This window comes from Chionomys nivalis, chromosome 14 (genome assembly GCF_950005125.1).
Source record: "Chionomys nivalis chromosome 14, mChiNiv1.1, whole genome shotgun sequence".
Classification (NCBI taxonomy): domain Eukaryota; kingdom Metazoa; phylum Chordata; class Mammalia; order Rodentia; family Cricetidae; genus Chionomys; species Chionomys nivalis.
The window spans coordinates 70,190,458-70,262,546 of NC_080099.1; the positions used below are offsets into that span (position 1 = coordinate 70,190,458).

Consider the following 72,089-nt stretch of genomic DNA (forward strand, 5'->3'; position numbering starts at 1 on the left):
TGTAGAGACAAAAGGTGGTACTTAGGAGGATGAAGCAGGAGGATCAGAAAAAGGAGGCTAGCCTGGGCTACACAGAGAATGAAACTATGTATCCAAAAAAAGAAAGAAGGGAGGAAGGAAGGAGAGAAGAGGAAAGAAAGAAAGAGAAAGAAAGAAAGAAAGAAAGAAAGAAAGAAAGAAAGAAAGAAAGAAAGAAAGAGAGGGGGGAGGGAAGAAGGGAGGGAGAAGGGGGAGGGAGGAAGAAAGAAAGAGAAAGAGAGAGAGAAAGAAGAAAGAAAGAAAGAAAGAAAGAAAGAAAGAAAGAAAGAAAGAAAGAAAGAAAGAAAGTAAGGAAGGAAGGGAAGAAAGGAAGGGAAAGAAAGAAAGGTAAAAAGAAAAAAAGATAAACAGCAGGCCGGGGCGGGGGGCTGGGTACCCAAAGGCAGGCAGGAGAGGCATCACAGCCTCCAGCTCTGATGCCCACTCAGGCACCAGGAAGGGTGAAGTACTCCTCCAACCCACCCACCTATTCCTACGCAAGCAGTGGCTGTCACAGGGTGGCACCTGAGTCACCCACACATCAACACCCTGGGCTTCCCTGGATGCCTCTCCCACAGCTGCTGCCAGATGGTGAGCTCATGCCTCTCACAGTACGTACTTTCCAAGACACCTCCAAAGATTAGACAGGGGATATTGCAGGCATTATCCTACTGGCCGTCCATCCTCAGCAAAGCTGTGGCTCCCACATTCAAGGCAGAACAGACTTAGTATTTTTAGGGCTTTCTGAGTTTCTTAGCAACCCTGATCAGTAAGTACCGAGCTTCTCCGCCCCCTCACCTGCATAGCTCCTCCATGACAAACATCCCTGAAGCCCATGGTGGAACAGTACAAGTGTCGCAATCAGTGAATCTCCACGGGCGCACCTTCTACCCAAATCGATAGTTCACTCGCAGGCTCAGTGAATCTCCACGGGCGCACCTTCTACCCAAATCGATAGTTCACTCGCAGGCTCAGTGAATCTCCATGGGCGCACCTTCTCACCCAAATCGATAGTTCACTCGCAGGCTCAGTGAGTCTCCATGGGCGCACCTTCTACCCAAATCGATAGTTCACTCGCAGGCTCAGTGAATCTCCATGGGTGCACCTTCTCACCCAAATCGATAGTTTACTCGAGGGCTCAATCTTGGGAATACAGTGACATTCCATTTTTGAGGAAGCAAACAGGCAGAAATCTGAAAGTCACAAACTATCAGCTGCCCTCTGTCCACCTTAAGAGAGTTCTTTTTTTTTTTTTTTTTTTTTTTTTTGGTTTTTCAAGATAGAGTTTCTCTGTAGCTTTGGTGCCTGTCTTGTAGACCAGGCTGGCCTCGAACTCACAGAGATCCACCTGCCTCTGCCTCCCGAGTACTGGGATTAAAGACGTGTGCCACCACCGCCAAGAGAGTTCTTAACAAGAAGGCAGCATGCAGCACTTTCTTTTAAGGTCATCTGAACCAGTTCTTTCAGTTGAAAGTCACACTACACCAAGACTTGGCATTAAGAGGTCTGGTGTGGGGTCCAAGATGCCCCAGAAAGCTCCCAGGTGACACCCATGCCACAGTCATGAGACAGCATTTTGAGAGCCAGGTGCTGCTTCCAAGGGGTAACTACAAGGTAGAGTTCTTGACAGGTTGATTGAGTTGATTACATGAAGCTCAGCCAGTGGCCAGAGCCATACAGATGAGATGAAAATTCATGCATATGAGATTCACAGGATAACAAATGCAAAATTCAAGTCAGCTGGTACATCACCGTGGTGTGCCATCCCAGTGGGAAATCAGTCTGGGCTATGTGGTGGATCCTGTTTCAAAAGGAATTGGGGGGAAGAGAGTACAATACCTACTTTTAGACAAAAGACACATATTTTGGAAAAATTTGCATTGTTATTGCTAAGAACATGTCATAAAGGAAGGCTGGCATATGAGTTAACAGAATCAGGTAGCCCAGAGTTTTGAACATTACCCAAATTTTTATTTCACTCTGGCCTTTGGAAACAGTTGCGAGATCGGGGCTCTTTCTCTCCTTCAGGCCCCGAAGTGTGCTGGGCTTCAACTTTTCTGTCCCAGCCCCACCCGTGTTCACTGTGGTTGCACGCGACGTTAGATTTGGGCAAAACCTTGACAGGTCCCATCACACACTTCATTTTAATAAGAAACTTAATTCCCCGTGTGTTTAGATGGTTTGCTCATAGGAACGGCTACAGTTTTCTTAGAACCAGGAGAAACTGAGTCTCCGTCCTTTCTTTGAAAGGGTTTTACACATAATAAACTCAGGTGCAAGAGAAGGTAGGAATGGGTGAGCAAATAAGACGAGGTGCTCCTATGTCGTGTGGAGATGTGTAGACAACCTTCCTGCTGTACATGTGCCAGAGTTTGGGGTTTCATAGTCGGGGCGGGGCTATATGTGGCAGTGTTAGCGACTGCTGGCATGTCAGGATGCTCTAACTGCTACCCACCACCATCACCAGCCCTAAAGAAAAGGCTGTTTTCATGTCCAAAAATTGAAAATACAGAATAAACAGCATTGTTCTGGCTTTAGGGCTATTCAACAATCTTTGGTGGGCAGTGGTGGCACACATCTTTAACCCCAGCACTCCAGAGGTAGAGGCAGGCAGATCTTGAGTATGAGGCAAACCTGGTCTACAAAGTGAGTTCCAGGACAGTGAGAGCTACACAGAAAAATCCTGACCAAAAAAAAAAAAAAAAAAAAAAACCAAACAAACTCAATCATACTTCTTTTTTCTGTACAGAGTAGCCATCAGCATGCTCGGCAGGTCTTGGACAGAAGGTCCTTGGCAGATGTGATGAAAGCAATGGATTTCCCCTCAGAAAAGTGCACAGACCTGTCTATATGGAAGGTCTCACCTGTAAGTCCAGTGGCTTCAGGTCAATCACCTATGTTTAGCAGAAACTTCACCTTGCCTTACTAGACTGTGCCAGCTGTAGGAGAATCGGAGCCAGGCTCTTCATTCAGCTCCTGAGATTCTCAGGCCCAGCTTCTCTAAAGTATGCATGCTCTCAAAGAGAAATGGGGAGATATCACTCTGTCCAGACCCTGACCATCAATACTGTTGGCGATCTCCATAAGATTTTCTCACCCAAGAACCCCAGGGCCACAAGTTGAATGCAGGACGGAGACATTAACTCAGTAGTGTGATTTGTGGGAATCCTGCATAGTGAGATGAAGATGAAGGGAAGCTCCTCTGAGAAGAGATGGAGAAAGAAAGTCCTTCTTGATCTCGTGGCTCCACTCCAGACCCAGCTAAAGATGTGTTCTAGTCAGTCAACAAGCTTTGACTGTTAACATGTGGCAGTACATGGTCATTTGAGGGAGTCTCGTTTGGGGAATGGCTGACCTGTGGCCATGTCTGCGAGGAATTGCCTGCCATGGGTGATGCCCACTGGACAGGTGGTCCTGGATTGTATAAAAAAAGTAGGCTGAGCAAGCCAGGGGAAGTGCGTCTGTAAGCAGGGTTCCTCTGTGGTTTTTGCTTCAGTTTCTGCCTTGAATTCCTGCCCTGACTTCCCTCAGAGATGAACATTGACCCAGAAGTAAAAGTTGAAATAAACCCTTTCTTGCCCTAAGCTGGGTTTGGTCAAGGCTTTCTCACAGCAACAAAAAGCAAACTAGAGCAAGGGGCAAAGGCAGAGCAGCCAGCTCTTAAGACTTGAGTGGCAGGTACCTGCTGATCCCGACAATGATGCCTGGTAACCCACGGAATGAGAGTGGCAGAGCTGCCACCTCCCATGGTATGAACAGCTGTGGTCTGTATGTGAAACGTCCCTTATAGGCACCTGTGTTTGAACACTTGATCTCCAGCTGGGGACGCTGTTTGGGAACGTGGTGGAAGACAGGTCACTAGGGTAGACCTAGCTCAGCACACTTCCTGTTCTTCCTCTGCTCTCTGAGCACAGATGCAGTGTGGTCGGTCAGCCTCTCCTGCTGCCGTGCCCTGCCGGCCTCTGCCCTGTGTCACTGCCATGGCGGAATGGCGCCCGTTGAACTGTAAGCCACAATTCGCCCTAGCTCCCTTTCTTCTGCCGGGATATTTATTCTGTCACAGCAGCGGAGTGGCTGCGACACCATCACAGCCCACCTTCAGAAGGCACTCACGGGCCAGATGAAGCACCATGCCTTCAACCATCGGCAGCAGGCGGACAGGGTGACCCAGTAATGCAGGCGGACAGGGTGACCCAGTAATGTAACTAACTTATCACAGCCAGCCGTCTCCTACCTGCACCAGCCTGTGGCACCCAAGGCTGACCATACAAAACGTAAGGCCCCTTAGGTGGTCAGCACAGATCCTTCTGGAAAAGGCCAGATAAGAAAGAAGAAAGTTCACTGCTGCAGCTTCCATGCCTGTGTGCTGGAGGGAAGTCGTGCGTGCAGCCGAGCCCTCCACGCCACCCCTTAAAATCTGTGCTGCTGTTCCCTTCAACCTGCTAAGATTCCTGACTCTAGTATCGGTGGAATTTAGAAAAGAAGGAGAGAGCCAAACAGACTTCAATAACAGGAAGGGCCTCCCTGCAGGGATTGACAAGCCCCCACCCCCACCCCGCCCCCAGACAAAAGTTGGTGAAAGCCTTTTTGGGTGGCAAAAGCCTTTTTGGGTGGTTACCAGTTAGAAGAGGGCTTGGGGAAGCTGAGAACCCTTTCAATGAAAACCAGTTCTTATCTAGAGAGATCTAAATGTAAATGCGCTGTGAACTGGGACGTTTGGCTGTGGGTTAAAGCCTCCAGACCCTCATCACCCGGGGCTTCAGTCTGTTGCTTAGGCTGTGTTCTCATTGCCTTTGGTCTTTAAACTGCACACATGGGAGAAATTTATCCCGTTTTGTTTGTATCAAAATTAATTACATTTTATTTGTAAGTTCTTAATAAAGTTTTAATTAGAAAAAAGAAAAATAAGAACTCCTAGCTTTCCATGGCCTCCTCTACTCAAAGCCAGAGAGCAGCCAGCTGGGTCTGAGGGAGGTTGGCAAACCTTGTCCTGGCTCTTCTCTTCCTCCTGCCTTCCTTTCCTTTGTTTGGTTTCCTGTTTCCTGACCCTGTTGGAATGGGAATGTTAAACCTCCAAGAACAGTAGTGGTGAACCAGCTTTGTCCCACCACTTAACCTCTGCGTGTTCGGAAACTTACCAGTTAGGGGACCTCCTTCCCGGACTGCCCAAGGGAGGTCTGGACTTGAAGGTCAAAATAGAGCTATCGCAGCCAGGGACCTTTTAAAAAAAAAAGGTTCAAACAGTTCTGCTCCTATGAGGAGTCCAGACTAGCACAAGCTCTGGCCTTTCCACCCCAGCACTTCCTAAGGGTGTTCAGGGAGCTGAGTCTCCAGAAAGAGATCTGTCAGGTTCTCCTTTATGTTTGCTCCCTGGTCTAGCCATCCGTCAGTCTGTCTGTCCCTCCTTTCTTCATCATAAAAATGAACATCAGTCCTAAAAGAGTTAATTAGGACTCAGAGTTAGGGAACCTTTCAATGCAGAGAAGCCCAAAGGGGCTGGCTTCCTGCCAGAACCAGAGAGTATCAGGGAGCCCAACCCCGTTCCCAGGGGTAAAACCCACTCCTTTGGAACAGCTATGCTCACCCTATATGAGATGGAGGTGGGAACTGTAGACACTGGGAAGGAGTGACAGGGGGATTCAGTGGGTGGAGGCACCGGCCACCAAGCCAGGCCTGAGCTTAGGAAGACCTGACTCCCGTAATCTGTGCTCTGTCCTCCACACTCATGTGTGTGGTACACACAAGTTAACAAAGAAAAATCTCGTTTAAAGGAAAGAAAATGTTCGAGCCTTTATTTTTGAAAGAGCAATATTGTTGTTCCTTTCGGAGACAAGGCCGCACATGCGCAGAGAATACAGCATCCCACTGGACTACAAATCCCGGCTCGATGAAAAGCCACGCATGCGCAGGACATTTTCTTCCAGACGCACCTGGAACCCCACCCTTAAAAACGGGGGACGCCATAGCTCGCCCCTTTTCCCCTTTCGTCTCTTCACCCCCGTCCCTCACCCGTCGTCACCCCCCCCATTAAAGTTTACCCACGTGGGACCCCGCGTGTCTCCTTTCCAACCCCGCAGAAAGAACAACAAATATAATGGGAGGAAATGGGTTAAGAGCCATTAACAGCGTCTGGGGAAGCTGGTTAGCAGTAATTAATAGCTATTAATAGACTGGCCACGAACTCACAGAGATGTGCCTCCTTCTGTTTCCTGAGTGGTGGGACTTGGTTTTCTCTGAATGCTACAGTTTTAACATTGACTACCCCTAAACAAACCCAGGTGCTGAAGGACCAACCCCCGCTTTTCACGCTGTTGGGGGACAACAGAACCTTTAGGTTCCGTTCTGGTGAGATTAAAGTGTGGAAGGTATGCCCTTGAAGGGTCTCTGGGGGACCCTAACTTCTGTCTCCTTGTTTTCACATGTTCCCCTCATCATAGACTGTGCCACCCAGGTCATGGGACAAGGACTGGCTTCCCTGAAAACATGAGCCCAAATCACCTTGCTTGGTCACGTATTCTGCTACCGCGACCCAGCACTGACTACTGCAGGCCACCTCATACAGAGACCAAGTCTACCCACCTCCACCTGGGAATCAATCTCTACCATTTTCTGACCTTTCTCCCTCTCTCTCTCTTCCTCAACAGGGTCTCATGTGGCTTAGGCTGCCCCTAAACACACTATGTAGCCAAGGATGGCCTTGTGTTCTTCCTGGTGCACCTCAGCTGGATTCTGTGGAGCTGGGCATTTGCCCCAGTGCATTGTGGGTGAGCCCAGAGTTCTGGCCCAGTCCCTGCTTGTGTCTTTCTGATGACACATAGTTTTCTACGGGACCTTTCATTCCCAAACCACAATAGGAACGATATCATAGAATCACAAAGATTATAAGGTGTTCATTTTCAACAATGTTTGACAGCATAAGGTCCCCCAAAAGGTGAAGCGACAGAGAGCTCTGACTCCTAAGAAGCCTCTGCACACCTACTATTGAGGAAGCACTGAGCGCCTTAGAAACAGGAGTGGACAGAGGATGCAGGAAGGGTAGGGCCTGGTGCAGGGCATTTGCGAGGCCCAGCAGCACTGTGACTTACACGACAGAGGCAACAGGACCAAACCCGACCTGAGCTGTGGGAACGGGGCTGCCAGACTTCCAGAAACACCCTTTCACTTCTTCTCCCCCGCCCCCCCCAAAAGTCTGTGAGACTCCAAGAATGAATAACACAGAACTCCAGCCCTGAGCGGGTTTACCTTCACCATATCTTCTCCAGTGACGTCATTTCCTTTGGACTGACACCCAGGTGCCACACCCAGCTTGTGGAGCCTGGCAGTTAACTTTAGGTCAGTGTGCAGTTGGTTGGCCTAAGGCCTATCTAAATGTCACTGTAAAGCTATTTTCCAAATGTATTAATATTCAAATCTGCAGACTTTCTGGGTTTTTCTTATATGCGTGTGAGTGTGTATGTATGTGAGTTTGTATGTATATGTGAATTTGTGTCTGTGTGAGTTTATATGTGTGTATGTAAGAGAGAAAGAGTTTCCATGTATATGAATATATATTCATGAGTTTGTGTGTGTTTGTTTGCGGGTATATATGTGTGAGTTTGTACGTGTGTGGGTATGTATGTGAGAGCTTGTATGTGTGAGGGTATGTATGTGTGCGTTTGTATGTGTGTCGGTATGTATGTGTGAGTTTGTATGTGTGCAGGTATGTTTGTGAGAGTTTGTATGTGTGCGGGTATGTATGTGTGAGTTTGTATGTGTGTCGGTATGTATGTGAGAGTTTGTATGTGTGCGGGTATGTATGTGTGAGTTTGTATGTGTGCTGGTGTGTATGTGTGAGTTTGTATGTGTGCGTGTCTGTATGTGTGAGTTTGTATGTGTGTCTGTTTGTATGTGTGAGTTTGTACGTGTGCGGGTATGCATGTGTGAGTTTGTATGTGTGTCGGTATGTATGTGTGAGTTTGTATGTGTGCGGGTATGTATGTGTGAGTTTGTATGTGTGCGGGTGTGTATGTGTGAGTTTGTATGTGTGCGGGTGTGTATGTGTGAGTTTGTATGTGTGCGGGTATGTATGTGTGAGTTTGTATGTGTGCGGGTGTGTATGTGTGAGTTTGTATGTGTGCGGGTGTGTATGTGTGAGTTTGTATGTGTGCGGGTATGTATGTGTGCAAGTGTGAGTGCAGTGTATACTCATTTGGGGTATAAGGAAGAAGTCAGATGTGCTGCTCTGAATGTTTGTGACAAGGTCTCTCACCGAATGTGGAGTTAAACTGGTAACCAGCAATCTCCAGGGGTCCTCCTGTCTTTAACTCACAGTTAAACTCACTGGTAACTCACATTGCAGGGGTTACCAGTGTCTGTGTGGCCTGATTGTGGATTCTAGGGAATTGAACTCAGATCCTTAATGCTTGCACAGCAAGCACCCTTAGCCACTGAGCCATCTTCCCAGTCCCTTTTCTGTTTGTTTGCTTGCTTGCTTTGATTTATTTTTATTTAGTTTTCATATTTTGAGACAGGATCTCATGTAGCACAGGTTGGCCTCAAACTTACAATATAGCTGAGGACGACTTTGGGTTATTGATCTTCTGCCTTCCAAGTGCTGGGATTGCAGGAATGTACCACCATGTCTGGATGTCTTGTCTTGTCTTCTCTTGTTTATTTGTTTTGGTTTTGAAACAGAGTCTTAGTTTGCAGCCCAGTCTGGCCTCAAAATCTCTATGTAGCCCAAGCAGACTTGCAACTTGTGAGCCTCCTGCCTCAACCACCCCAGTGCTGAAATCAGAGGTGTGTACTCAGAGGTCAAATCAGTGACTTTGATGATGGCTGTTCATCACATGGGAAGGGCCTCATCAAATCAGAAGGGCCTAAGAGCAAAAATGGAGCTTCCCAGGGTTTTCCTCAGGCTGCAACAGAAATCATCCTGAGCCATCACACTGCTACCCTGCAGAACTGACTGTCACCTGTATCACCAGCGTGCTAGCCTGCCCTATGGATTTCAGACATGCAATCCCTACAACCTCATGAGTCAATTCCTTAAATAGTTCTATCCATGTGTACATGAATATATACAAATCTATATCCATATATGCACAGATATATACATAGATATATTCATTTTCTAAAGAGTCCTAATACTCAGTACATGAAAAAATGATGTCATTACAGGTTACACTTGACAAGCAGAAAACAGATTAGTGAGCATTTGCTTACATGGAAGACAAGTCATGCATCATGCCCAGAATTTCAGACATTGTTCTAACTCACCAAGCTGAGATTGTGTAGAGCCTCTGGGTCGAAGACTGGGATAAAGGCACTGCCCTTCACCAACACTGTAGTCAGTTGGAGGTGGGAGTGAAATAATTTTTGAGTCTCAGAGCTGGAGTGTGGAGCCAGGCTACAAATTCATATTTTCATGCATGTCTCCAAGGTCTCTGGTAATTCCACTTCACTGCACCCCTGAGCTATCTGTAATGTCATGAAAGGCCAAGGGAGCAGGAATTCCAGGATAGCCAGGGATACACGGACAAAGCCTGTCTCTGAAAAGGAAAAACGATAAAGGGATCACAGAAGGGTTGAGAATATAGTTCAGTGGTAGAGTCCCTGCCTAGCAAGCATGAGGCCCTGGGTTCAATCCTCAGTACTACTAGAAGAAAAAGAAAAGAGGCATAGAAGAGAGAATGAATAGAATAATAAGAAGCACAGAGCTTTCAAACACTGCACAGTCTACCCAGTGTGTGCTACAACTCACATTCCACACAGCTTTACGAACAGCAGGAGCATGCAAGCACAGGGGCACATGCCCCTAGAGAGAGAAACACCAGGCTTTCAAGATCACCCGTGGTAGGCAGGGCGGTGGTGGCGCACGCCTTTAATCCCAGCACTTGGGAGGCAGAGGCAGGCGGATCTCTGTGAGTTCGAGACCAGCCTGTGTGAGTTCGAGACCAGCCTGGTCTACAGAGCTAGTTCCAGGGCAGGCTCCAAAACCACAGAGAAACCCTGTCTTGAAAAACCAAAAAAAAAAAAAAAAAAAAAAAAAAAAAAAAAAAATCACCTGTGGCTATGTGGGGAATCCCAGATCAGCCTGGGTTACACAGACACCCCCACCCCGTCTCCAAGAGGAAGATGGAGGTAGAGGGATGCCTTAGCCCATGCGGGTACTTGCTAACAAGCCTGACTGATTTTAATCCCCAGAACCACGAGGTAGAAGGAGGCAGCCACCTCCAGAAAGTTATTCTCTGACCGACAACCCCACAACACACACACAAAGATTAAAACAAAAACAACCCACATTTGCACGAATCTTTGTGCCATGTTAACCCCTACAGTGTTTAACAAAATGGTGCTAACACAGTGAGATGCCATCAGCATCTGCCAAAATCCAAGCTTTTTCTCACAGCCTCTCAGCACAGCCCAGAGCCAAAGTCACTGGGCGTCGAATCTAGAAACCCAGGTTCTACTTGGACAAGCCAGTGCTACTGTCTCTGAGACATGGTTTCTGAGCTGCACCTCAGAAGCCCCCGCCCCCCACAGTGTTAGCCTCCACAAGCTAACACTAATCACCATCTCTATAGACAAAAGCAGGCAGCCCTACTGCATATTCCTTAGAAAATGCAAAAAAAAACCCTGTCTTGAAATAAATAAATGAGAGAGACAGAGACAGAGACAGAGACAGAGAGAGAGAGAGAGAGAGAGAGAGAGGGGGGGGGGGTACATGTGTAAGCCACTGGCCCATGGACCACCCCCATTCTCTCAGTGCCCACCCACCCACATAGCCCCAACAGTTCTTCCTCTCCTCCCAGCCCCCAACTCAGGTGGAAAACCCCTGAGCCCCTGTTTGACTACAGGCCTTGCCAAGCACCAGAACTCCAGCTAGGCAGCAGGGTGCCCTGGGTCTCATCTACTCTCTCAGCCTATCCCCAATCCCCCACACCTCCTCATCACCATGTCCCAACCTCAATTCTTGAAAAGATTCCCTGCTTGACCAGATGTCACCCCAGCCATCAGAAGTTCAGCCCCTGAGTCAGGTCTGCTCAACCCCCGACCAGTCAGCTGAAGACCAAAGAGAAAACAGAAACCAAGAAACAAAACATTAATCCAACGAAGACAAATTCAGAAATTGGCACCTAGACCAATAGTCATCAAAAATCCAGGTGCCTAGGGGCCAGCATAAGAACAACAAGGGCAATATGGCACCACCGGAGTTCAGTAAGCTACACAGCTGAAGCACAAGAAAAAGACCTTAAAACCAATGTTTTGAAGATGACAGAGGACCTTAAAGAAGAAGTGAATAAATCCCTTAAAGAAATCAAGGAAAAGATAAACAAAAAATTAGAGGAGATGGGTAAATCACTCAAAGACAATCAAGAATATTTAAAAAAAAAAAAAAACAGTTGAAGGAAATGAATAAAACTATTCAGGACCTGAAAATGGAAATAGAAACAATAAAGAAAACACAAACTGGGGAAATTCTGGAAAAGAAAAAAAATCTACAGAAAGCCAGGCAGTGGTGGCACACACCTTTAATCCCAGGATTCAGGAGGCAGAGGTGAGCAGATCTCTGAATTTGAGGCTAGCCTGATCTACACAGAGTGAGCTCCAGGACACCCAGGACTACACAGAAAAACTGTCTCAAAAAACCAAAAAGAAAAAAAAAAAAACAGAAAGAAAAGAAAAATTTAGGTAAGCAAACAGGATCTCCAGACACAAACATCACTAACATCAACAGAATACAAGAGATGAAAGACAGATTCTCAGGGATGAAGGTATAATAGAATTTTCAGTCAAAGAAAATGTTAAATCTAAAAACTTCTTGATACAAAACATCCAGGAAATCTGGAACACAATGAAAAGACCAAACCTAAGAAAAATAGGAAGAGAAGAAGGAGCAGAATCCCAACTCAGATTCAGAAACTATTATCAACAAATTCAGAGAAGAAAATTTTTCTAACCTAAAGAAGCCTAAAAAGGTACAAGAAATTTACAGAACACAAAATAAATTAGACCAGAAAAGAAAATTCCCTCAGCACATCATAATCAAAATACTAAACATACAGCACAAAGAAAGAACATTCAAGTTTCAAGAAGAAAAGGCCAAGTAACATAACAGTACACCTATTAAAATTATATCTTACTTGTCAATGGAGGCTCTAAAAGCCAGAAGGGCCTGGAAAGTTGTACTTCAAACTCTGAGAAACCATGGATGCCAACCCAAACTACTATACCCAGCAAAACGTTCCATCACCAGAAATGGAGGAAACAAGATATTTCATTGTAAAATCAAACTTAAAGAATATTCACAATTCCAATCCTACAGAAGATACCCAAGGAGGGAAAAAAAGCCCACAGAAAATAATCTCACACCAGTAAAACCAAAGGAAAGAAAGAAAACACAAACTCACACACATATATACACATGCGCACAGACACACACACCAATATCATCAACAACAACAAAATAATAGAAATTAATAATCATTGATCATTGGTGTTTCTTGATATCAGTGGGTTCAATTCCCCAATAAAAGGACGCAGACTAGCAAGCAGAATAAATTCCGAAACAGGATCCAACATTTTGCTGCATATAAGAAACACACCTCAGCATCAAAGATAGTATTATTTCAGAGTAAAGGGTTGAAAAACAATTTCAAGCAAATGGACTTATGAAACAAGCTGGGGTAGCCATTTCAATATCTAAAAAAAAGAGACTTCAAACCAAAATGTTTCAAAAGGACACTTCATATCCATCAAAGGAAAAATCTACCAAGATGATGTTTCAATTCGTTTTCTCTCCTGAGACAGTGTTTCTCTGTGTACCCCTGGCTGTCCTGGGCTCTGTAGACCAGGATACCTCAAACTCACAAAGCTCCTATTGCCCCTGCCTCCTGGGTGCTAAAATTAAAGGTGTGTGCCACCACCAGGCAATGTTTCAATTCTTAACACCTAGGACCCAAATACAAAGGGCATCCACATTTGTAAAAGAAACAAAGCTAAAGCTTAAATCACATATCAAACACTATGTATGGATAGTCCAAAACATCAGTAAGCCACTCTCACTAACAAACAGGTGAGCTAGACCAAAGCTAAACAGAGAAATACTGGAGCTAATAGATGTTATAAATCAAAAGGACCTAAGAGATATTTGCAAAACATTTCATCCAAACAAAAAAAAAAAATATGCCTCCTTCTCAGCATCTTCTCCAACAGTGACCATATACTCAGCCACAAAACAAGTCTCAACAGATACAAAAAAGAAAATGAAATAACCCCCTGCATCCTATCAAAGCACCATGGATTAAAGATGGATTTCAACAACAACAGGAACAGAAAGCCTACTAAGTCATGGAAATTAAACAACTCTTTACTAAATAACTACTGGGACAAGACAGAAATAAAGAAAAAAATTAAAGACTTCCCAGAATTCAGTGAATGAATTTACAGTATACCCTAACTTATGGGACACATTGAAAGTGGTAATAAGAGGAGAGTTCACAGTACCAAGTGTCTATATTTAAAACAACAACAACAACTGGGTACTGGAGCAATGACTCAGTGGTTAAGAGCACCATCTGCTCTTCCAGAGGTCCTGAGTTCTCTCTGAATTTGAGGAGAGTCTGGCTTACAAAATGAGTTCCAGGATAACCAGGGCTGTTACATAGAGAAACCTTGTCTCAAAACACCAAAAAAAAAAAAAAAAAAATCAAAGATTTATTTGTGGAAAGATGGCTCAGTAGTTAGACTCTCTTCCAGAGGTCCCCAGCAACCACATGGTGGCTCACAACCATCTATGATGGGATCTGATGCCCTTTTCTGGCATAAAGGTGTACATGCAAATAGAACACTCATAAACATAGCATAAGTAAATAATTCTTTTAAAAAATAAAAAATGGAGAGATCGGGGGCTGGAGAGATGGCTCAGCGGTTAAGAGCATTGCCTGCTCTTCCAAAGGTCCTGAGTTCAATTCCCAACAACCACATGGTGGCTCACAACCATCTGTAATGAGGTCTGGTGCCCTCTTCTGGCCTGCAGGCATACATACTGACAGAATATTGTATACATAATAAATAAATAAATATTTTTAAAAAATGGAAAGATCTCATACTAACAAGTTACCAGCACACCTGAAAGTTCTAGAACAAAAAGATGCAAGCACATCCAAGAGGGGTAGAAGACAGGAAATAATCAAGCTGAGGGCTGAAATTAATAAAATAAAAGCAAAAGCAACAATAAAAGAATCAATGGAACAGAGAGTTGGTTCTTTGAGAAAATTAACAAGATAGACAAACTTTTATCCTTAACTAAAAGATGAGAGAGACTATCCAAATTAACAAACTCAGAAACAAAAAGGGAGGCATAACAACAGACATTGAGGAAATTCAGAGAATCACCAGGTCATACTTTAAAAACTAGTACTCCACAAAACTGGAAAAATCTAAAGGAAATGGATAATTGTCTCTATATATACCACTTACCAAAGTTAAAGATCAGATTTAAAAAATAAATAAAGTCACACAGTGGTGGTGCACACCTTTAATTCCAGGAGTAAGGAAGCAGAAGTAGGTTAATCTCTGAGTCTATAGAGTGAGTTCCAAGGAAGTCAGGGATACACAGAGAAACCTTGTCAAGAAAAACAAAAATCAAGAAAAAAAATAGATCTATAACCCCTATAAAAATAGAAACAATCATTAAAAGTCTCCCAAAAAAGAAAGAGAGAGAGAGAGAAAGAGAAAAAAGCCTATGGCCAGACAGTTTTAGCACAGAATTCTACCATATTTTACAAGAGGAGTTAATGCCAATACTCCTCAAATTATTCCACAAAATAGAAATGGAACATTAACAACTCATTTTATGATGCCACAGTCACCCTGACACTCAAACCACATAAAGATTCAACAAAGAAAGAGAATTACAGACAAATTTCCCTTATGAATACAGATGTAGAAATATCCAACAAAACACTTGAAAACCAAATCCAAGAACATGACAAAAAGATCATCCACCATGATCAAGTGAGCTTCATCTCAGAGGTGCAGGAATGATTTAAATAGAAAATCAGTCAATGTAATTCACCATATAAACAAACTGAAAGAAAGAAACTCATATGATCATCTTACTAGATGCTGGAAAAGCCTTTGACAAAATCCAGTACCCCTTCATGATAAAGGTCTTACTGAGATTAGAGTTGCAAGTGGCATAACTAAGCATAACAAAGGTAATTTACAGCTAGCAAATAACCAACATCCAATTAAATGGAGAGAAACTCAAAACCATTCCACTAAAATCAGGAGCAAGACAAGGCTGTCCACTCTTCAATACAGTACTTGAAGCTTTAGCTAGAGCAACTGAAAGATATCAAGAAGACACAAATTGGAAAAGAATATTTCAAAGTATCTATTATTTGCAGATGATATGATAGTATGCATAAGTGACCCCAAAAATATGCCAGAAAACTCCTACAGCTGATAAACACCTTCAGTGATATGGCTGGATACAAAAATAACTCAAAAAAAAAAAAAAGCAGTAACCCTCTTACATACAAATGACACACGGAGAAAGAAACCCTTCACAATAGCCATATACAGTATAAAATATCTTGGGTAACCCTAACCAATTAAATGAAAGACCTGTATAACTAGAACTTTAAGTCTTTGAAGAAAGAAATTGAAGACCATATCAGAAGATGGAAAGATCTCGCACGCTCATCAATCAGTAGAATTAGCATAGTAAAAATGGCAATCCTACCAAAAGCAACCCCCATTAAAATTCCCACATGATTCTTTACAGGCCCTGAAGACAATACTCAATTTCATATGGAAAAAAAAAAGCAGGGTAGCTAAAAAGCATCCTGAACAATATAAAAACTTCCAGAAGTATCACCATCCCTGACTTCAAGCTGTACTACAGAGCTATAGTATTAAAAACTGCACGGTATTGGCATAAAAACACAGACATGTAGAATGACAGTATCTAATTGAAGACCCAGACACAAACCCACACACCTACATCTGATTTGAAAAAAAAATTAAAGAAACAAGAAATATACAGTGGGAAAAAGAAAATATCTTCAACAAATGGTGTGGGTCTAACTGGATGTCTTCATGTAGAAGAATGCAACTAGATTCATATTTATCACTCTACATAAAACTCAAGTTCAAGTGGATCAAAGACTTCAGCATTAAACCAGACATGCTGAACCTGACAGAAAAGAAAATAGAGAATAGCCCTGAATGCACTGGCACAGGAGACAATGATCTAAACAGAACATGGACACCACAACTGGCAATTAATAAATGGGACCTCATGAAACTGTAAAGCTTCTGTAAGGCAAAGGATACTGTCAATAGTACAAAATAGAAGCCTACAGAACGGGAAATATTTTCACCAAATCCACATCCAGTAGAAGGCTAATATCCAAAAACAAAAAAACAAAAAACTTAAGAAACTAGGCATAAAAAAACAAACAAAACAGTTAAAAATGGGGTACAAATCTAAACAAAATTCTCAGTTGAGGAATCTTAAATAGCTGAGAAACACTTAAAGACATGCTCAACATCCTTAGTCACCAGGTAAATGCAAATCAAAACAACTTTGAGATTCCATCTTAGATCTGTCAGAAAGGCCAAGACTCATAACAGATGTGACAGTTCATGCTGGCAAGGATGTGGAACAAGGGGAGCACTCCTTCATTGCTGGTGGGAGTGCAAACTTGTAAGTCACTTTGGAAATCAATTGGTGGTTCCTCAGAAAATTGGCATTCAATCTACCTCAAGACTCAGCTCTACCATGATGTTCCAGGGGAAAAAATGGCACAACAAATCCCAAAGACACTGAACCAGTGGGGTGTTCTTTATGCCCTCTGGTGTTTAGGTTTTGGGGTTGATTGTTTTAGGTCGGGAATTTGTTTTTAGGGTTGATTGTTTGGGGTCTGGGGATTTGTTTTCATTTAGTGTAGTTTGGTTTTGTTCAAAGCAGAATCTCATATAGATCATATTAGCTTCTAACTTGAGAAGGCTGACCTTGAATTCTTGATCCTCCTGTCTCAACCTCCCAAATGGTTGGATTACAAGCCTGCCCCAGCATAGCCAGCATGGTGCCTTTAAGTGGAGATGGAAAGATATATGCTTCAAATTAAAAGGAGGGACATGGAGCCAGACTGTAGACTTTGTGAGTCACCCCCCTTGCCTGTTCCTCAGCACGCTCATTTGTAAACAAGGGATCATAGCCTAGTTTATTTAGTCTGAGACAAACTGGTTTCTGGGCAGCACTTGGTACAGGAATCAGCACATAAGTTACAGGGACAGTTCACTTGGTAAGATGCTGGCTATAGCTGGGCAGTGGTGATGCACGCCTTTAATCCCAGCACTCAGGAGGCAGAGGCAGGTCGATTTCTGTGATTTAGCCAGCCTGGTCTTCAAGAGCTAGTTCCAGGATCGGTCCCAAAGCTGCAGAGAAATCCTGTCTCGAAAAACACAAAAAGATGCTGGTTATGCAAGCAAGAGAATCTGAGTTCAGGTCCCATAAAAGCTCAGGTGTTTGTGTTTGAACCCAGCATGAATGAGGCAGAGGCAGGAAGATCCCAGAGGCTTGCTGACTGGTAAATTTCAGGTTCCATGAGAGGCTCTGCCTCAAAACTAGGTTGTTTTATAAAGACATTCCCTAACAATAAAAGAAATTGTCTAAATTTGCTCTGCGGACTCCACACGTGTGCACAGCAGCCATTGTGTCCTTACACAGGAATGTGCCCCCTCCCACACACACACACAAAAAAAGTAATCCTTACTTCAAAAGTGCCACGTGAATTTACTATTTCCTCAGGCTGGTCTTAGAATGCTAAAAAGAATTCACAAAAATATAGCTAAATATACTGGGGATGCATGTCAGCAGGCAAAGCACACAGTTCCTTGCTACAAAGCAGCAAGCTGGATTTGATGGCACAAACCTGCTAAACCAGCATTCAAGAGACAGAGGCAGAAGCATCCGCTCAAGGCCAGCCTCTGCTACATAGGCAATTTCCAGCAATGAGAATGTCTCAAAAATAAGTATATTTCTACAGCTATACATAAGTGCATAAAGTGCAGTACTCTGTGTAGAAAATAGAACCCAGCAAGCGTTATCTGAGCAGAATTGTTGTCAGTCTACTAAAGGAACAGCAATCACAAAAATATGACCCAACCTGTAGTCGGAGGTGGGGAGACAGAGGAAACTCTGTAATAGCTAAGGAGGCACCAAAGGGAAACAATGAAGAATTAATTGTTTCTAAGAAATGAATAACTCACGAAGACACTAAAGAGATGAGCCAAGCCAAGCAAAGCTGTTTTTTCCTACTCTGCAGACCCAGCGGCTGCCAGACTTTTCCATTTTCCGGTCTGGGTCCATATGGATGTGTGAATTTTCTGTGAAGGGTGAGGACCAGTGGCCAGTCTACCAACCCATAAGATCCATTCTTCCGGGACACCAAAGACCGAAGCCCTGGGTGGGGAGGAAGGACAGTCTAACACTGGTCCCTGTTTGGAGGAACCACAGATAGGGCTACAGGCCCACTACTGCCTCAGCTATTCTAGCAGTGGGACAGTCGGACACAAATGCAGATGGAAACAGCTCATTCTAAAGCTGTAAGATGCCCGGATCTTAAGAGAGATGGCCATTAATAACAGAAATGAAAGGATTTCTGTTAAGCTAACAGTTTCTTTAATTGCTATGGTTTAGCCACTTTTGCAATATTACTTTAAGAAAATAAAAGCCAAACCAATTAAAAATCTCTTCTAAATTAAAGACATCAGCTCTGTGACCACTGAGAAAATACAGCTCACTGTGACACTGTGCTTTAGGGGTCATCAGCCAAGATCCATTTATTCTGAGTCCCTATGAACTTGTCTTCCAAAAGCTTGTGCTGCTGGACCAACCAGAACATTACATCCTGTTGTGTGGCCCACAGTGTCTAGTGCCTTCTTATACCTGATTATAACCACCCAGGGGTCACAAAGTCGCCTGCTCACAGGTCAGCCGCTGAACACTCAAACAGATAAGAGTTGTAGGTACCAAACTTTGACCTCCAGACTGAGAGATTTGAGTTGGATCTGGTGTTGCAGGTCTGTAACCTCAGTCTCTTGGTGGCAGGAGGATTGCAAGTTCAACAACCCCCCCCACACTTCCGGGGCAATTTAGTGACGTGCTTTGAGATTACGTGGCACTTTGCAGAATTGAGGATAAGAAGTGTCCTGACCTGGAGCCCCAGAGTGCGTTCATTCTCAAGTAACACCTGGGCTGGCTAGGAGTCTGTCCTAAGGACCCTGTTTTTAAGCTGTGGTCCTAAGCAGGAGGCTCACAATCTCAGGCAAGGCCATCTGCCGACCTAAATAGAAGTGCAAACTCACTATATGGGCCAAGGTGCACGACAGCTCCCATAGGACAATTCTTTGAAATAAAGGGCTCACGGCAGGTCACAAACACCACATGCTCTTCGTTTTATGTGACGAGTGACAGACACACAGCAGTAAAACTAAGAGTTTGAAAGGAAGGAACTCACTGTGAAGAACACAAAACAATACCCTTTTTATTTCTTTAAAACTCTGGTGAAATAGGTTTCCATATGACATCCCATTAAAAAAAAACAATAATGTAAACCAACCTGTGGGTTAGTCACACGGTACAGACTTCAAGAGTGCTTATAGATGCGTAGAATATTTACAAATGCTAATCTTTAGGTAGTAAAGGTTTGTTGCAATCTCCAGCACTTTTTCCTCAGTAAAAGAAAGGGGGTTGTGTTGGTGTTCTTGTATAAAAATCCATAAATGGAGAAAAGGCAATTTTCCTGAGAGAAGATTTGTTCTTGAAACCTTTTTTGGTTGGTATTTTTTTTAAACAATTGGGAATACAGAAATGGGCTGTTGGTGTAAGAAGTATGTCTAAGTTAACTTTTTTTTAAATTATTTTAAGTACCATTAAGTTAAAATGTTTACATTCATTATAAAAATGCTGTTAAATCTTAAGCAAATGATTTAACACTGATTGCTGCAACGCAAATTGCACTTAAAAATTATTGTGTACATGGAAGAAAAATATCTTGTTTGCTACCCTGTTTACAAATTCCAAGTGACCTCAGATCAGCCACGTGACAGTGAACGCTGAGAAACGTCAGTCAGCATCTGTCCGCTATAATTCGTTCTCGTCGCGATCCCAGGACCGCACTCCGTCTCCGGGATGTACCAAATGGCTTCAGTGCTCCTCTCCACGAATGCTTGTGAAACGTGCATGCCCATGAGCTATGAAGAAATTCTGGGATAACCAAGATTGATCACAAGAAGCACGTGATTTGGGGCTATACGCATATAACATTTTTTTAATCTCTCAATCTTCCTTAGCACACAAAGCCCCAGTCATTGTTGCAGTTTCTGCCACAGATGTGGAGCAGACCCAGAGGCGGGCTGGGCTGGCTGGAGGTGGCCCCGGGCTGATGGGAGCCCGGGCTGATGGGAGCCCAGGCTGATGGGAGCAGGCCACGTGCCTGCTATGCTGGCCCCTCCTTCAGGAGCCATCTCTTCTTACTTCAGCAAGCTTCTTGGGAAATATATCTCTTTCAAAACAAAGGCACAGAAATCATGCATCGAAGGAATGTTAATGTCTGCATTTTTGCTGCCATCTGGACTGCTGCACAAATTCAGACAAGTGGCGTGAGGTTCTCAGAGCCCCCTCGCCTCTTGTCAGCTCCAGCTCAGGCCAGAGCCAGAGCACACCAAGAATCCTGCCGTACGGAGGATGTGACTTCAGCGGGAGAGGACAGGCTGACGCCTATGTAGAGACCGTCTTGACCTGCGTACTTGAGGTCACTGTTCTCGGAGCTGGTGCCTTCTCCCACTGCAGACATCACCGGGGCACCTGCCTGATGGAAGACAAGAACAGGGAGGAGAGGCTGTTAATTAAGCACCGATCGTTAGCTGGCCCAATCCTCCTGCCTCAGCATCTGGAAACAAATGACATGGTTGGCACGACTAAGGCCAGAGTTGCCCCGGAGACCAACTCAGGTTTGCTCTTCCTTGCCCAAAGCAAGGGCATCCACTGCGCTGAGCACTGCCAGCTAGTGCCAGTGACCTGGTCTGACAACACAGAGGATCCATGCTGTTACCTACAGTGACCACCTGGCAAGATGCAGGTGGCAGGGGAAGGGAGCCTGGCGGACTCCAATTTGTCAAAGCCACAGGTGAAAACGAGCCACACTGGAGAGCTAAGCCACCTTGTGGATCTCGGTCAGATGCCGCCAGGGCATCGACATTCACATCACAAAATGCTGTGGCATCAAACCCAGATAACTGGAATCCACTTAGACTACAACTTGAGGGACCAGTCACCTTTGACAGAGTTTCTCAACACTCCAGCCACACCTCAAACTCTCTAGACACACCTTTTCTCTCCCCAAATCTCAAGCACCCTAAGCTCTTCCCCCTGTTTGAAACACATGATTCCTTAAAACTTTTCAAATATTTTAGGAAATACCACCCCTTAAATTCCTCAAGCAGCCACACTGACGTTCTGACCATTTCTCGGGGACCTGTGCCAGGTGCAGCTGTGTTGGATGGGCGTGTGCAGAGCTGTGAGGCCTGGACACAGCGCGGTCCAGAGAAATCCTTTCCACAGCAGGACCCACATTGTTCTCCAGCCCACATATACCAGCCGGGAGCTAGTCCAGTCATGTGACCTGCCCCTCCACACCCAAACTTTCCAACAGGACAGACCTAACCCAACTGTCCACATCTCCATCTTTCTCTTTCCCAGCAAAACTCCAGGTGGACAAATAAATTAGGAAGCGAGAAGTTGGTCTGGAAACTGAGGCAGGAGAACTGAGAGCTCAAGACCTGGAGACAGGCACGGCAGTGGATGCCTGTAACCCCAGCACCCATGAGACAGAAGGAGGGAGATTACTGTGAGTCCGAGGCAAGCCAGGGTAGCATGTCCTAGGTCAGCCCAGACTATAAAATAAGACCCAGAGAAAGGGGAGGAGGGGGAGACATGAAGATGCAGTTACTTCAAGGCTAATCTTGACAACGTAGCAATATCCAAAATCAAATGTAAATGTGAACAAGAAAAGGATGAAAAAGAGGGAAGGAGTGAGGGAGTGAGGGGGGAGGGACAGAGGGAGACAAAGACATTTTGCAATGTGTACATAGATGCTCTGGAAGCCTTTAACATGCATCAAGAAGATGAGGGGGGGTGAGAAGCAGACTTCAAAGTTGTTGAGATGTCAAATTTTTTGTTTTATTTTTAGTTTGTGCTGTTTGTTTTGTTTGCTGTTGTCGGCTGTATAGCCCTGGCTGTCCTTTGTAGACCAGGCCAACCTCCAATTCACAGAGATCTGTCTGCCTCTGCCTCCCAAGTGTTGGGATTAAAGGCATATGCCACCATGCCCATCTTGAAATACCCAGAATACAGATTCTTGTGAAATTGTTGAAATAACTGCAATAATGCTGTCAAACAACTGGATGTTGCAGATAGCATAACACTTGTCAGTCTGAGAAGTAACTTCAGACCTTAATTCCAGAAACTCCAAAAACGTTACAAGCAAATCCAGGGCAGATCCACATTTAAGTCCCTGCATGATACAAAACTGAGACCCAATAAAAGAATCTATTGTGTTAGAAAGGCTCCACGATGGTAGATGACAGAGAGAGATTTCTGTCACACCCAGCTTTGCGCCAGTCCACTTATTCCAAAAGCAGCAAATCTGCAGCTTTCTGACCGTGTTTGGGTCTTGTGCAGCAAGTGTTATTTCTGAGAAATACAGAGTGTGCGTAAATTGCTGGGACAGAGCTCAGTGCATCATGGCACTCCACAAAGAGCATCATTAACAAGGCTCCTGTTGGGGCTGAGGCTAGGAGCATCCAGGAGTGAGGACATCAGACAAGCCGGCAAGCAGCTCACCTGCCTGTCCTAGTTGACAGCTTAAAACACGTGGTAGGACAAGACTCTGAAAAGGAGCCAGAGGTTAAAGGCTGCTGGGTTAGGACCTACATTAGCCTGCCTGGTCAAAGTTCTGGGTGGGACAGCTAGAGGGTACAGTCACCTCCTGCCATCTCCTCTGTATACTCTTTCCCTGGCTCAGACATGGCTCAGGAGGGTCATGTCTGTAATCACAAGGTGCCTTGCTATGTGAGCATTCCACAGGGCAAGCTGTGCTCTTTATATTCAGTATTCATTTATTGATGTGTGTATGTGCACATGTATGCAAATGCATGTGCTCACCACAGTATCTGTATAGAGGTCAGAGAGCAGTTTACACGAGTCAGTCTCCTCCACCACCCTGGGCTTCTCCTCTCTCAGCCATATTGCCCACCCACCGCTGTTAGGAGTGAGACAAGGATCTTCCAAAGAATGGGGTCTGCACCAGATCAGAAGCCTGCTGAAATGCCCTGTGACTATTTCCATCTATAAAAGAGATGGTTCAGTGGTTGAGAACACCAGCTGCCTTTCCAGAGGACCCAGGGTTCAAGTCCCAGCACCCACATGGCAGATCACAACTATCCGTAACTCCAGTTCCAAGGGATTCGACACTCACAGATAACAGACACACACAGATAACACACACGGGCAAAACACCAACACACATAAAAGACAGACAGACAGACAGACAGATGATAGATAGATAGATAGATAGATAGATAGATAGATAGATAGATAGATAGGGCAGTTAGTTTAGTACAGGCCCATCTTAGAGTTCGAGGCTAGCCTGGTCTACAGAACTAACATTGCTTTTGTTCCCAGACAGTGATTGCTGTAGTCAGGGATAGAATTGAAGAGACAATAAACAGGGGAGAGCATTGTAACAATAGCTTAATAACAGAGCTTTCTGTGTGTGTAGCCTTTACTCTGGTTGGGTACCTGCTATAGAGACTATATACAGTTGTGTAAACCAATAACAACAATAATAGGTGCATTTAGATAATCATTTTATTTTATGTCATTTTGGTTTTTCCAGACAGGATTTCTCTGTGTAGCACTGACGGTCGTGGAACTCACTTTGTAGACAAGGCTGGCCTCGACAAAAAGAGTGGGAGTAAAAGCCAAAGGTCAGGCTATGCATTTTTCTGCCTGCCTGCCTGTCTGTCTGACTGTCTGTCTGAGAAAGGGTCTTACTCCGCAGTCGTGGCTGACCTGTAACTCACTGTTCGGATCAGGCTGATCTCAGATTTACAGAGCTCCATCTGCCCTTGCATCTGCCTCTCAAATGCTATGCATTTTGATTGTAGCGACAGCTCTTCACAAAGAGAAATACAAGACACTCAGTTGCCACCTAAAAGGACCCTTTGCTCCTGGCATTTTTGAAAATAAGTCGTGTTTTAAAAGAAACTCTTTTGAGCTGGGCACAGCTCTTAGGAGGCTGAGGCTGAAGGGTACTGTGGGGTGGAGACCAGCTAAGGTTGCCTAGTGGAGTCCAGACAGCCTGAGTTACAGATGAGATCCTTTCTCAGAGGAGGAGGGAGGGAGGGGGAAGAGAGAGAGTCAAGTGTGTTGCCTCTAAGCTCAGTAGAGGAAGGCTCGGGCTCTCCCATGCACTAAAATCCACACATGCAACATGCAAATGCGCGTGCACAGACACCACACACTGAATGCAGCCCAGCTTTGGTGTTACTCTCACATCTGAACAATGATTCCAAGTTTCTGCGTAGTAACTATCTTCTCTATGGATATTAGGTAGAGACAAGACCACAGTGCTAGAAAGGCCCAAACCCCCAAATGCAGGACGTATGCACCTGAGAAACATCAGCCCTGTGGGAACCAAAAGCAACAGCTGGGTCTCTTGGAAAGCACAAGAGAACTTTGTGCCCAATTCTTCATAACTTTTTAATATGAGTGTGCATGAGTGTGAGTGTGTGTTATGTGAGAGAGAGAGACAGACAGACAAGGAGACATTAGGGGTGCACATGTACCACTCCATGTATGTGTGCAGATAATTTCGTGGAATCATTTTTTTCTCTTTCTCCTTCCAACTTTATATGCTTTCTAGAAATAGAACTCAGGACACCAGGCTTATACTACAAGTATCTGTAGCCTCTAAGCCAACGTGCCAGCCCTAAGAAATTATATTTAAACATGAAATACAACACAAGAAGTCTAGGCGTGCTCCAGCGTATATTCTTGGGTAACGCTGGCAGCCTGGACTTCCTCTGTCAGTGAGCAATGACATCTTTATGGCACTAAGAAAGGCTAGTAAACATGCCGGTCCCGTCCTGTGGCCCACGATGCTACATTTTGGTTTTGACAAAAGGCAATTAACATTGGTGTCCAAGGCCACTGAGAAGTTTATGCCCTGCTGAACTCAGAAATTTCACTTCCAAATGTGTATTACAAGGAAATAGTTCAAAAGAAAGCAAAGGTGGTATAAAAGAAGGCTTTCATTACTGGGGTACTCAAAATAGATGCAGTCCTGGGAATAGTCTAATATGGAATGGTCTGGAAAAGCTGGGTCATCTGCTCCATGAACTATTATGCAATTATTAAAAATAATAAGATCATGTAGCAAGCTGGAAAAAATCCCGCCGAGCAATGGTGAGTCAGAAACAGTAGGACATGGCTTCTATGTCCCCCTGTGCACACTAAGCCTGAGTGTGACAAGGAAACCTGGATGGAGCAGGGCACAGCTGAGTGGACTGGCCAGCTGCTCCTCTCTTCTTTAACTGCTGTACTGGAACAAAAGAGAACAAAAACTACCGGCTTCAGAAAACAGAGGCAGAAGTTAAAGGCCCAGGTAATAGGATAAGAGCACTAAATAAATTAAGAGTGAATGAGAGTGAGGACACTAACGCGGGAGGGGCCACCAAAGGGGTTTCGGTGCATCCCCAAAACCATCTCCATGCCTGAGAGAAACACATCGCTCGACTCCAGTCCTGGAGCACCTGCGCCCTGGTTAGAATATTCCCACAGCTGACATTTAATTGCAGAAAGAGTCACTAACTCTCCTGCAGAAAGAAACCTAGTTCTTCACTGCTCTTCATCTTAAATCCTTTCCCCTCATAAGTCTTATTCATGGACCGTCTGAAGAGAAAAAAATCAGAAAGCATTAATGTTAACTTTGGAACCAGTGTGTGCACATAATGACCAGGTATGGGACATGCCAGGGATCGCCACATTCTGGAACTGGAGGCAAAGGATAGAGACTGTGAGGCCAGCATGGACTGTATAGTAAGACCCAGCCTCTCTCTGCCATAGGCATGGTATCCCACACCTATAATTGCTGTACTCAAGAAGCTGAGGCAAAGATCAGCCTGGGTCTCGAGAAATGAGGAAAGGAAGAGCTGGGCACAGAGGTGAACCTCTGCAATCCCAACACTCCGGAGGTGGACAGAGGACAGGGGCTCGAGGCCATCCTCCTCAACTACATACTGGATTGGAGGCTAATCTGGGTTATGAGACACTGTCTCACAAAAAAAAATTCAGAACAAAAACAAAAAGTAACAACAACAATTATCTGGTAAGAAATTTAGTGGTGACATATGCCTTTAGTCCCAGCCCAAGAGACAGAGGCCTCTGAGTTAGAGAGGCCAGACTGGTTTAGTCCATTGTTACAGGTCATTGAGACCCAACATCATAACAAATGAATCAAAGAATTTCCATGAGTTAACATTTTCCCATATCTAATTAAGCCCTTTGAAGGACTTTATCAATGGTGGGTCTCTCCATATAGCAGAAGGCTCTTTCTGGACCCAAAACAAATGTTCCTGAGGGGAGCAGAGAAGAGCACTTGGGGATACCCAGAGCCTAACCATCCTTTCTCCCTTCTGCAGCAGACAGCAGCTCAAACCAGGCAGAAGTCGTGTGTCCGTGCCCCCCCTCACGTCTCTCCCAGATCAAAGTGCAATGAGGGTGGGGTAGAAATCTGTTCTGTGTTTCCATTCACAGCTTATCTGCCCTCCACCCTCCCACAGACAACTGAAAATGGAGGTACTTCCTGCTGAAAGAACCTGTTATCAGCGCCAGACTCAGCCTGGCTTAGCACAGCAAGCAGGCCAGGGTAGGTGGGAGACAGCAGCTCCGCCAGGCCGGAAAATGCCCCTGGAAAGAAGTGCTTCCAGGGATAAGGGAGTGTGGAAATGTCCATTTGCTGTGAGACAGGCACAGTTCACCTCGCCCGGTTGCTTCCTTTGAAAATGAACTCTGTCTCTGGACACCACTGGAAATGTTAGTAAAGACTTCAGATGGGACGCACTCAGGCAGTCAGGTGCTCATGGCACTAACACTCGTCCCTCCTGCCCCTGCCTTGCCCCTTCCACTGAGAAAAGAGACTGCCAAGCAAGCCCGATGACCTACACTCATTTTATAAACTCGTGGAAAAGGGAGAAAAAAAGCTCCTGAAATCTGTCTGCTCCAGGGCTGGAGGAGGAGGGGTTGGGAGAGCTTGCCAAGCATGCGAGAAACCCTGAGTTCAGCCCCTCTACCGCATAACCTAGCTGGGCATGGTGGTGCTGCCTGTAATCCTAGCACCGGGAATAGTAAAGGTCAGAGGGATGAGGAGTTCAAGGGCATCATCTCAGCTGCATCCCAAGCAGCCAGCACCAGTGGGCCACAAGATCCCTGTGTCAGACCAGCAGCACAGAGAGCTCAGCTGGAGGGCCGCCACTCTCTGCTGTGCCTAGGCAAGTTGTAGGGCATGTGGGCATGCTCTGAATGAGTCTCTGATGGGGATCACTCTAACTTCAAGACCCTGATCTGCCTCCCTGTGCAGCTGAGTGAGTGTGGCCCCTGTGTGAGGGGAATGCAGTCTCTCCCCATCCCCCACAAAGCTGTGGACTCCAACTCCCTTCTGCAAATCAAAAACCCAAAAACTAACTAACATGTGCATCCCAGGGAAGGGAAATCCTTGCTCGGAGACCTTCGCCTCCACTGGAAAGCAAGGATGGTTTTGTTTCAGATGGAGGGAGAACGGGACAAAACTCAGAAGTCAGTAAGTTTCCAAGGTGCCGTGTGAAAGGCACAGGAACACATACCCCGTGAGGATAGCTGAGAACTGCCCCTCACAAGATAGTTCTCGAATTCTCCCCTCCCAAGCAGCTAGTCACCTTAGCTGCTGCCCTGACTCAGTGCTGCAAATTCCATCCTGGAGTTTCACTGCTTGCCCTGGGGTCCAGGTTGTATTGTCCTTGCTGTGGCCCACGACCCTTTTCTAGAGAGGAAACAGTTCTGTAGCCACAATCCATCCAGGGCAAAGGAGCATGTACTCTCTTGTGTGCCCGAGTTCCCACTCTAAAGGGGGTCACGAGTGGGGAGGGGGCCGTGCGGGACTGCGCTGATAGGCAAGTGGGCGCTGCCTCGGTCCATCCCTTCACTTGAAATCAGTCTGGAAACATTCTTGTGAAATCAGAAAGGGTCATTCTATTTCAGTCATCAAATGAAGCTGTCCAGGACCCTGAGGCAAACATTTTAAACCCTGTGAGTCATCATCATCATGGGCTTTTCAGGAGCTGGGTGAGGATCCTAAACTCTGGGTTTCAGTGAGAAAACAAAAGCAAGATCAGAAGATCAGACATATGGCCACCGTGCCAGGAACTAAGGAAACACGCACTGTAAAAAAAACGCTGTCAAAGAAATAAAAATCTTGAAAATACGGCTACTTCAAGTGTTTCTATTCTTCATGGGCTTCAAAGCAATCTGTGGCACTTATGTGACACAGTGCTCCTAAGGACCAGATGGGAGGAAACGCTCTTGCCTTGCTTGTAGGAGGACAAGACTATGGTCTCGGCGATCTGCAGCTATCTCTTGGCTACCTGAACCTGCTTCCTCCCAGCAGCTAATTCATGAACCCCAAAATAAATTTCATATCATATTCAGATCATATTAGTACAAATCAAGCACTAAATTTAATTACAGCATTGGTGCTTGATACAATAAAATACAGTTTATAACACTGGTGAAAACTCCCGTAACTATGGTGAAAGCTGGCCATGCTGATATATCAGACGGGCAGCAGGCCATGGAGTTGATCCCCCAGAAACGCCAGATACTGTCTTGGAATTCTGTTTATCACATGACGTGCTTGTGGTGGCAGATTCTTGTCATGGCTCTTAGGAGGGAGTTCCTGGCCAGCCTCAGCTACACAGCAAGTCTGAGGCCAGTCTGGGCTATATAAGATTCTGTTACAAACAGACTCACAATTTGAGTACTGGGCAATCCTAAAGTCAGATGTGACGGTGGCTGAATTCCAAGTCTCTAAGCCTGACAGCGCCTATCTGTAAGGTGCCTGGAAAGTGTTGGTATTTCAGAGAAAACACCAACCCCGCGCACCAGCGGGGCTGCCAGACTGCATCTAATCCAGCCCCACTGCAGGTAACCCTAAACACCAGCAGGGCCACCAGACTGCATCTAATCCAGCCCCACCACAGGTAACCCTAAACACCAGCAGGGCCACTAGACTGTGTCTGATTTAGACCCATTAAGTCTTCATTTTGCTGGTAACCCTTTTGGCAGACACCCATGAAATACATAATAAATTACTTCGATTCCAGTAAAGGAATTTATTTTCTTCAAAGATTCATTTAGCAATAACATCTCAGACCACCCTAAGTCAGATTTCTTGTGTTTAGCCTTGTTTTCCCATAACATTAGTTCATGTTTTCTGCCAATTTTGTTTATTTTTTTATTAGGGTTAGGCAGGGATTTAAAAAAACAGGTAAAGAATCTTTAATTTGGATTAAAATCTTTCATTTTAATCATCAATCATCAAATTAAAGATTAAATTATCAAATTAAAGATTAAAGAGTCTTTAATTTGAAAAGTCAAAAAACAGCTGCCTATATTGTGCTCTACCTGAGTCTGGTTTAGAGCTGAGGAGCAAGGCTCAGTTGTTAAGTGAGCCTCAGTTGGTGGTAACATGGGTGGGCACACTCACGACAGGCTCTGTAAATGCTAATGTACATATTCAAGGCCATGGATAAGGACATAGTGAATGTTCTTATTGCTGCACTGTGCGTGTGTATGTAGCACGCACACACACATACACATGTGTGCTAAGTTTAGAAAATGAAAGTCCAAAAGTCCGATTATTGAACATTCTCTGCTAGGGTGACTTTCTGTGAAGGCCTATGTGTTTGGATAGGATTATACGTTACTAGAAAGGCTTAGGGCAGAGAGAGAGAGGGTGCCTGGTACTTAGGGAATGTGAAGATAAATGCTAACAAAATATTTATGCTCATGGTTGGCAGCATGTGGCAAGTGAGATATTAATAACTGAGTTGACTGGCCAGCTCCCTGGGAGAGGAAAGGGTCTGACTCAGGAGACGGGAGACGCTGGTTCCAGTCCCCGCTTCAGCACCAGCTTGGTCTGTGACCTTGTGGAGTCAGCATCCCGCTTTATAAATGAGGCAACGACAGTGCCCAAGTCCAGGGCTCATGACCTGTGAGAGGTTAACAATTTTTTGACTCTTTTTTCATCCTTTACACAACAGTGTTTGGGAGTATAAACGCTGAAACTAAAAATGGGCACGTACCTACTGGAAAACGTCTGATTAATGATTTCATAAAACTGAGGAGGTCTGGCTCAGGGCTCAGTGGGAAAAGACACTTGCTACCAACCCTGAGGAGCTGACTTCAATCTATGGCTTCTGCACGGCGGGTGCAAAGGCTCTCACAAATTGTCCTCGACCTCCATATACATACAAGCCGTGGTCACGTGCACATGCTCATGCACATTGCCGTAAGAATCAGAAACAGTAACTATTATTAAGGGCAATCTGCTGTTTGATAACATTAATTTTACTTTTACAAATAACAAAATAATTTCTACCTTATATCTTCCTGTTATACTCTACTATAACTGTTTTTATTGTCTATGTATAGCGTTGGATTAAATTTAGATTAAGAGGATGTGTTCATCGGCAAAGTCCTTGCTTAACGTTCATGCGGTTTGGGGTTCAATCCTGAGTACAGAACAAAAGCAGCAACAAAGGTTCTGGATGCATGCGTGCAGTCGTAGCACTGGAGAGAGGGAGACGACTCACACAAGAGCACTTGCTCTTGTCATGAGAACCAGAGTCACAATCCCAGAACCACATCAGAACCTAACGCCTGTAACTCCAGGCCCAGGGCCTCTAGAGGTTGCACATGCACACCTATGTATACACACAAGAGGACCTCTGTACATGTGATAACACTGTAGACCACACATGCACACCTAATCATACACAAGCAGACATGTCTTCACATTAATAACGTTTTTAGATGGCACGTGTACACCTATGTATCCACACAAGCAGACATATTCACATGTGGTAACATCTTAGACGGCACATGCACACCTATGTATCCACACAAGCAGGTACGTCTGTACATGTAATAACATTCTAGAGAAATGGCTCGTTGATTAAAAGCACATACTGACTCCTCTTGCAGAAGAGCTGAGTTTGGTTCCCAGGACCTAAATTGTGCTGCTCACAAATGTTTGATGCTTTCTTCTGGCTTCCATGGATACTTGCAGTCACATGCGTGCTCACACATACACCCAGCAAAGACAAAACACATACTCCCAATTCCAGGGGAGGCAGAGGAAGATGGAGCTCTGTGAGTTTAAGATCATATTAGTCGCCGGGGGGTGGTGGCGCACGCCTTTAATCCCAGCACTTGGGAGGCAGAGGCAGGTGGATCTCTGTGAGTTCCAGACCAGCCTGGTCTACAAGAGCTAGTTCCAGGACAGGCTCCAAAACCACAGAGAAACCCTGTCTTGAAAAAAGCAAAAAAAAAAAAAAAAAAAATCATATTATTAGTCTCCAAAGCAAGTTTCCGCAAGTTTCCGGTCATCCAGGGTCACCTAAGCTGGACTTAGCTGTACACAGACACACACGGTCACTATTTCCCCCATATATTTTAATGGAAAGATATTAGATTCTTAAATTACTCATTAAGATCAGTCAAACGTAAGAGAACATTATTTCTTTGGTCGGAAGATTTTGAAGAAATCAATGTTGTATTCTTGTCCAGGCCAGACCTGGTCCCAAATCAAATTCGTGACCATTACACTTCCCACACTGTCTTGGACCTCTTCCTTGCCTTTGTGCCCCTCTCAGATGGAAACTAAACTCTTCCCCTTACATCCGCTAACTTGTAACTGAGAAAATAGCTGATAAACTGTAAGGCTAGAGAGACGGCTGCTTTTGTGGAGGACACAGGTTTTATTCAACACACAGGTGGTGGTGCACAAACACCCACAACTCCAGTTCCAGGGGAGCTCCTGGGTACCGGGCACACGAGTGGTAAACAGACATACATACAGGCAAACCACTCACATGCAAAATAAAGAATAATAATAAACAGCTTTACTTCCCATGAAGCAGCAGAGATCCAAGCTGGGAAAGGTGGTTCACGTCTGTAATCCACACCAGGGGGCTGAGGTAGGAGAATTCCCGTGACTTTCAGACCATTGCATACATACATACATACATGCATGCATGCAGGCAGGCAGGCAGAGCACTCTGGATGGATAGGAGCCATGCTAGAGAAATGACTCAATAGTTATTATTTATGACTTTTCCACTGTCTAGTTCAGTTCCCTGCTCCCAGCACCCATATCAGTTGGCTGAGCAGCACCTGCAGCTCTAGAGGATGACGCCCTCTTCTGGTCTCCATCAGTATTACATGTCTGGTACACTTACAACCAAACACACACATAGATACAACAATTAAAAACACATGTATAGGGGCTGGAGAGATGGTTCAGTGGTTAAGAGCATTGCCTGCTCTTCCAAAGGTCCTGAGTTCAATTCCCAGCAACCACATGGTGGCTCACAACCATCTGTAATGAGGTCTGGTGCCCTCTTCTGGCCTTCAGGCATACACACAGAAAGAATATTGTATACATAATAAATAACTAAATAAATATTTAAAAAAAACACATGTATAGCAGGCCTAGCATTGTAGTCCAGGTTATAATGTAAGTACTTGCCGGGCATCCTCTAAGCCGAGTCTGGTCCCCAACACCAAGGGGGATGAGAGGTTGGGAAAAGTGGGAAAAATGATACCTTTCTGGCCCAGGGCCAGCAAAAATAAGTCACACTGTTTTGTCACAGGCCTTTTGGACTGTTAGTTTGTGCCCTACAATAACATCTTGGTAAACCAAAATAATTCCAACACAGCAGAGAAAAATCTTCTAATGAAAATATAAAACTTCACATGGCAATCCCAGCACTCAGGTCTCTGAGCTCAAGGACAGCCTGGTCTATATAAGAGTGAGTTCCAGGACGGCCACTGCTATATGGAGAAACCGTCTTGAAAAATAAAAGAAAAACACTTCTCAGCTAAGAAGTGAATCATTAACTAAGGAATATGCTTCCTGATTTCATGACAGGCTGCAAATGTCATACAGAACTTTAGTACCCGACAGGAGGAGGAGTTCAAGACCAGTGTCAGATAGAAGAGTTTCAGGTCAGCCTGGACTACATGAGGCCATGTCACAAGAACAGTCAAGGGCTACAGAGATGGTTCAGCAGTTAAGCGCACTTGTTGCTCTTCCAGGGGACCTGGGGTTCAATTCCCAGAACCCACATGGTGACTCAGAGCCATCCATAACTCCAATTGAAGAAAATCCAAAACCCTCTTCAACTTTTTAAGGCACCAAGCACGCACACACACACACATATGCAGGCAAAATATTCAGACACATAAAATAAATCTTTTCTCAAATGTCCATGGAAAGAACCTTAAGTAAAGTAACATACGCTCTCTTTTGAAGGCTTCAAAGCTTATTCTGGTCCATCTTAAAAGGTGCCTGTCCCTAAGTCACTGCTGCTGATGAAAAACATGTACACAGCTCAGGGGTGTCTACAGCAGGGAAGAAGGGCCAGTGAGGCACAGAACAGCCCAGGAGTACCAGAGAGAGAGCAGCTATTAATATCCCAGAACTGATCCAAGAGGGGAGACCACCAAGACCCAGACAGTGTTGAATAAGATTCAGGCTCTTCAGCCTCTTTGTGTGTGTCACCAACAAGAAGCACAAACGAGGAAACCTGTACCCAACATGCCAGTCCTCCCACCGTCAAGCCCGAGGTTTAGAAATTACAATGTAAGGTTTGGTTCCGGGGGAGAAGGCGAACAAGCAGCGCAGCAGGCAAGCGCGGATGCTGGCGTTGTTTACTTCACTTACCAGATACTCCCAACCGAATACAGGAGTCTAACGTATAGACACAGAAAACAACACACCTCTCATGGAGCCAGGGTTAGCAAAAGTTCATAATTTACAAGTGAGCATTATTTGGGTCCTTCTTACTGCTTATTTGAGGGGGATCTGAAATATTTTTAAAAACCTACTTTGAGCTTTTTTTGCCCCCTTCAAAAAACCTGATTTGTATTCCTAACGTCTAAACAGCTCCTGTATTCTAGTCACGCCAAATCCAAACAATCGACCTTTGGTGCCATGATTGCTTTTTTAATTTATTGGGAGGATTGCTTGCATGTGAATGCCATTTCATTCGTGTGGATATCAGGACAACTGTTGGAGGTACTGTCTTCCCATCACCACCTGCATCCCTGGGACTGAATTCAAATTCAGCCTAGACTATAAGCACCTTTACCGAATAGCCAATCTCACCAGCTTTCCATTCTTGCAAATACCATACCCAACTAGGGGTGGGGATACATAAACAAAACTCTCAAAGAACTAATTTTTTTAATAAGAAAAAAATCCTAGCCAACTAGTGAGGCTTGGTAGCTATAATCCCAGCACTGGGAAGGTACAAGTAGACATCAGTAGGAGTTCAGGTCATCATTGTCTACAGAGGATGACCTACATGAAAGATGGCTCAGCACCCAAGGGCACTGACTGCTGTTCTGGAGGACCCAGGATTCCCAACAGCCTCATGGTGGAACACAACAGTCTACAACTCCACTTCTAGGAGGTCCCACCCTCTTCTGCCTCCTCAGGACTCCTTGGGCACCAGGCACACACATGCACAGCAAGCACACACATACAAGTCAAACACACAGCCATATGCAAAATAAAATCTACCCAATCCATAAAGCCTTTCCAGCTCTGCAAGCAGAGCTGACTGCTCCCTCCATTGGCCCCTCTACTACTTTGCTTGTCATGGTACTTTCAAATCTGACCACAGAGAAGACCGTGTATGTGGATACCTGCCACGCACCACCACCTCCACGTTAACATACAATCCCAGGTGTGGGACCTTTTCCTCTCCTGTACCTCCCATACAGCAATACTTCCCAACAACATCCAGCAAAGCAGAAGGCAACTAGAAACTTACCAATGACAGAGTGTGGTGTTACAGGTTTAACGATGCCTGTAATATTATAGTTTCAAGATACTCAAGTCTTTAAGCAATTACTGATACTATTTTTAGGCACGCAAAATACATTCATTGCTGACACATTAACTCTCTCTATAACCCAAGCAGGCCTTAACCTGGATATTCCCCTGCCTCAACTTCTGAAGTTTTGTGATTACAGATACGGGTCACTCACTCTAGGCAGATGAGTGTCATAAGCACACACACACACACACACACACACACACACACAGTATTTTCCAGTGTTAGCATTTTAAGTCAGAGGGAGAAAAGACTACACTGAAACTGAACATGTTAACATTTTACCCCAGCCGAGCAGTGTGGTGGCACACACCTTTAATCCCAGCACTCAGGAGCCAGAGGCAGGCTACAGAGAAACCCTCGTCTCGAAAAACCAAAAGAGAAACAGAGAGAAAGAGAGAGAGAGAGAGAGAGAGAGAGAGAGAGAGAGAGAGAGAGAGAGAGAGAGAGAATCTACACAACTCAGTCAACAGCTGGAATTTTGTTCTTTGTTTTTGTTTTGTGTTGTTTTGGGGGTTTGTTGTTGTTGTTGTTTGGGTTTTTAAAAGCAAGATTTCTCTGTGTAGTTCTAGATGTCTAGGAACTCACTCTGTAGATGAGGCTGGTCTCGAACTCAGAGATGCACCAGATGTAAGGTGTGCACTCCTACACCCATTCACAACAAATTGTTAAGGTACTTCCTTGCTATGTACCCCCAGCAGACCTGGAACTCTGTGTAGATTAGAGCTGCCTTGAACTCAGAGGTCAGCATCAATGCTGAGATTAAAAGCAAGTACCACCATGTCCAGCAAATTTTAGTATTCCATGGAAAATAAATGTCAAATTCTGTTGTAAATTTGGGTCAATTAAATGTTTTTTTCCAGGCGGTAGTGGTGCATGCCTTTATAATCCCAAAACTTGTGAGGCAGAGGCAGGTGGATTTCTATGATTTCAAAGCCAGCCTAGTCTACGAGGGCTAGTTCCAGGACAGGCCCCAAAGTTATACAAAGAAACCGTCTTTGAAAACAAAAACCAAAAAAAACCAAAAAAACAAAATTGTTTTTCAATAAACCTACAAATAAAAATGTAGCCATAGTAAGACAGATGGTTGTCATGAAAATTAATCATAGCATATTTGGTAGCAAATGCAAGGAAGAAACTGTGCTACTTTATCAACACCAGGCTGCAAGCCAGGGAGTCTCCAATGCCAGTGGGAGAACACTGCCTCCCTTCTTCCTGCAGACCAGGCACCCCGCACCAGTACAGCATACAGCTTCCCACAGGAGAAACTGAGTCATGGAGTGACCACCATGCACCCCGCACCAGTACAGCATACAGCTTCCCACAGGAGAAACTGAGTCATGAAGTGACCAGGTTATGACTGAATGACTCACCAAAAGTCTCTTATTCTCCCAGACAAAGGGCTCTCTTTTTTTTTTTTTTTTTTCAAGTTTTTCGAGACAAGGTTTCTCTGTAGCTTTGGAGCCTGTCCCGCAACTAACTCTTGTAAACTAGGCTGACCATGAACTCACAGAGTTCCACCTGCTTCTACACCACCATTGCCCAATTGGCAAAGGGCTCATTAAAACACAAATTAAAAAGTGAACCAACAAAATGAACCATTGGAGCATGGCAGAAGATAGCTCTGTTCTAGTCAGGAATGGTGGCACTCAGGAGGCTCTCCTGGGATATATGTAGAGCTCAGGGCCAGCCTGGCAACTTAGTAAGATTCCAAAATTTAAGCACATTTTAAAGGCCAGACATGGTGATCCACACCTTTAATCCCAGCACTTGGAAAGTAGAGGCAGGTGGATCTCGGCTAGTGTAAGGCCATCCCAGTCTACAGAAGGAGTTCCAAGACAGCCAGGGCTATACAATGAGGCCTTGCCTCAGTAAAAAATAAAAATTTGTAAAAACTAACTACATTTTAAAAGAGTTGGGGACATTCCCTAGCATCCACAAGGGTACCAAAAAATAATAAAACAGTAAAGGATGGGCAGTAAGATGGCCAGCTGGAAAACCACCTAGTGTGATCTTGAGAATTCACAGTGGAGAGAACTGACTTCCCAAAATTGTGCTCTGCTCATGGTGGCCTACGTACACACAACAGAAATACACTAACAATAAATTAAATTAAGTGGCACAGAAAGAGTGAACGAGAGGACTCCCACACCCAGTGCCGCTAGGAAAGGGTCTGGGATCTGGCTCATGCTTACAGCAGTAGACAAGAATATCTCACTGTCCCTTGAGTCCCTTGGTCCCAGGATTCTTTGGCCAAAAGAATCCAGGAATCTGGTGCTCGTGTAAATGGTCCACAGGCAAGAAGTCAGCTAGAAATGCCACCAGTTCTGCCGCCACTGATTTCCTAAGATGGGGTGGATGGAGGTGCTGCAGCCTGGGGCAGTGTTTGACTTCCTGGTAGCTCCTAGGCACTAAAGAAAGGCAGATGCATCCTTTCCACCTCTCAGCAGAGCGACTGTGGCCCCAGGCCCCCATCTATGGAGATGGCACCTGAGATCGCCCTCCTTTCAGTCCAGTTCTTTCGTCACCCCTACCACCAGCACACAGCGAATCTTACTACACACATGACCACAGGCAGCAATGGAAAATCAGTGGGGGTCACCCACTCTTTGGAGATTTGAACCCTAAGCCAATGAAGACATCGCATGTAACGCCAAACAACCTTATACAGGAATCTCACGTTTTCTTCAACTAAAGTATTTCATAGACTGGAGGTAACTGCTCACCAGCAGACACTGCGGCCCAGAAGGGGAAGACACGTTTCTGTCAGCACAGCTCCCTGCCAGTTGCTCACACCTGACTCCCAGCATCTTCTACACAGCTGTCACACTGACCACTCACTCTGCCCAGAGGTTCAGTGCAGCCAGAGAAGGCACTGCAAAGTGCTGAGGAACCAAGGGGCCAGAACGAGCCCTCCTCACAGTCAAGTCACGAGCAACTTATGGGGACAGCTATGGTGGAGTTGCCACGCAAAAAAAAATGCCTGCTCATCTAGACGGCAGCTTGGTACTCTCCGAAGGAGGCTGGCCAGGATTCGAGTGAGGAAGCAAGGCCACCAAGGGCAGATGGTAAGTGGCACCAAGCAGCTCCCCGACATAGAGGTTTCGGGGCTCAAAGCTTGCAAGTCTACAGCCTTGTAAAAGGCCTCTCCGGAGCCCCCACTACAAACCCTTGCCACTCAGCCTCCTGGTCTCTAGTCCGATGTTGATCTCTCCCTGAAGGGCCCAAGGCACTAACAGCAAGCCTAGAACCAGCCCACAGTTCCTGGGATTCTCACCCAGACACATTAGGCTCCTTTCCCAGCTTCTTGTTCTTTCCAACAGATTGGATTTATTAAGAGCAATTTAGAATTTTTACATCACAGAAGCACAAGAACAAACCTGACTCCATTTACCATAGCACCATTCCCCAGGCAAACGCAGAAGCCTCCACATTAACATTGAGACTGGACACTGTCTTCACAGTAGCCTGTAGTTGACGGAGACAAGACACAGACAGTGGCCCCAAACCTGGCTGTTCCTTTATACCCCAGAAAAAAACAAATCATTTTGCCTCATTTAGCTACATAGTAGGATTGGGATAGTAAGAGGAGCGGAAATAATCTTAACCTGTCATTTCCCAACAAATAACAAAATCTAATTACCACTTCAGACGTTTGGGGTGGCATACAACACTCCAATTTAATTTATACAGGAGCCAGAGATGGTTCCGCAGAAAAAGGTGCCTGCTGAGAGCCTGGCTACCTGAATTCTACCCTCTAACCCACATGAAAAAGAACAAACAGACTCCACTGTCTTCTGATTTCCACTTGTATATGGTGAGATGCATACATCTGGACACATGAATATTCTACACATATATCAGGCATACATGCAATACTAGAGACACACACAAAGGCATGCAATCACGCGCACAGGCATGTGTACACATTACCGTTCATACTGACAGGGGTTCAAAATAGTTTTTAAGCTAACATTTGCAATAAACAGAACCTGCTAGAAGGCTGAGCAGCACTGGTGCCTGCCTGTGTTTCCAACACAGGCAGAAGCAAGAGGACCCACTTTGATGAAGCTTGGTTCTGTGCCACACAGGTCTGAGACCCAGCCTCAAATATAAAAACAATGTAAAAGCTTCCTCATCTCAGTGACAGCACCGCGTTCGTTCAGCAGACATTTCTAGGAATGCATCACGTGCCAGTTACAACTTCCCTAATCTCTGACAGTCTCGTAGAAAAATGGTCATTTAAATGTTTTCATTAAAGGAATTTGGTTCAGAGAGAAATGATATGGAGTACTGTCTTAAATATGTTAATTTGGGCTTGAGACAGAAAGCCTGTTTGCAGTTCCTAAACCCTGCAGGGCAGCACTTTCGGTTTGGCCTCCAGCTATTGTATGGAAACACAAATTCCTAGGCCCCACACCCAGAAATTTTGACTAAAAAAACTCCAGGGTGTGGCTTAGAAATCTGTAGTATTTTGAAGTACCCTAAACAACCCAGGGCCAAATTAAATATAGCCAATAATTACTAGCTAAACAAGCTCCTAGTCTAGTCTAGGGAAGAATCTTGGCTGTGCACAACTTTAGGGTCTCGCCTTAGGGCTGGGGGTGTGTCTCAACCGCGATGGCAATCACCTAGTGTATCTTGCCTGGGGGGTGGGGGACTTTGGTGGAACTCAGGCTGAGGGAGGCCAGAGAGACGTTAAAGTGGGGAAATGCTCTAGGTAAAACCAAGTTCTCACCACAGTGAGAGACCCCGGCAAGCATCATGTATGTCACTGTGCTGAAATAACCCTTCAGAATCAGTGACCACTGGGAGGTGGCAAGGACTCCCAGGAAGAGGGCACAGGTTACAGGAAGGACAGTGGGAACAATAGCCATGACCTTTGCTTTGTGCAGATCTGAGAAAGCAAAACTGGAGCTGATAGACAGACGTCCCTGTAAATTTTTTTAATTCACCTTCGGAATACATAGTGACTCTGGCTGGGGGAAGAGGGAGGAAGGAAGGAAATGTAGCTGGGCGGTGGAGGTACACATCTTAAATCCCAGCACTCAGGAGGTAAAGGCAAGTAGATCTATGAGTTCGAGGCCAACCTGGTCTACAAAGAGTTCCAGGACAGTGGCGGGGGGGGGGGGGGGGGGGAGAGATTTGGGGGGGGAGACTCTCTCAAAACAAAACTGTGGGAGCAGGAAGGTGAATACAATCAATCTGCATCTTTTGTAAAGTTTGCCATTTTGTTGACATTCAAATATAATTTCCTCTAAAAACTATTAGGTAGCAATTCACTAAACTGTTGGTTCAGATGATTATACTGCTGATAAGATAAAATTTAAAACAATTTGAGACAGAGCAGTCTGCTCAGGCAGCCCGAGCAGCTCGCACTCACCCCTGAGGCAGCTGGTTGTGCTGAAGGAGAAGTGGTTTTGGTGCAGTCATCTGAATTAGAAGAGGAAGAAGTTGGAGTCATAGGGACAGAGTTACTGCTGTTACCTGCAAGAGACGAGCTGTGAGTACATCTACCTCTGCTGTCTAAGCTGGAAAACACTTTCCAGATAAAATGGAATTTTATTACACTCACCAGAGCAAGCTTTGGACTTATTTATGTTTTTAGGTTTTCGTTTCCTGGTTTGAATTCCTTCTTTTTTCATAGCAAGTGGTCGAGGCACCTGAAAAATATCCACATAAATACTGAAGGAAACAGACAAGATATGATTTTGGTACTCAAAGCCTTCACTCAACAGTGGCAGAATGGGTTCCATCTCCAGTCCCGCCAGACACTAGCCATCCATTTCTCAGTACTGTGGAATCGGGTGTGCTAAGAAAGCACACGGAGCCACATTATCCAGCTTTAAACGAATTAAAGACTTTGGTGTAAATTTCATCCTAACTAGATATGTAGATATTTATTAATATATATAAATATTATATCTATTCTAAATGCATAGAGATTTACCTTTTCCCCCAAAATAAAGATTCTTTCAGGGGAAAATAATGTAGTTTACCATGGACAATTTAATCTTTTCAACCTTACGGTTATTATCTGAAAAAACATTTTAATTTTAGAGACAATTATTTATTGTATGAATATTTACTTTTAATATCTTTTAAATAAAGAGATTAAATACCTTCTCCCTAAAACACAGGTTATTGCCTTTGTAAGACTGAACCAACCATTATTAGCCAGACTGCTGGCTGATGTGGGGGACATCGACATTCAGAAGGCTAAGGCAGGGGATGCAGCGCCCTGGGCTTTGCGTTTGAGGTCATCAGCCTAGGCTATAGAATGAGACCTTGTCTCAAAAACAAGCCAAAAATTGAGATTTATAAAAACCTCTACAGTCCTTTAATGAAGTATAGACTCTGACTGAAGATATCAAAGATAACTTCTTCAGACAAAAGTCTTTGTCAAATTTCTTAAAGCTGAAGGTCTATAGTGATCATTATTTTGTTGTTAATTTTACATTTCTGTTTTTTCTTCTTGATATGAGGCTTGTCTGTATAGCCCTGGCCGTCTGGGTTGAAGGCATGCATTACCACACCTGGCTCATGCTTGCTGACATTTCTAAAATAGGGATGTTTTCACCAAAAATGTCAGTGTCAGATTAGTTGGTTGTGTTATCTCTCGGCCCCTCAGTGGCTGAAATAAGCAGCTCACATAGCAGCTGTGGTTCAAGGCGGCGCACACACAATACGCTCAGTTCTTCACTTTCAGATCTTTTTTAACCCTTTTTTAATTTGCTTTTTCCTCTGCCTTATAATTGAAAATATACTGTTTAGGTACTAAGTGTATGCGCTCATAAACAGAACACACGGCATACCCCATGGAGCTTCATATAGAGTCCACAAGCATTGCACACGGGCTCGCCCTCGGCGTTTCTGCGCCATAAGGTGGTGGTTGTGGTATGACAGTTGGCACAGGACAGTCCAAGTCGCCGCGACGAGGGCTAGAAAACAGTGTGGAAGACACTAAGCAGAGAAATACGACTTTGCATATTTTAATATTTCCAGTTAGTTATACATGAAATGTCCCTTCAGAACAAAATCTGAAGTGTAATGAGGCAGACGTTTCTGGACCAGAAATCTTGAGGTCTGCATAGTGTGCTTGATCCCACAGGTGAGTCTCTCTCCCCTCGCCTGCTACTAAGAGTTGTCAGATAACCTTGAAGCAAAGTTGTCCCAGCATCACACGTTTCCATGGTGGCCTGCTCCTCCAAGAATTCAGGTTTCCACCCACTGTTGCTGACAAATTTAGATTTCCTGAAAATTGCCCCAAACAGAGCTCAATTCTAGAACACACCAAAAAATACAACCCCCTGCAGCCTGCTCGGTTGTCACAATATGAGATGTGAGTCACAAAACACAATCAGAGCCACCAGTGTGCTCAATGGCTTTGGTTGTCTAAGAACTGGTGATAGCTACATCTATTTTCCAGGCACATGTAGAGAAAAATCAACCAGAAACCATAAAAAGATGAGTGAGAACCAGGCCGGTGGCAGCACCGGGGAAGCAGAGGCAATCTCTGAGTTCTAGGCCAGCCTGGGCTACACAGAGAAACCCTGTCTAAAAGAAAAAATAGGAACAATAGAAAAAAAAGAAGAGTGAGAAAGAAAAGCTGAGGATCTTTACCTGTAACTGTTGTTCTGGTGCCTGAATTGTTGTGTCTGTTTCACAAGAGTCAAGCACATTTGACAACATTCTTTTAATATTAACGCTCTTTTGTATATGGTGATTTTTCATATAAATAGTTAACTGGTATCGCCAGGGGAGCCCCCGGCTAATGCTACCCTTTATGGCCCTAACATTCTTGAAGAAATATATTTCCTCCATACCCTACATAAGCTTGTGGAAGGGATGGAAACAATGGAACCCTCTCTCAGAAAGACAAAATATGATTTTTTTAGATTACCCAGTATAAATTGTTTAAAAATTACGAAAAACAAGTTGTACCAATACCACATCTTATACATAGTTAATACATATTAGTATATATATGCTTATCTATATTAAGCAAAAATATGGGAATCAAAGCAAATTTTAGGTGATAGAACTCCAAAGGTTCCCAGGTTCGGTTCATTTGAGAAAAATAACAATCCATTTTATAAAGAAAAAAGATGTTGGGTGTGCACTGGATATTCATGGGTCAGAGAATCGGGATTCCAAGTTTTTTTTTAAGATAAATAAAATTAATAAAACAGGATTTTGCATCTATAGCTCACACCTATTCTATAAAATCAGAGACACTTTCATGAACCCCTACAACATTCCTAAGAATTCGGAACTACTAATTCTCAGAATTCAGAATATTTGGCTGATAGAACTACTCAACAAATAGCTTTGCTAAAACAACAACAAAAATATTAGCAAAACCTTACACTCCGGCAGAGACTTTTCTCTCCCCCTTCTTTGGGGTTTCTCTACATAAACATGAAATTAGTGAAGGGGGCAGTATGACTGCTTTATGAACAGGTCATTTATGACAGTCTCCAGTGGAATTTAGAGCCAGCATGGAGCAAATTGTTATCAGAATTTGCCATTCCAACAAAGAGCTTTATGATCGTCAACTGCAGATCACAAGTGAAGGCAGTCTCCATAAAGATGTGAAATGAAGGTGGGTGAGCTATAAACCGCCTGCTAACAGCAACCTCGGTTCTGTTCTTCACTGACAAGGAATTCAAGCTACACCATAAACCTCTTATTACAAGTTCAAATTCACGGCGATTGGGTGACTGGCTCTGTCCTGCTGGCTTAACAAACTGGAGTTCAATACTCTGTTTCTGAGAACTAAGCCAGATCTACCAAAGCTATAAGCCCACAAGGAGAACTAATTGATAGTGACACGCCCTACAATTGGTATCATTTATAACTCATTCCCAAAGCCTATTGACTGACCTTGGTTACTGCCAAGACACCTGCCACAGAAAGAAAAGTAATTGATTCACAGACATTTGTTTTTTCTTGTGGATAACAAGTTTTACTGGTAAGTGCATGAAATAAATGGTGCTATCAAAATACAGTGCCTAGTTGATCAAATTTGTAATTCAACAAGAACCTAAAAAGCTACTACTCCTCCACCAAGTTTTTGCCCAGTTTTGAAAAACAATGTTACCTTTCAGAGCTCAGCTAGAGCTCCACAAGAACAAAGTTTTCCCTCCAGAAAGTAATCTTTCATTGTTCGTGCTTTAAATGAAAGCAAGAACTTCCATGGAATAGTTTCTGACTACTTTCTTTTTAATAAAATACATAAGGATTACAAAAGCTGGTGAGTTGGTCACACTCTAAATTTAAGGATACCCTTTAAAGAAAACCCTAAACTGGAGAAATTGTACCACGTAAAGCACATTCCCTTTAAATTAACCTTAGCTACTTTATTTTAAATGCATTAAAAACAAAACAATCATAAAACTAATTGCCTCTTCTTAAGGTGTCAGACTTAGGTTCTGACGCAATTTTGCTCTAATCTAGTTAACACAAACAACATGTATAGCATTTGTTCTGCTAATTAGGGTATAACAATTAAATAAATTACCTGGGTCCTTAAGATGTCTGGCATCTAATTGCAAAGCATCTACTTTAAATGGCATTTAGAACACCGTCAGTTGGGACTAGAAAAGGTTAGTATTAAGGTGCAGCTCAAGAAAGTGTTCTTTTTCATTTCAGCTTTAAATGTCCTAACAAATGGCTACTACACGAGCTTAATCGCAGAGAAATTGAGGATTCCCCATACTTATTTTAAAAGATGGTAAATGTTTGAGTTGGTGAACATTTACAATTTGAGACGTTCAAGTTCTGTGCCGTTCTCTGCAATAGTCAGATTTCAAAATAACTAATGTTCGCCATACTCAGAGCAATTTAAAAGTCAAGAATCGGAACTCAACAGGGCTCTCCAAGAAAAAGCAGCTGCCCCAGAGAGGTAGGCTGTGCTGACCCCGGAAGAGTGGGGCTTCCGTCTGACCATTTAGGCATTGAAATCAGCCTGAGAACACAAAGCCGATCTTCCCTTGCCTACTGAGGACGTTACCTGCAGCCACAGTTTGAGTATCCGTTATGTACACAGGCTAAGAGTATCTCAAGGTAAATATGTATCTGTACTTTTTAAAAATTATAAAACAAAAAGAGGCAGCACAGCAGCTGAAGATGCGATTCAGCAGCAGACACTAGTTTGCCTTGTGTTTTTCAATACCTGGTACAGGGAGGGAGCGGAAGGGAGACTGCTACCAGCCACACTTTTCTTTTTTGCCCCTTGGAAAGACCTGTCTTCCTCTAAGGGGTTCTGGCGAGAGGGCATGGGGGCGGGGGTGCGGAGAAGGGGAAAGTGGAGGTATAGCAGGTCCACGCCCTGCGGTGACACTCACCACGCGCTTCTGCGGCTTGATGAGGGGCCGACTGAGGCCGTTCATCTTGCTGTAAAGGCCGCACGCATTGCACAGGTAGTGGCCTGTACCATCTCGTCGCCACAGCGGCGTCTGGATGGAGCCGCAGTTCACGCACTCGCGACTTTCGGACAGATCCTCCAGCAGATCTGTGGGGAGATCGAGAACCAGAGACCAGTGAGGTCGCCCGCCTCAGATGGGTGATCAGAAGTTTGAGGCGTACCCCAGGCTCCCCAAGGCACCAAGTTCTGGCCTTGTCCCACACTCCAGGGTCCGTCCCCACCCCCACCCACGGTGGAGCCAGTAGAAACCCCAGTGAAGTCAGAGGCCCTGAGAATGAGGTGACCGGGAGAAGATCACTTGAGTTGCCTTACTGCTCTTCCCGGGCTGTCTAAGGTAAAACTGAGGTCGTCCTAATTATAAAATGCAACTTATCAAACCCAAGCAAGCTTTGCAACAATCACTGATTGCTGACCTCCCCTAAAACCCACAAATATCCAGGACTCACTGCCCGTTTATTGTTATCAAGCAATTTTAAAGTATTTTTGTGCCCATCACACTTCGTCTTACATGTCTTTTCTTCCATTAAAAAACATATTTAAAATACTGCTATTAGCGCTTATATTGATTAATTATAATTATAAATAAGAAAATAAAGGCTTTTCTTGGGGAGAGGAAAGGCAGGTTATTAAGCACGGAGAATACATTTTCTTTTCATGCCATGAGGATCTAACACTGAAATATTCTGATTTCTATCTAAAATCTATTTTAAATATGATTCTTCTTTGGTTCTATGGTTCTTCTTAGCAGACTGCATATTTTAAACATGTATTTTAAATATAGGTTTCCATCTTTTCAGATCATGTGGTTACTTTTGGAATTTGAAATTAAGCTAAGGCTAATTAAAAACTAATTGAAATAATCTTAATTAACAGAAATGATAGCATCTGCTATTCTCCTCAAGGGGGTAAAGCGTGAAAGAACTTCAGTTCTCTAAAGCTGAACGCTATCACACAAACGGATATGGCTATGTGGAGCCCTTTCTGCTACAGGGCTTGGACATTCTCCGAGAAGCAGTTGAGTCACTTATAAAGGTGAATAAACACTGTGCTTTGGCCTTTTATTTGAAGAGTATCCTGCCAGCATAGCGCTATGCGCCCCACTCCCCTGATGTTCATAGTTTGTCTAGTCAGTAATGTGGTAGGGATATCTAAATGTGGTTTTAGCATTAAAATGCTTTTACCATTAATTTTGACCTTACCAAAAAAGAGTGTCCTTCATTTCTAGAGTTATATCTTAGATGTAAAGGAAACTAACATCCCACACAAGTGAGTTCAAAGTTATCCTGGGGACACTGGAACTTAAAACACATCACAAAGATTTATTCTTCTCCGCCCTAAAAGCCACTATTGACCACGGTAATCAGTAAAATACTCAGGACTTCAAGGACACTGAAGTTAAACAAGGCATTTGTCTTTGCTGTTGACTTTAAAATGTTACCTATAAGAGAGCCAGCCCCTCTTCTAGAGTGGGGCATTCCCTGGAAAAACCCGGCCCCAGGTCTGGCCTCATTCACTGGGCTAGGAACAATAAAAAGTCTCCCTAGAGATGTGTGGATGCCCTAGGTAGAACATAGGCCTCTGGAGACCCAGAGATAAAATTTCAAGTTCTAGGAATTTAACTAAATAATAAAAAAAATTGTAGTTCCTTTTCTGCCTCTCAGCAAGGCCCAGACAGCAATAATTCTAAAATGACGAAAGAAAATACACTGTAACCATAAAACCTGATTGCACTGGAGGTTGGCACCTCTATCCTAAGTGGTCCCTTGGGGAGCTCCTGGGAAGTGACAGACTCTAATCAGGTGTGGTGACTGGACTCACCAAGGAATGGTGCTCAGTAGGAGCTTAAAGAAGTCCAGGGATGGGGCTGTGAGGACCTGGGCTCATCTCAGTGTGAACTACTTCAGATCTAGCCACCAGGCAGTAGGGAAAGGGTACGAAGCAGGCATGCAAGAAAACTCAACTGCGAGACTGACATCCAAATGTGAATGATGATGATGATATTATTATTATTATTATTATCATTATCATTATCATTATAATAATAAATGTGGACACAGGAAGATGGTAGCAAATTCAAGGCCAGCCAGCCAAGAGCTACACAGGGAGATCCTGGCAGAGGGGTATCAAGGTGAGGACCCAGCAATGCCTCTGTGATCAAACTCGAGGCCACCCTTCTATCCAGCTCTGCCTTGGTTGCTGCTTCTTTTCTTAGCAGACTGCAAAACCTGTATGTCGGCCTTCACTCCAACCCCTTTTTAAGAACTGCTTAAGTCTACAGATTTTCCCGTACTCTGCAACGCTCTGAGACGGGTGGGGGAGTAATCTAGGAAAATAGAGGCTAATTTCAAAGCCAAGACACTTCTGTGGTGCCTGTGACTGCATTTCTCAAAGGGGTTCACTGCTCTCAACATCTAGAGATAGGATTCTGTCTCTGTGCAAGCTATCTCAGTCAAGTGAGGTGGCACAGGCCTAGAGAAAAGGAATTTATAGAGAATGTTACCGTGTGTTCAAACAACAGGCAGGGCAGAGGGGTGGCCTCAAACAGAAGGCACCCAGCCCCCACAAACTCACCCCTGACAAAAGCGCCACACCCAAGTCACAACTCCCTTCTCATTCTTTGAAAAATTTTAGTTTCCCAGTCTCTACCCTCGGGAGTTAAACACCCCAAGCCACAGGGGCACATAAACAGGATCCTCCCTAAGGCTCTTTTCTAGCCAGGCAGGAAAGGCACAGGAGTAAGGGGGTTGGGGGCTGAAATACCCTGTCTCTTGGCCTTTCCCAATGTGACCACTGAGGCCCTGTTCAGATCAGGTTCTCCTTTGGGAGCCACTAGACTTACTGAGCACAAGCTGAGAAACCCCCATTCAGTCTAACACATGAGGTGCCCTGAAAGGACTGTCCCTAAACCAAAGTGGAGAGGGGCTCCCAGTATGCAAAGATTCTTTGAAGCAGTATCCTCTGTTCCTCCTAAGACCGACTATCTGCCCTCAAAAACATTGCATTTTTTTCTGATAGAAAAAGTAGTTAAGTGAGTGAAAGCCCGGGAGGAAGATTTACGGGTGAACTCGGGGGCTTTAAAAAAGGTGGCCGAGGAAGAAAACAAGGCTGCCTCGTACCTGCCCTTGCTAACAGCGGGACCATTTCCAAAATAAGGTCTCTCTAAAGTAGTTGACCATAGTCCCTGGCACTGAAGAGGGTGGTGTAACTCGGCCCATCTGGCCAAGGGGAGCTGCATACCCAGTCCCACCCAGCAGATGCCAAGCCTGCACCAACTATCCTTAGGAATAATGTCAAGGCTGGCTGACCTAGGTCTCTTCTCATCTCCCCCTCCCCTCCCCCGTTGCTTGAGGGAACCGAGGCCTAGATCTTGAGGCTTTGGGTGTCCTATTTAAATACTCTCGTCCAAAGAAGCTCCTCACATAGGCACTGAATAATGAAGAGACTACCTAATCAAGAACCCAATATTCCAAACGCTACCCCTGGAATCTCACTCACCCAAACCAGACAGGATATATGTGGAGCTCTGACCCCACAGATCTCTCAAACTAAAGGGCATGTTTTCTCAATTGTCCGGTCTTTACTCAAGAAGCTTCCCCCGCCCCGTGCACCCCATCCCACCCCCAAGACCTGAGATAATAGATGTGCATTCACTCTTTCCTGAACAAAAGTATCCCCACACCGTCAACTGCTAGCTTGAGTATGCTGCCACTGATTTACAAAATCTTTGCTGGAGCCAGGTGGACCTCTGGTAAACAGCTGCTTCACACGCTCCTGCGCCCGACGTCCCTGGCCCGCTCCCCCACACAGCGGCGCGATCCTTACCTGCGCTGGGGCCTCGCGGCACCGGAAGCGGGGCTCCGGCGCGGCTCTGTAAGCTGTGCAGCACCGGAGTTTCGAAGGGTCCAGCTGGCCAGGCGGGAGTCAACGGTGCACCCATGTAGGGCGAGTAAGTCGGGTGATGGTGATGATGGTGATGGTACGTCCCGTTCAGCGGCCGCGCCGCGGACAGCGAACTATACTGGTGCTCCCGGCCGCCCATGGCCGCCAGGCTGCTGCTGCCACCACTCATGCTGCCGGTGCCCGCGCTGCCCGCAGCCACGTAGCCCCCTGGGTCCCGCGCGGCGCCGTTGGCTATGGGCGGGCTGGGCGAGTAGGGGAAGCGCGCCGAGGCGTGCGCGGCGGCCGAGCTCGCACCTCCTGGCCCCGCTGTCCCGCCGCCGGCTGTGCCGCCCCCGCCATACGGGGGACTGTCGGCGGAGGCCTGGGGCCAGCCCGGGTGAGCTCCCGCGCCGCCCGCGTGGTTGCTGGGCCCGCTTCCCGCTCCCTGCAGGTATGGCAGGCCGGGCAGCATGGAACCCACTCGCGTGGTGGGGACGTAGACCGGAGAGCTGGCCGCAGCCGCAGCCGCCGCCGCGGCAGCCGCAGAATGCACGAATCCGCCGGGCGCGCCGTCGTAAGCGGCCGGCCCCTGGCTGGACAGGGCGGCGAGGGTCTGGTACATTTCCTCGGGTTGCTCGGTCGCGAAGGGGCTCAGCTTGGCGCCCCGACTGGACCACAACAGCTTGCTGGCGGTAGCGGCCTGGTCTAGGTCAGTGAAGAGCAACAAGTCCTCCCAACTCGACAGGGCGTTCCCGGGGCCAGGGACCCCGGGCGCCGAAGGTCCGTGGGCAGTCGCGAAGGGGTGCGAGGCGTAGGGGCTGAGCAACAGCGAGCGGCCCGGAGGTCCCGCCACCGCCTCGGTGTCGAGCTGCGGCGTCCTGCAGTTGCTGGCGCCGCAGGGACCACGATCCCCGCCCCGGGAGCAGGAGGAGGACGAGGAAGAGATCGGGGATGGCGGGGAGGAGAGCTCCCGCGCTGGAAAGGCCCCAGAGTCGCCGGCGTCCGCAGCAGCGGCCCCGAAACGCTTTGGCAGGCACCAGCCGCCGTCAGTCAAGGCCATCCACTGTCCGGCGCTGCTCCAATCTGACTTTTGGTTCCTGAGGTGGGATTGAGGAACAAGACAGGAAGACTGTAGATAAAGTGGGTTTACCAAAAGCGTGGACAGTCTACCAACACGCTCCACTCCCTCTCCCAGCTTAGGGCATCCCTTAATGATCCTGCATCTGCCCCGTGTTTGAGGGGGTTAGAAAACGGGAAACCAAATCTGCGTAGCAGCCACAGGGTTCTCGACGACCATTGTGCCCTTCTCCGTCACCCAGGACGCGTGTCCTCGCGCCCTCCCAGCCCACCACTCGATAGCATCCTTCCTCTGTAAGGCGCGCCACATCCCGGGAGTAACCACGAAGCTGACCGAGGTTTTCCTTCTGCCCCAGCTTGGCTAACTCATGATCAATGACACGAAAAAATTTCATGTGTGTCAATGCTGTCTCATCCTGCCTTCTGGTAGGTGCCCCTCTCCTAGGACGCCTGTGAAAGAGTTCCGCGCATGAAAATAGCTAGCAAAGGCAACCTGTCCCCGAAAACGAAACCGCCGCTTTTTCTCAGAGCTTCCCGGACCTCGCTGACCAAATCCAACGCGAGCTCTAGAAAAAGCCACCAGTCCAGAGAACGTGGGACGCCAAGGCAGACGCAGGAGCCCGGAAAGTAGTGTGGGAAACCCACCCAGCAAAGCCTCGTACCCAACCGCGTCCAGGCCGACCGACCGCACACCTTAGACACGGACCGCGTCACTACCACAAAGTCCGAGCACTCACGCCGGCCAGGCCACCCCCGGCCCACCCCGTGGTCAACCAGAGGGGAAAAGCCAGACCGTTCCGGAATTGGACATAGCAGGGTGGAGCAGAGCGCAGAGGAAAGGAGGGGGAAACACAGGAGGGGAGGGGGTGAGCCCGCCCCAAAGCCGTGGCCACCCCTAAGGGGAGAGCAGGAAGAATGACAGGGAGACTTGAAGGGGGTGGGAAGCCAGGCCGGCCTCTACCCGGCTGCTTTTCCAAATCACTTCGGCTCATCGGAGATAACCACACTAAAATTAATGCCTACGCACAGACTAGGGCAAGATGGCAAGAAAGATGTTTCTCTGCCCACTGGACTACGGGCTCCCGCCCCTTGGCGCTGAGATAACTCGGGAGATAAGGCTGCGGGCAGATAAGCACGGGGGGTGGGGGGGGGTCTGGTCCGCGGTATCCCGGGAACCTGGGAGTCCCGGCAATCCTCCGGGAGTCAAGGAGGGGAACACCCTCGGAGGCGATCACGGCCAGAGAAAGGCCGGGAGTGCTGGAGGCCCTAGGGCCTGCGACTGGTAGGGTTGGAAGGAAGGGGGGGGGGGGTAAACAAAAGAGGAAGCAGCCGAACCTCGGGCGAGCGACGTGCGTGAAGAACGGCAGCGGCGGAGGAGAGTGCTCCCGAGCGCGGAAAGAGGCTGAGGGCGCCGGCGGGAGAGCGCGAGTCCGGGGTCTGCGAGTGGTTGCTGGCGAATAAAAAGGAGAGAGGAGGCGCCTCTTACTGCTCTGCCGGAAAACTGCAGCCTGCGTTCCTGATTGGACTCACCGAGCCCTAAACAAACAGCGCTCGCCGAAGGGTGCCAGGCTGTGTGTGGGTCGGACCTGCTCTCTACGAGCTGCTGGGTGTGGAGGTGAAAAGAGGGAGGAGGGATCGAGGGGGGGGGGGGAGGAGGAAAAAGCGGGTGGGGAGGAGACGGGGAGGAGGAGGGGAGTGCGCAGCCTTAGCAGACAATAAGTGCTAGGCAGCCTGCGGGCGTGGACTGAGCAACTAGCCCTGTCCCCAGAGCGAGGCAAGTCCACCAAGGGGGCGCCCAACTCGGGGACACCAGCGGGTGGTGGAGGCAACTGCACGCCCAACTTGCCCGGCGACCCATATTCATTCAGTGGTGGAACACATCCTCGGGTCCCCAGTTTTACACACACACACACACACACACACACACACACAGGTCACACCCGGGCCAGAAGGGGGAGGAAAACTAGGCATGGGAGGAGCTGAGTCTTTGTAGCCCCTCACTGACCGCCGCTGCTGACAGGCGCGCCACCTCCTAGATCAGCGCGCCCCTAAAGTCAGTGGGGAAAGTGCCCAACTGGCCTTCCTATCCCCCCCCCACTTCCAAATTAAACCCCTCCTCCCCGTGCGTAGTTGCTAGTGACCAACCTTAAACTTTCCCGACCCTATTTCGGGATGCTCATGTAGTGGGGACCGTTTGGGATCCAGGGTGTCATCTGGGAAAGGTGACCTTGTGCACACTCCTACCTAGTCCCTGCTCTTAAAGCGTACACTAAATTCCTGGGAGGTTTCGTAGAGTTCAGGACGACATTCTCCAGCTAACTTTTGGGTTGTGGTGAACCGAAAGGTTAAACCTATGAGGTGCGGGGACCGCCACGGGATGAAAACACTGTCGTGTCCATGGACACCAGAGTGGTTGTCGCGTTCGCTCTGAGTTTTCCCTGGACTTGAGGTTACTCAAAGACAACACGTTGGGAAGGAGCAGGGTACCTTTCTGGGACCCAGAGAGGAACACCGTTTCTCCACCCCCAAGTCTCTCTCACACACACCCCTTAGTAGCTACCTCCAAACGGTTATCACAACTGTGTACAAACTGATACGGCCCTTAGCGGGCCAAGGACTGGAAACGAACACTGGCGGGGTTATCAGTGTGGATCTGTCAGCAGCGAGTCACGCACTGTTGGTCCCCAGGCAGCAGCCGTGATAAACGTCTTATTCCTTCGGGCTCACAAAAAGGATTTCTTCCGACAAGCTGGACACTGGAAGATTGTGGAAAGGGAATTGGACAGGAGGAGCTCCCTTATGGAAATGGATTTTTACACACACTCACAAAAAGGATTTCTTCCGACAACTTGGACGCGGGAAGATTGTGGAAAGGGAATTGGACAGGAGGAGCTCCCTTATGGAAATGGATTTTTACACACACACACCCCAGGTAAATCAAAGTAAACGCTGTCTATAGATCTCTCTGAAAGCGTTCGAACTGCTTTGCTTTTGTCGTTTTAGTTTCGTTTGATATTTATTTTCGTTATTTTTCCGATTAGAGAAAGGAGAGGGATCCAAGCAGAGCTGAACATCGAGTCACGGGTGCGCTGTGAAATACGATTTCGAGAGGGTGTAAGACCTCGTTGGGAAGGGGTTCTTTTCTTGAACTGTACCTGTGCGCTAGCAGAGAAGGGTTGGGGTCAGAACTTGCTGGGGAGGAGGAGGAGAACTCCTAATTCAGGAAGTTAACGAGAATTTTGCGTTTTCATTTCTTACTGAAAATTTCGGCCAAACACTTCGAATTTTAAATCTGCTAGTGACCGTTCTCGTCTAACTGCGTCACTTTTTACACCCCCACCCCCACCCCACCCCCGTCACTGGGACTAAAAGGCTGAGAGATAGAAAACTCTGGAATGGAGACGCTAGCGGCTGGACTAGGCTCGGAGGTTTTGAATGTTAACCCGCACGGGGTCAAAAGGTACTACAAGAGACTGGCAAGGCACGGGCCAAATCCCACCACAGGTTCCAGAGGCTTGCTTTGGGTTGTTCTGAGCAAATTTTAAAGCGGACTGGGTTCTACAAAGCTCATTTGTAAGCTATTCATTAACTCTGGACAGCCTTTTTCCTTTGAGTTTAGCTGTTCAGAAATAACGTCTCAAGTTTGCTCTTCCAAGCAATTTTTACAATTCATTTTTGCTAAAAATAATGATTTATCTAAGTAAATTTGGCGTGGTGGCTGTGAACGGCCTTCAGGGCTAAGTGAGACCGAGTCACTTAGAGTGGGCACAAGCTTGATTCTTGTCCCGGGTTTTATTTTATTTTATATTTTTATTTGAAAGTTCGGGGTTGCCCTGCATAAATTATCTAGTACAATGTAACACCCCCCACCTCCACCAACCCCCCCCCCCCCACACACACACACACACACTGATTTGCTTTCCGGAAAGCCGCTAGGCAGCTGAGCCTAGGGAGCATACTACCCCTGGCGCCTCTGGGACAGAGGTGAAGGGCCCGAACCATATTGACAGATTCGACAACGTTCGGGTTCTAGGGGCTCGGGTACGGGCCCTCAATTCTATCCTCCACATTTCCAAACATTTTAGTAGTTTCCCCAAACAAAGGAGGAAGATAGATCATTGTTTTTCCTCTCGTGGCCACAAAATTCACTTTCAAAAAAAAAAGAAAGGAAGAAAAAGAAAAGAGAAAGAAAGAAACACAGAAAAAGAAAAATTGGCTTTCCGAACGAGAAATAGGTTAGAGAAATAATTTCTCATGTCAGCTAATGTAAAAATCAAACTGTTTAACCAGATCGGCTGGCTAAAACAAGACCTGAGCTGCTTGGAAACTCACTCCAGTTTGCTACTTTCGGACTCATGGACTCTGGCAAGGACACCCTTGCGGCAAAGGCACGTTTAAAAACCGTCCCCCCCCCCCCCCCCCCGGCCTCGGGCTAGTCACTCCTGGGGAATAGAAGGCCAGCAGGATCTAGGGTGCTGAGGGAACAGAAAGCATTCCAAACTAGGGGGAATCCCAAGGTCTGGAGATGGTCCCCATCATGTCCCAAATAACTCCTAGAAGTTTAAGTGTTTTTATGGTTTTTTTTTTTTTTGCGTTGTTATGTTTTGTTTCTCTTTCTTTTCCATTCCTTTTCTTTTGCCTCTCCTGTCTTCCCTTCCCAGTTTTGCTAATCTTCAACGAAACCTTTTCGCACAGAACTATTTCGCTCTGAGGAGCAAGCCCTCAGAGCGAACCTTATTCCTACCTCCGAAAGAGAGCAGGCTCTGGGGCATTGCCTGCCCCCCCCCCCCCCCCCCCCCCGCTCATGTATTTGGGCCGGGCCACCCCACCAGTCGCCTTTCAAATCTAGCAGGACCGCAGCAGACAATTGGGCAGGGGGCGGGGGCTCTGTAGCTGAAACGGAAGGGGTGTTTGGGGACTTGGTGGCGCTTGGCTTCCGGGGGCACCACAGACCTGGGCCTGGACGCGTGTCGCCGTACACCTTTGGCCTGCAAACTCAAGCTTGTCATTTTACGAAGCTTCTCTCTGTTTCAACGTCGATTCAAGAAAGGAGAGAAAATATTCACGCAATTTCTGTCTTAAACAAGGTTTGGATTTTAGATATAAAAATATTAGGCTGAGGCTATAATTCACTGGAAAGTTACTTATTGTGCAAGGATTCAAGTTCGATTCCCACGCACTCCAAAATGAGAAGGAAATACACGTGTATTAAAAAGCCCTGTCGGCTATACTACATTTGTTACTGTCCTGGGGACTCTCACCCAACTTACAGGTCACCTTGGCTCTCCCCCGTTCTCCCCACTGTCCCAGTCCAGTAAAAGGGTGGACTGTGTCCCCACAAGGAACACCACAATACTCTTATGCTCGCCTTTCCTTCCCTCCCTCTCTCCTTCCGATGCTTCCTTCTGTTTCCTTTCTTTTAATCCCGCTTCTCCCCTTTCCTTCCGCCCCTTTATTCTTAATTTCCCATAAACAAAATCGCTCTAGACGTGATCAGGTGGCGGTGGAAGAGCGAAGGTCTCCCCAATTTCTGGTGTTGGTCCCCCCTCCCACTTGGCCTCGGGCGGTGGGACTCAAACCACGCAAGGGACCCCGCCCGGTGCGCGCCCAGTCCTGGGTGACCCCGGCCGGCGGCCACTGACTCAACGCCGAGGTGGGCTCGCAGCTGCCCAAAAGGTCATCGCGGTGGCACCCCTCTCCGTGCGCTGTTTACGTGACTTAATGTACTTCTTACGCGGCAGTAAGACGCGGTGGCGATAAGGGGGGGAGCCAAGGAGCGTCGCCGTAAAAGCCCCACGCTGGGCTCCTGCGGCCCACCCTCAGCCATTAACCTTTTTACTTTCTTCTTCCCTCTCTCTTAAAGCTTGTTATCTGGGCCACCCAATGACCGACGAAAGATCTTCCCTCCCCACATCTCCCATCGCCGTTTTAAACCAAATAAATTTAGCTATTAAGGGCCGAGACGTCTGACAAAAGATCGAAAGGTGTCTCTCTGGGATCGCTTAAAGAAGCCAAGAAGCTGGCGACTCTCGAATCCCGATAAAGAAATTCCACGCTGGCGCCGACCTCCCTCCCCAGCCTGCTTGCACCCAACACTCTGAGATCAGGACCTCAGAGGTCCGCTGGGACTTGAGGCTACAGCTGAGGCAATATCCCGAGCCTGGGGCTGTTAGACTTTGGGAGCAGGGCACTGAGGTCCCTAGAGCAGTGATACCTAAAACATTTCCTGCCAAGCTTGCAGAAGAACCAAGGCCAAGGAAACCCAACGTAAGCATTTAAATTTGCTTTTTCCCCCTTTTCCTTTGAGACAAAGTCTCTCATTAAGCATGGCAGGCTGGCCTCAAACTCATGTAGCCTTGTCCCGCCGTTTTTATTGTTTGCTAACACTGAGTAATAAAGACAATACCCAATCATACCGGTCTACCTTCCCCGTGATTGACTTTAGGAGCAGAGAAGCAACCCTCCTGTCTTGGGGTCCTGAGCAGAGCTGATCCCTGGTAGAAATGGTGGTGGATCTGAACCCTGGGACAACCCAGGAAGGGTGTAAACTTTCTGAGGTTGGTTTGATCAAATAAAGTTTTTGGAGTCATGACTAATTACGACCCAGCATAGCTGCTTGAAGCCCAAGGCTATGTGCTAGCCAAAGCCACTACTTCCCTCTCTGAGGGTGAAGCCAGCAGGACTCAGGAAAGCACTGGGAGCACATAGCTGGGGTGGTAGACAATGTTTCCATGTTTTCTGGTTCTTTGAAATAGGAAGGTCTGAGAGGTGGAGGGTGGGGACGAGGCACAACTGAGGTCGTTTGGGGTCCCAGTGGGCATGAACAGATCTTGTCTGCTCCCCAGTCTTCTCTCTGGCAGATATTGGACTCATTCATTTTGTGGTCACCTTATGCTGGGGTGTGAACTTCCAGGCTCCCCTTTTCCTCTTTCCTCTTTTCCTTCCCAAACCCAGCCCCTGGAAAGAGAGACAAGGAAGACTTGGAAAGAAAAGAGAAGTTCCACTTCCAAGAGACATAAATTTCCAGCCTCATGGGATGAGCTAGACCTGAGGTCTACATCCTGAGCATGTAGGCCCCATGAATTTTGGGATCTAGATTCCACTGCTTTGGGTCCCTCCTCCCTGTTGAGCGGCATGTACCCTTTTATTTTTTTCCCCTAAGGCCAGGAAGAGATTGAGAAAGAGAAGTAGGAAAAAAAATGAGTTTTTGAGAGATTTGCTAAATTATAAATGCCATCCTTGAGTCAGTGAGAGGGGAGTGACCAAGAAAAGTTACTACTCAGAAATATGACCTCTGCAATCGGTTATGCTGAAAATATGCAGAGAATTAGGACCGAAACGTTTGACCACCGCAGCCCTCTAGCTTCTTGCCAACAGAACATGTTGTATGTATGTATGGCAGAGAGAAGAAACAGAAGAGACAGCTCTGAGCCCGCAAGTGTTTACACTCCAGCAGGTTGGCACCTCTATCTCTAAAAAAGTCCCACAAGCAGCTCATGTCTTTCTCTGAAAGGGCACACTCGAGGGGCTTGAAGACATCCTCCAGACGGCAAAGGTCCTCTAGCTCATACACTTAGGGAATTCCAAAGAGCTCCCCTGGGCCAGCCCAGGACTTGGGGCTACCATTCCAGATCCTAACACTTGCCACCATCTGTTTTCTGTGTGATGAGGGTAAACAACCCAACTTCTCCATTCCAGCTCCCTCATCTGTAAAATAAAGCTTAGAAAACCAAGCAGGGTGTGCTGCCCTGCTCACCACCGCGCTCAGAGGCTGAGACAGGGAACTAGGATTCTCAGACTAGTCAAGGCTGCACAATAAGACCCTGCCTCAAATAACAAACAAACAAACAAACAAACAAACAAAAAACATTGGGGGCGCTGAGGACTCAAAAGGCAAAGGCGCTTGCTGCCCATATGACCTGAGTTTCACTGAGACACACCATGGAGTGACACTCAACTCCACAACTTTTCCCCCACCTCCACTTATGGGCACATACACACACAAATGTGAGTTTTAAAAATTAAGGAAAGGATAGAAGGAAGAAGGAAAGAAAAAGAGGGAGGGAGAGGCAGAGGTAGGAACTCCCTCTTTTTGAAGTCATTGGAGACTAAAAGCTTTAGCACTAATGCTGGTCCCTGGTGAGTTCTATGAATTCTTACAAACACCCTCATACTCGGCGCCAAATTTCAACTTCATATGTGACCTAACTGCCCCTGGACTAAAGGACTCGGGAAAGCACTCCCGCTTGACTCCGGGAGCTCTGCATCCCAGCACCAGGGCTTTCATTTATTGCATTATGGTAGGGAGAGGGCGAGGGGTGAGACAAACATGGGGCCTTTGCTGGCTTTGGGGCCTTTGAAGAGGAGACATTCCTCGTTCTTCCCCCCCTTGCAAAAGCCAGCAGCAGACTCCAACATCTCCTGCAGGACCAAGATAGCAATCTTGAGGCTTCTCAAAAAAGAATCCCAGCCCTCCACAGCAGCCTCCCTGCCAGCTCCTCTCAGGAGATAGATAGAAGGGAATTAGTCCCAGCCATTAAGAAAGGCAGAGGAGATTGGTGGAGATATTGGGGGCCAGAGTAACTCTCAAGTTTTATATATTTCAGTTTAGTATTGTAAGAGATTTAACCCACTTGAATTTTTCGTTGTTTTGTGGGTTTCTTCCCCTTTCTTTTCTTTATTTAGTGCTGGAGATAGAACCCAGGGCCTCATGACTGCCAAGCCAAGCACGAACTATGGCAGTCATGGGAGCACATTGCCATCACAGGGCATTCTAGACATTTTCAACCTTGTGTGCTTTCTAGTCCTTCTCTTCTTCCTCCTTCCACTGTGTGCTCTAAAGCAAGCTCCAACCCTCAACAAAGCATACTGTTCTGTAGCTAAGACAGTGGAAGAGAAGCCTCCTCCACAAAACAGAGCCAGGGTGGGTGTGAGAGCCTTTCTCTCCTCTCTACCAGCTCTTGGTCCCATTTCAACCCAGAGACTGCTTGTTTTCCTCTGGTCCTCCACAGCCCTGATCTCCATTTGATTTACTGAGTGCTGTCATTTCTCCGCTCTTTACTTTCACAATCACACATTCAAACCTGATAAAGTTCAAGACCCTGAGTGCTTGCAGCTTCCCAAGATTGACAGTCCTCCCGCCCTCCACCCCAGTCGTCAGCCGAGGCTGATTGAATCCTCATGGACAGAAACCTCCAGGGATCAGAAGAGCAGCTAGTCCAAGAGGGCCAGGGAATGCTAGTGTTCCCCTGCCACCTCCGCTATCCCAGCAAACCTCAGTCCCTTCTCTCCATGAGACAGATTGTTGAAGGAGTGGAAGACCTGAGCTTGCTGCGTGCAGAATGGGCTAAGATGAGAGGCAGAATCCTAGGCAGCTGGAGGCAGCGCTGGATTTCTTAAATGTACTAAACAGCAATGGAATCAGGGTCAAGACACTTAACCTCAAAGTGCCTCAGTTGCTCCATCCATAAAATGGTAAAAATATTGCTTTGCACCAACATCCATCACAGACTAATGACCAGGGTCCTCCTTGCCACATGCTTTCTTTTAAGCTCCGTGGAGATGGCATGCATATCTGGCCTGGCTCTTTGGTTCTTGTCAGGTTCAATACAAATTTAGACGTTAATCTAAATACTACACAAGTAGGCTAAACAAAAGGAATGATTCATTTCCAAAGGCTTAACAGTTAACTTAGACTTGAGTTCCTAGATCACAGAAATGTCTTCTGAAGGAAGATACTTTTTTTTCGAGACAGGGTTTCTCTGTAGCTTTGGAGCCTGTTCTGGAACTCACTCTGTGTCTACGAGACCAGGCTGGCCTCGAACTCACGGAGATCTGATTGCCTCTGCCTCCCGAGTGCTGGAATTAAAGGCTTGCGCCACCACCGCCAGGGAGATACTTTCTAAATACTTTATTTTCTTCCTTTAAATGTAAGTGAGCAAAACCAAAGAAGACATACTAAATGTAACCCCGAGGACGGAAACCTTCACTCTTAGTGATTGTGACCCCGAGGATGGAGCCTTCCTTCACTCCTAGTGAGTGTGACCCCGAGGATGAAGCCTTCACTCTTAGTGACTGTGACCCCGAGGATGGAAGCCTTCACTCTTGGAGAGAACACCGTGGCACTGGTGCAGTTACCAAGCACTTATTTATTGCCCAAATTAACACTTTTATTTATCTTAAATTAGCAGAGCTTTCTGGGGTGGGGGAGTAGCCCAGTGGCAGAATATACCCCTAGCATGCTCAAGGCCCTGGGTTTGATACCTGGCACTAACCAACAACCAAACAAATAAATACATCTAACCGAGGTAAAGTAATTAAGGTAGTGCTGGCTCAAGTCAAGTGAGCAGCTGCCAATCTGAGTGCTCCCTCACGTTGGGGATCAGAGAGGAGAGAAGGCTGACACAGCGCTGTGACTTGGTGGCTCTAGCCCCAAAGAGCTCACATCTGAAATTCTTTTAGTCTTTCTAAAGAAAATGATGTCAAGCCAGGAGGTGGTAGTGCACGCCTTTAATCCCAGCACTCTAGAGGAAGAGGTAGGCGGATCTGTGAGTTTGAGGTCAGCCTGGTCTACAAAGAGACCCTTTGAGAATAGTAGAGGAGCTGCTATTCCAAGACTATGAACTTGGAAAGACATAATTTACCTCTCTAACTCTTTCATCCAAAAGAGGTAAGCAGTATCTAAGAGACAACTACTAACCCTATTGAGTAAACAGAGCATCTGGGAGTGATGACGGTGGCCTATGAAGCCCAGCACTTATGAGGTGGAGGCAGGTCATCATACATGTGAGACCCTGCCTTAACAAGATGGAAAACTGGGCTGAAGAGATGGCTAGTGGTTAAGAGCACAGACTGCTTTTGCAGAGAGGACCGGTTTTGGTTCCCAGCACCCATGATGGGTGCTGACAACCATCTGTAACTCCAGTACTAAGGAACTGATGCCCTATTCTGGTCTCTGTGGGCCCCTTATGCATGTGTTAGCAAGTGCATAGACATATAGCGCTAAGATTAAACAAATCTCCAAAAGTTAAAGAAAATCAAAGCAAACCCAGATGTCACTTTTTGCCTCTCTAGTCAGAAGATGCCATCTGTATATTCCAGAGTTGCTTCCTTCTGGCCAGTGTGGCCTCTGCAGAAGTCAGATTGCTACTCCATTTACAGTACCACAAATTAAAGGCTTGCAATTATCCAACAAAAGCAGTACAAATGTTACATCATTTATGAAGACTACCCCATTGTAACACCTAGTCAAACCACAATGTAGACCCGCAAATAAAGCAGTCAGCCTTCCTCTCTCTCTCTCTCTCTCTCTCTCTCTCTCTCTCTCGACAGGGTTTCTCTGGCTGCCCTTGAACTCACTCTATAAACCAGATTGGCCTCAAATGCAAAGATCCACCTGGCTCTGGGATTAAAAGTGTGGTCACCTCCACCAGGCTCTGGTTTCAAATTTCAAAGGCACCTTTGTGTCAAGAGTTTGGTGGCCAGGCAGTGGTGCCTCTGATCCCAGCACTCAGGGATCTCTAGGAGTTCAAGGTCAGCCTGGTCCACAAGAGCCAGTTTCCCAGGACAGGCTCCAAAGCTACAGAGAAATGGCTGGGTGATTAGAAGGGAACCTATAACGAGCATCTGAAGGTGATAAAGCGCACAACAACCAACTTGAAGGCTGACAGCCTAGACTGAGTTTAAACCCCAGAGGCACAGTTTGCTTTCTCTCGCTGTAGTCCTTATGCAAATCCTTTCCTATCACCGCTTCTCATCTTCACCTGTACAAAAGTGATAATCAGAGCAGTGCCTCCCATACCCACCCGGTAGGCTGTTTGAATTGTTTTGGCAAGAAAAACGAGAAACTTCTATTTCAGGGTATTTATCAGGGATGGAAGTGAAGAAATGGAGATATCCTTTAGAGAGGCAAGTTGATCAAAGGCATAAAGAGAAGACCTAAAACAAGGTCTTTGAGAAGATGAGATTTAACTTACTGGGGATCACGAAGGCCATAAAGAGCCTGAGTATGTTGGGAGTCTGAGGAGGAGGAGTGTTTGAGGTCAGCCTGAACTACATAACAAACAAAACCAAAAATCCCCACGCAATGGGCAATTGCGATGGCTCAGTGAGTAAGGGTGGGTGTACCGAGCTGAGTGCATTCGCTGCTGCTGTCTAAGGAAACAGAACTAATAGAATGAAGACAGATATGTGGATGCATAGATATTATATTATATGATGTATTGATTGACTTACACAGATGGCTGGGTAGTCCAACAGTGGAGACCTGGTAATGGTTCACAACGCTGGATGTCTACAGTCCCAATCTGGCACCACAGTCATGGAGGATTCCTGCAGAACTGCTGGTCCAAAGTGTACATTGGAAACCCAAAAAAGGTAGCTCAAGAATATAAGAGGAACAGAAGATAGATTACCTGCCAGGGACGGAGTGGGGCCTTTTTCTTCACTTCCTTCCATCAGGCCTGACACTGCCTACTTGTTTTTATTTCTTTCAGGACAGGGTTTCTCTGTGTAGCCCTGGCTGTCCTGGGACTCTCTACTACACCAAGCTGGCCTTGAACTCAGAGATCTGTCTGGTGAGTGCTGGGATTAAAGGTGTGTGCTACCGCACCTGGCCCAAGAGTGCCCAGAAGCTTGCATTTTAGAAAATTCCAGACCTAGTCAAGTTGACAAACAAGACCTGAGTTCTAGCCTGAGACCATCACAGCAGAAGAATAGACTCCCACAAGCTGTCCTCTGACATCCACAAGAACATCATGGAGCATGTCTGAGTGTAAACTTGCACACTTGTACACACATGCACACGCAAGTAAATATGTTTAAAGGAATTTTAAAAGCCTTGATCCAGAGCTACTCTGAGCAGGTGTGGTGGTGCACTCCAAGTGATTTCAGACCTTAGTAGGATTTGTGAGGCAGGGGTAGGAGGATCGGATAAGAGCATTTTTGGTCACATGCTGAGGCCTACCTAATCTATATGAGGCTAATCAATCAACCAATCAATAAAAGAAGTGAGGTTACATGACTTTGATGCGATGCTTCAGTAAGTTGTTTCACTATATAATATATTATGTTTTTCTCAGAAAATTAGGAAACAACCTTCCACAAGACCCAGTAATACTACTTTTGGGTATATATCCAAAGGATGCTCAATATATCCACAAGGACATGTGCTCAACTATGTTCATAGCAGCATTGTTTGTCATAGCCAGAACCTGGAAACAACCTAAATGCCCCTTTGATCAAAGAATGGATAAGAAAATGTGGTACATTTACACAATGGAGTACTACACAGCAGAAAAAAAAACGACATCTTGAATTTTACAGGAAAATGGATGGAGCTAGAAAACATCATTTTGAGTTTTCTAGACCCAGACCCAGAAAGACAATTATCACATGGACTCACTCATAGGTGGTTTCTAAACATAAAGCAAAAAAAGCCAACCCACAAACCACAATCTCAGAGAATTTAGACAACATGAGGACACTAAGAGAGACTTACATAGATCTAATCTACATGGGAAGTAGAAAGTAGAAAAAGACAAGATCTCCTGAGTAAATTGGGAACATGAGAACCTTTGGGGAGGGTTGAGGTGGGGATGGGAGACGCAGGGAACGGAGTAGAGAAAAATGTAGAGCTCAATAAATATCAATAAAAAAATCAAAATTAAAAAAATATATTATGTTATCCAGCTTGGTGGCACATACCTTTAATCCTAGCACTCCGATTGTAGAAGCAGGCAGGTCTGTGAGTATGGTCTACATAGTGAATTCCAGGCTAGCCAGAGCAACATAATGAGACTATGTCTCAAAAAAAACAAAACAAAACAAAACAAAAAAACATCCGGGCGGTGGTGGCACACGCCTTTAATCCCAGCACTCGGGAGGCAGAACCTGATGGATCTATGCGAGTTCAAGGCCAGCCTGGTCTACAAGAGCTAGCTCCAGGACAGGCTCCAAAGCTACAGAGAAACCCTGTCTCGAAAAACCAAAAAAAAAAAAAAAAAAAAAAACCTATTATACTCAACTGTGTGTCCTCAAAGACAAACAATAACTGTCAACCAAGGAGAGAGAAATGATCAAATCTCTAATCCGTTGACTCGAAAACTTACCTTAAGGATGAAACCCTCAACAGAGACAAATGCACCAATGAGGGTGAGCCACCACTGAGTCCCCCAAAACTATTATAATGAGATTTGGGACATTAAAGTGAAGCCCAAAACAGTGACATTAGGATGTAATATTCAGGCTCAATGATGCTGATGAGGTTGTTTCTTCTCAAGGATGTCCCCAGAGTCCAGGTCAGGAGTTCAGCACATAGTAGGTGCACACTATGAATGAATGTCACATTAAGACATATAGAGTCCCCACCCCATGAGTTTGCCGCTTACTTCCCTCACACAGAAACTTCACATCACCAGCCTCCTAGAGATGCCATCACAGGAGTGACTCTGGGGATCTAAGTCTCCAACTCATAGGTTTGGTGAAGCGATGTGAGCTGCCTGCCTCTGCCTCCCAAATGCTGGGATTAAAGGTGTGCGGCACCACCCCCAACACCCACCTTGGTTTTTTAACCTAATGTGGCCTGGAATTTGATAAACAGCCTAGAAAGGCTTTGAACATATCATTCTGACTCAGCCTTCTGAGTAGTGGGATTATGTCTACCTGAGCCTAGTGCCAAATTCCAAGGCTTATGGGGAAAAGGGGAGGGGAGGGGAGTTGAGACAAGGTGTGGTAGCTAATCTTGGTTGTCAGTTCGGCCCCTCTAGAAAGAGGTACCCTAAGTTAAAGACTTGTCTTTATCAGGTTGGCCTGTGGGGTTTGTCTAGATTGACGTGGGAGGGGCTAGTCGCTCCTGGTCGGGTGGTTCAGAGCTGTGTAAGGAGGCTGACTGAAGGAGAGTGCTGGGAGTAAGGCAGCCTTACTCCCGTGGTCTCTGCTCCAGTTCCTGCATGGCATCCCTGAGAATGGACTGTAACCTGGGCTTCTGCTGCAGGGGGCTTGTTCGCCTGTTTTTGTGATGGTATTTATCATAGCAACAAAAACAAAACTGGAACAAAAGGTCTGTAGGACAGTCCTGGCTGGCCTAGAACATTCTCCGTGGGCCAGACCGGCCTTGAATTGGAAATGATCCTCCTGCCTCTGATGCCCAAGTGCTAAGGTCACAGAGGTGTGCATCACACCTCGCTCTGCTTGCTTGTTTGTTAGTGTACACGAGAAGGGAGGAGGAGAAAGAGAAAGCATTAGCTAGACAGAGAATGTCTGGATGGTTTTTCTACCTCCACCCCCACCAGAGGAGTGCCGTCATGAACTTGGGTCACATTTGGTTGAGACACGATCTCCTGTAACTCAGACTGTTGTGGAGTGTAGCCAAAGCTGACCTTGAACTCCTGATCGTCCCGCCCCTTAAGTCTTAAGTGCAGAGATGTTACACCTCCCGTCCAGTTTATTTGGTTCTCAAGATGGAACCTTGGGTTTTTTTTTTTTATTTAACTTGTTTATTTATAAAATTTTATTATTTTATTTTATGGTGGTTTTTTTTTTTTTTTTTTTTTTGCTTTTTCGAGACAGGGTTTCTCTGTGGTTTTGTAGCCTGTCCTGGAACTAGCTCTTGTAGACCAGACTGGTCTCGAACTCGCAGAGATCCGCCTGCCTCTGCCTCCCAAGTGCTGGGATTAAAGGCGTGCGCCACCACCGCCCGGCTTGTGTTGTTTTTCGAAACAGGGTTTCTCTGTGCAGCTTTAGCTGTCCTGGAGCTCATTAGTAGCCAAGGCTGGCCTTGATCTCACAGAGATCCACCTGCACCCGCTCCAGAGGTGATGGGATTAAAGGCGCCTGCAGCTAAGAACCCTGGGTTTTAGGCACGCTGGGCAAACACTCTGCCAACTGAGTCACATCTGCTGCCCACTTTCTTCTGGCTGTGTACATCGTCACCAGGCCCTGGCCATCTCTCACCTAGGAAGAGCAGGCTTGGCTGGAGCAGTCGACTCTTCTGCACCTGACATTCACACACTAATTCCTAATGCCAAGACTCTTCACCTCCCGCTGTTAGCTCAGGCTCCCTCCTATTCAACTCCTCTAGGTCCTGTAATTTTCCTTCTCAAAATCTCATCTGGGGAATCAGGACAGACACAGCAATCACTGCCTGGGTCCCTGCAGAAGGCTTTCTTCCTGAGGCACCAATACTCAGGCATACTCTAGTGCAGATTTAATCCTGGCATACAAGAGTTCTACTTGGCTGGTTGTGGTAGCACACGCTGGTAGGATTTGCTGAAGGAGGCAGAGGCAGGAGGATCACAAGTTCGAGGCCAGCCTGTTAAAAAGAAAAACAAAACAAGAGTTCTACTTGTCAGCCGGGCAGTCGTGACGCACGCCTTTAATCCCAGCACTTGAGAGGCAGAGGCAGGCGGATCTCTGTGAGTTAGAGGTCAACCTGGTCTATAAAAGCTAGTTCCAGGACAGGCTCCAAAGCTATAGAAAAACCTTGTATTGAAAAAAAAAAAAAGTTCTACTTGTCTCTGTGATAAGCACATTCTTGAAGATCAAATAGTTTTCTGGTTGGTTTAGACTACAGTTGTTAATTATTCAGTTCAAACTGATGAGTGACTGACTGTAAATTTCAACTTTTATGACTTAAATTGCCCCATTCCCTATTGATTTTCCTTCAAGGCCTTAATGCTTAAAAAATTTAATATGATTTTGTTTTTTTGAGACACGGTTTCATCTGTGCTCACATTGGCCTCAAGCTCTCTGTGTAGCTGAAGGTAAGCTTAAACTTCTCTGAGTGCAGGGGCGCATCACTAAGCCTGGTTTTATGGGACGCCAGGGGTCAAGTCAAGGGCTCTGCTTGCTAGGCGAGCAGTCTACCAGCTGAGCTGCATTCCCAGCATGCCCTATTTTTTACTAGATTACTTTTTATCTCTTGCATGAGAGTGTGCATTACCATGGTGTGTGGAGGGCAGAGAACAACCTGCAAGAGTGGATTCTGTCCTTCCACCATTGAGTCCCAGGGATTGAACTCAGCTGGCAGGCTTGTCAGCAGGTACCTTCACCTGCTGAGCCATCTTGCATCTCTGCCAGTCTGGTCTGCCTAGAAAGTTCCTGATCAGCCAGGACTGCACAGCAAGGCCTTGCTTGTTTCTTTGTGTGTGTGTGTGTTGTATGTGTGTGTAGGTTCCATAGTGCACTGGGGGAAATCAGAGGACAGTTTCTGACAGTCCTTTTTTTTTCTTCCAGTACACGGGAGCTGGAGATTGTCAGGGAGTCAGGCTCAGTAGCAGGCCCTTCACACACCCAGCCATCTCCTCAGCCCTGTCACTAGTCAGTCTCCAGGAGTAGACATTTTTGTTACATACTTTGTAGCCCAACTTAAAAACGTATTTCCCAGATTTTCTTCCAGTTGAAAGGGGGCAAAGAGACTGTGCTATAGACAGTGAACGTGTACAACCTTTGGATCATGCCCTTAACTGAAAAAGAACCATGCCCTCCCTTCTCCCTTTTCCTAAATACACCTATGGTCATAGTGCTGGGGAGGGGCAGGAATTCAAGACCAGCCTTGGCTACATAGGGAATTTGAGGCCAGTCTGGGCTATTTGAGAATTTGTCTCATATATATGTATATTGAAAAGTACATGTATGTATATATGAAAATTAACTGTTAAGTCAACAAAAACCAAACTACAGTCATAGCACCATAGAGGATAGGTCACAGTAAGGGACTAGAGTAGAGGTTCTTAACCTGTGACTAACATATCCTGCATATCATATATTTTCATTACAATTCATAACGGCAGAATTGCAGTTATGAAACAGCAATAAGAATAATTTTATAGTTGGGGTCACTACAACATAAGGAACTGTATCAATGGGTCACGGAGTTAGGAAGGCTGAGAACCACTGGACTAGAGAGTCCAGATAAATGTCATTAGAAAAGGGAAATAAAGTAGATAATTATGGATTCGGGGGAGGCCGAAATGGGAGGATCAAGTTGGGAGGGGAAAGGGGGTTAAGGGAGGGAACACAGAGAGACAGCTAAAATTAAGGGGCATTTGAGGGGTGCTATGGAAACCTAACACAGTAGAAACTCCCTAAAATAAACACATATATGAAGGTGATCTAAATGAAATTGCCAAATAGTGGGGTAGACAGTTGTCATCAAACTGAATGCGCTGTTGATCAAAGGGTTCCTGTGAGAATTCCCAACAGCCCAGGCTGTTGCCTAGACAGCAGGCAGCTCTCCACAATCTGACAGCAAGGACCCATTGCTGAAGACAACACCTACACAGCTCTTAGAACACAAGAGAAGTTGAGCTGGTGCCTACACAAAGCCTCCACCCTTACCTCTAACATATCCAATGTACAGGAAGTCACGCTGCACATTACCAAGAGAAATACAAACACAAAGCCAGCCACAAACCCTTGGATTTACAATGGTGTCTGACCTGCAAGGTATGCCAGGGCACTGGTAACACAAAAGCTTGTGGGAGAACCAACCAGTATCTGATTTGACATGAGGCCCATTCCACAAGAGGAAACCCATACTTGACACGGCTTGTAACGAACCAGAGACTAGATAGCCCAAGGATTCAGGGTAAAACCATATACTGCTAAAAAAATGCAAAAAAAACCCTAGTGATGAAATGACACTTAATGACATTCTGTTATCCTCAGATCAGTGGCAATTGTTCAGGCACCATCAGAGAAGGTTCCTCCTGCAGCAGATGGAAACAAATAGGGAGACCTACAGCCAGATACTACCCAGAAGGTGAGAGACCTTGGAACATCCAGCCCTAAACGAGGTGTCCCCATCAAATCTCTCCTCAGAGCTCAAGGCGCATTCTCAAAGAGGAGGAGAAAAGAGTGTAAAGAGCTAGAGGGAATGAGCCAGGCGGTGGTGGCACACGCCTTTAATCCCAGCACTCGGGAAGCTGAGGCAGGAGGATCTCTGTGAGTTCGAGGCCAGCCTGATCTACACGATCTAGTTCCAGGACAGGCTCCAAAGCTACAGAGAAACCCTGTCTTGAGAAACCACACACACACACACACACACACACACACACACACGAGCTGGAGGGAATGGAGAACAGCAAGACAAGGCGTTCTAAATCAGCCTGAGTAGAGGAAGGCCATATGAACTCACAGAGAGTGAGGGAGCGTGCCCAGGCCTGCACAGGTCTGCACCAGGTTTTTCTGGGATTTCTGAGTGCCTGAATCTTTAGATCTCTTGGATTCTTCTCTTTCAGTTGACTCGTCTTTTCTCATTTTGATGATAGAGGTTTTTTTTAAATTTTATCGTACTATTTTTTATTTTGTTATATTTGTTATCTCTTAGAGCCTGTTCTTTTATAATAAGAGACAGAAAGGGAGTGGATCTAGATGGGAGGGGAGGTGAGGAGGAACAGGAGGAGTAGACAGAGGGGAACCCATATTCAGGCTATATTATGTGAGAAAAGAATCTATTTCCTTCCTTCCTTCCTTCCTTCCTTCCTTCCTTCCTTCCTTCCTTCCTTCCTTCCTTTCTTCTTTCTTTCCCTTTGGTTTTTTTGAGACAGGATTTCTCTGTGTAGGCATGGCTATTCTGGAACTCACTCTGTAGACCAGGCTGGTTTAGAACCAGATCTGTCCGCCTCTGCTTCCTGAATGCTGAGATTAAAGGCGTGCGCCACTTCCACCCGGCAAAAATCTATTTGCAATAAAAAGAAAAATATATGTAGTATATTATATATAAATACAATATAAATATACAAGTACACACATATACATAGAAATTTTATCTTGGCAGGTATGTGTGGTCCATAACACTGAAAAAAAAAAAAACTATGTATTTCTTTTTTTCTTTTTTTTCAAGACAGGGTTTCTCTGTGGTTTTGGTTCCTGTCCTGGAACTAGCTCTTGTAGAACAGGCTGGCCTCGAACTCACAGAGATCCGCCTGCCTCTGCCTCCCATTAAAGGCGTGCGCCACCACTGCCCGGCAAAACTATGTATTTCAAGAAATAATGCACACACACACACACACACACACACACTTTTTGACTTTTTCTAGACAAGATTTCTCTGTAGCTTTGGTGCCTGTCCTGGAACTAGCTCTTGTAGACCAGGCTGGCCTCGAACTCACAGAGATCTGCGTGCTCTGCCTCTTGAGTACTGGGATTAAAGATGTGTGCCACCACCGCCTGGCTATATCTTAAAATATATAGCTTGCTTATTTTTTTGAGACAGGGTTTTTCTGTGTAGTCCTGGCTGACCTGGAACAAACTCATTAGACCAGGCTAGTCTGGAACTCAGAGATCTGTCTGCCTCTGCCTCCCATGCTGGAATTAAAGGTATGTACTACCATGCCAGTTTATAAAATGTTAATATTTTTTTAGCTGCGCCAGCAATATGGAATGCACCTGCCCCCAAGCCTGCCTACCTGAGTTAATTTCCAGGACTATATAATAGAAGGAGAACACTAATTCTAACAAGTTGTCCTTTGATTTCCACACATGAGCTGTGTTGTGGCACAAGTGTACACACACACATACACACAGAATAAACAACCTGTAGTTAATAATAAACAGTTTCCCCTCAACACCCCCATACCCAAAAACAATCAATACATTTTTTCCCCTCAAATAGATGTAGCTCAGAAATCTGATAGGTGGTGTCTGGGTATATATACGCTCAGGTGTATGTTTTTGATGACAGGAGTCTTTAGGTGTCTCTGACCTTCAAGACTCAGTCCCCTGGTTCTCCAGAGAGAGCTGCTGCTTCTCCTATATAGAAACCCTGGTTAGATGCTTTTATGAGCTCTGCTTTGTAGTGGAGGCCCAGACAGCTGTGGAAATTGCTAAGGTCCTCTGCAGGGGTAGTGGCAGAGGTGGTTCCAGGGCCTAGACCCTGCTACACTTCCTTTTACTTCTTTTCCTTTAGTTTTCCAGGCAAGGTCTCACAAATTACCCAGACTGGACTTCACCTGACTATCCTCCTGCCTCAGACTTTGGAGCCACTGGGATTATAGGCCTGGGCTTGACCAGGCATGCCTAAATTTATCTTTTGTTCAGTGATAGGGATTGCACTTGAGGCCTTGCACATGCAAACGAGCGCAGGAGCTCTCTGCCCCAGGCTTGTCACGTGGTTTATGCCTAAGACTTTTGGTCCCAGGCTTGTCACATGGTTTATGCCTAGACTTTTGGTCCCAGGCTTGTCACGTGGTGGTTTATGCCTGAGAGTTTTGGTCTTGCTATTGTTTTGAGACAAGATTGTTTTGAGACTTGGCTGTCCTCGAACTCACTCCCTGTAGACCAAACTGGCCTCAACTCACAGAAATCCACCTGCTTCTGCCTTCCATGTGCTGGGATTATAAGCATGTGCCACCACACCCAGTCACCCAAGACCCGCAAAGGTCTGCTATGCTCTCCTATCCCATTA

General features: G+C 46.0%; 1 protein-coding gene across 1 annotated transcript; it reads right to left on the reverse strand.

The window, feature by feature from the left end:
- Positions 1–19,544: 19,544 nt before the first annotated feature.
- Positions 19,545–52,241, reverse strand: Gata6 (GATA binding protein 6). The gene is made up of 7 exons (XM_057788798.1): positions 52,019–52,241; positions 49,550–50,703; positions 45,648–45,814; positions 42,114–42,239; positions 40,874–40,961; positions 40,682–40,785; positions 19,545–20,888 (listed from the first exon to the last, which is right to left on the reverse strand). Exons 2-7 carry the CDS (start codon positions 50,664–50,666, stop codon positions 20,721–20,723), a joined length of 1,770 nt encoding a protein of 589 aa, XP_057644781.1. The 5' UTR covers positions 50,667–50,703; positions 52,019–52,241; the 3' UTR covers positions 19,545–20,720.
- Between the last annotated feature and the right edge of the window lie 19,848 nt (positions 52,242–72,089).

Coding starts and splice junctions, on each gene's coding strand:
- Gata6 (XM_057788798.1), bottom strand. CDS start 50,666: ATGGCCTTGACTGACGGCGGCTGGTGCCTGCCAAAGCGTTTCGGGGCC. Junction 45,815..49,549: donor GCCGCGAGGCCCCAGCGCAG/GTAAGGATCGCG, acceptor ATCTCCCCACAG/ATCTGCTGGAGGATCTGTCC. Junction 20,889..40,681: donor CACAACCAGCTGCCTCAGGG/GTGAGTGCGAGC, acceptor GTCTTCCATCAG/GCAGGTGCCCCGGTGATGTC.